We start from the raw sequence: 72,089 nt of genomic DNA, 5'->3' as shown, positions 1-72,089 counted from the left end.
AATTCAAATTAATTCTTTGAAAAGATGCTCACGCGTGCATCATGTATCATTTTTTGTACCGAACCAAGAAGCCCAATGTGTTAGTTATAAATGTGGCAGCTATGTTGTAACTTTAAACCAACAATATCCTCCTTAAAATGCCATTAGAAGACATTTGTCTGTTGCATTGTTCAATTTCGTTTTTGTATTGCAAGCATGTGTCCACGAGTTTACGAGGTGGCAGATTTTCGTATACATAACTAAACTCGTGCCCTGTCCGTTATACTTGGGCGGGAGGCACCTACTGCAATGGTTGGATTATGGCAGATGATGTACTCGGCAGGCAGAGCCCACTCAAGGTGCACCGTGCGTGACGTCCATCTTGCAGCTCGGCAGGAAGTTAGCATCTAACAAAACTATAAGGGAACAAAGTAGCCCAGTAATATTAAAAAATCAATGCAGCTGGGCTGGTCATGTACTCGGCACTATGTCTGCATAATGTGTGAAAGGGGTGACAACAACTAGTACTGGTGACAACATTATCTAAACGTTAAGCAACTTTGTCATACGGTTACCTCAGTTGGCAGTTTGTTCTTTTAGGCTGCTGAATTGCTCCAGAGCAAACGTGAGCTGGTTGTGATGTTGGAAAGCTCCCACACATGACTAGTCTGACCTATAGCAGTGCGCTGTGATATGACGCTGGTTCGCTGCATACACATGATCCCCACAAATGGTGCTAGGAGGACAATTTTTAGAGGTGGGTGCTGCTGCCAAAAACTACTGCACTGAAAAAACTTAAGAAACATTAAATAAATACGCACAAAAAAAATGATGTCCCTCTTTATTGTTCATTCTACAGCAAAACTTTCAAGTATTACGGAGGTGTTTCGAATGCAGTTGCTGTTGCAAGCTTCTTGGGTATAAGCAGTTAATGTCACATGTAAAGCGTTCTGACACCAGCCGGAAAAGTGACATCACAGAAAAACAACGTAAAACAAATAAATATTATAATTGCCTTTATATAGCGCTGCCGCTTACTACCTCTAACGAGGTGATGAAACGCTTTCGGCAAGTATAGTATCACTCTACTATCCAAACCCATGTATGCCAGAAAAACCAGGACAGCATTCCATATCCCACTAAATAGGAACATACAGAGCATGAATTTATTATTCTCCAGTCATCAAGAGTGGGAGGGACCCCTTCCCCCCCCGGACCCCCCTCCGCGCCGTGCAGCGTTTTGTTTCCCAGTTCCACTCGGTGATAACATGATGACCCCTTCTGCTAGTGTATATGTCCGCGCTTCTGATTTTTAGGTAAATGTGAGAAGCTCGGTGTCACCTTCTACTGTTTCACTGAGTTTCACACATTACCCACATGTTCTTCCTCTGTGCCCACCAGGCGCGCAACGGCCATTGTGCTCAAACCCCCCCCCCTCCCTGTGTGTGTCAGCCCGGGCTGCGACATCTTCCCGGGCAGACATTTTTTGAGCTGCCAGCCGCACCCTAACACTTCACACTCTTTAAAAGACCATTTATGTCATGTGTTAACGAGGCCTCTGCCTATGGCCGAAGAATTAGCTCCCCCCCTCCCGAAATTTTGATCAGCCATGAGTCTCAGTCAGCACCCACTGAACTACCCTACCAATGAATGATCCAAGAAGGCACTGCAGCAGCAAGCGAATGGCGATTGAAAGGTTTGAGGCAAAGCTTCTTAACCAGAGCAAAAACGTGGCCTCCCTCGGACCTTCCTTTCCTGCTTCATATTGACATGAAGCGGTGTCCATGTCCAGGATGTTTCCTCCTACTACTACTAGCACTTTTTTCCATAACTTTCAGCGTTGCTGAACAGCAGCCCGGCAAGGTTACAAGGCGATGGGGGCAGGGTCAAAGGACAAAGCATAATTTTTATAGGTAGCGCATTCGCGCGCTACACAAGAATCTGGGGAGAAAGGGTGTGAATTTAAGGAAGCCAATGTGTGCGGACTCAGCAGCTGCGAGCCCTGTACTGGGAGCGAGGATAACCGTACCAGATTAAAGTCCGGTAGCCGGGAATATGGAAGCTATGAAAACGGTGCTCAATGTTTTGAAATGCTACTTAGCCCACTCAAAGGAGCAAATATTAAAGCGCTTTGAAAACCCATCAAGTTTCCTGCTTTTTTAAAGTTCAAGCAGCAACATTGACGGTACGGTAGTAGAGGAGGAAGCAAGCCTGGCACTGGTTAGGGCAGCGTCGGGATAGCAGAGAGGTCAGAGGAGGCCGCTGCCTCGCACTTCTAAATATAGAACTGACTTTTAACTCTTCCCAGCTGTCCTATTCTGTGTGCGAATGCAGCCCCATTCCCCTGCTTGTCAGTTTAATAACTTCTGCTGGTTTTTATTACATATTTTCAATTATAAGCAGTGTGCAATATACTTGTCTAACAATATAGAAGTCAGCTATTTGTATTATACCTAAATGTATGCATTTACTGAAGCCTAAGGCACTTTAAAAGCTGCTCTGAATGAAAAAGAAAGCTGTTTAAATAGTGAATTTTGCCCAATTTCGACTTTGACATTTGGGGCACTTAAAAATGAATATCCTATAATTTTTTTGCATAATAGTCATCCTCAAAATGTTCTCTAGATAGCCCATGAGTGAGAAATCAGAAATAATCATATATACCGTTATAAAAATGAGTTTTTTACGCCTGTGCAGAGTGAAATTCCATATGCAAATATCCGCATTATGCGGTACAACACAACTTACATTAAATTTTAATGCTAGGAGGTCACAGTATGAGTATTAAGCTTTATAAATATTAAAACACGAATTTAAAAGCACTCATTTTTTAAAATAATTTTTCAGAATTAATTAAAAAAATTAAGAAAACCAATCATTTTTGATAATTCCATATGAAAAGCAAGCTGCATCCCTTGCCTATCATATTTAGACGCATTCATTCACAAGCCTAAGCACAGAAGCCTACCTTGAAACATGACAAATGTTTGCGGCACTTTTTAAAAGGACAATTATTTAACATCAGAACCACGAATATGCTTTAAAAAAGGCTTTAAGAAAGGAAATCCTTACGTTAAATGTTTTCCTGTTATTCAAAATAATGAACCTGGTTTTTGTAACTTTTTAAAACAGCAGTCTGAAATGCAGGATTTTACCCCGTGTTTAACTGACACAATCCTGGCTGAGTCAACATTCCTGTCTCTCCGTGGCCTACAATCATAACAACAGCTGCTGCTCAGCAGTTAAAACAAAGTTGTTGTAAAGCTTTTTTTTTTGTGTTGAAATGGAAGCACGGTGACTGTCTATTTAAAACTGAGGCATTTAAATGCATGTTCTATAATATGTGTTTTAGTTCAACAACATCCAATTTACTCAGATGATGTGTTTGCCTGTTAATATCTAATACAATGTATATAAGGAAAATGCTTTATAATTGTTTTTATTATTACAAAACACATCATTTCGTTTTTTAGGCCTATTTTATTCCTATTGAATGTGAATTCTAATTTGATCTTTTAAGCATTAGCAGTTTGTACATGTGCATAGTTGCTTACTCTATAAATTAAATAGTAACATATAATTATTTAGCATATCATATGGTTAATTTCTGGATTTTTATTTAATTTGTATTTAATTTTAATTAAATGACATTTTGCATAACAGACTGATGACAGCAAGAAAACACAAACACACATTGAGCTCATTCCAGACAAACACAGAAGGGGTCACACACTCAGAATCACACAACACAGCGTGCTCTAGAGCCATTATTTCACAAATAGCGCAATTGCTATTTACTCACAGAAGTTGCAATGTAAAACCACAAACCACACAGACATCCAAACACATGATTAACCCACAGATCAACACTTAGGACAGAAACAAAGGACAGCCCACAGACTGTACTTAAACCAAACATTTGTAAATACTAGTTGTAAGTCATATTTACAAGAAGCGCTTCTCAATAGTATTCCAAAAGACTGCAAAAAAAACAGCTCAACAAACTGTTTTATTTCCAAGCAGCCAAAATACACTCAATTCACCAGCTTTGTCTGGCAGAACACCAAAAAATCACTCTGCATATCTCCTTTTATAAACGTGTGCAGAATTATGTCCATATTTGAATTCCATGAGATACAGAATCACCAAGGAAGAAATATGTTTTTATACCTAAACCTATCTAGCTATTCCCTCAAGGGAGCCGGCTAATTTAATTCACATCTCACTATGGTAACTCCAAAAAGCAACACATTCTTCGATGTGTGCTTGAAACAGGCCTGCCAAAAATATTGCAGAATATGCAAATATTATACCCAAAGTAGCGCTTAAGGTACTCTTCGTAAGTTGCGCCATTCAAACAAAGTCAAACAGAGAAAAATCTCCTCATTACCTGCCTACACAAATTGCAATTCGTATATCTATCCCATACAAATCCAAAGTTGGCCAACACAAATTCCAAAATTCCAAAGCCACAGTAAGCCTTACTAAACTACCTTACCAATCCAAGGCATCAAACCAACAGCAAGCGCCACAGAAGGACGCTTACCAAACAAATGGTTGTCCAAATTCTAACTGCCAAGTTCTGAATGACCTAACGGTCTTTTTAGAATACTCACGCCAAAAAGGTTCAGTCAGGAGTGACATCATATGGAGGATCAAAATCAGGAAGACCAGAAATATACTGGGCTGCAGAGACAGAGAATCCCCAGAATCTCCGTGCACAGAGTATCTCCTTAGTTGAGTCCTGTCCTCCTCAGTAGATTTCTGTCTCCTGACAAGATCACTCCTTAGATAGCCAATTCTCTGATGAGGTCCACGTTGGAGCGCCATTTGTAGAAAATAGAAACCTTCTCAGGGGTCCCACTGATACTTGGTCCTTTTAAACCAACAAAGAAGAAATTGGCACAAAAGCTGAAATATAAAAGTAACATCTTTATTAACCTCAAATGAGTGAGACTACGTCACACAGAAGCCTTAACAAATGAATGAGGCAGTCTGAGGAGTATAGAAAACAGAGGCCTTATATATGCTTAGGGTTACATAGTCAGCATAAGACCAAGGGGCAGTCCTGGCTCATGTAAGCATGCAAACATGAATAAGATGGGCATACAAGATCTGCTTGCTCAACAAAGTGGGAGCAGAGTTACTTCTCCATAAGGCAGCAAAAATAGCCTGAGAGTTATACTAGAGAAGCAGGTGCATTCTACTAGCTAGGTCCTTCTTGACATGTGCGAAGGTGGAAGATGCTAAATATAGTTCGTTTCTAGGCAGATTACAAGAGCAGTCAACACTGAGGGAGGACAGAGCACATGGCGAGCACGTGGCAGCACATGGCAGACAAAATGGCTGCCAGAAATACAAAATGGCTTTCAGCTCATGCTAACAAATCCTTCCAATATTTAACAGTAGTAGGAGGTGAATGGACTCATTAAGGAGTTTGGAGTTGAGGAGAGCAATGAAATGATTTGTGTATGTCAAGAAGGTCAACAGCTTTAGGATGCCAATCTCATTGAGGGTTATGAAGCTAGACCAGGTGGCGTCATTTTTGGGTGAGATGGAGGGATTATACAGGTATGTTACTTGATCCATAGTGGAGGGGTGCATGGAGAGATTATGCAGTAGTAGTTTGAGAGCGATCTGGATGTATGTGATTTGTGACGTTTTCTCAGTGAAAATGGAGGCAGAGGTTTCACAGTTAGGGAGTGCTTTGTTATTTGCAGAAACAGGATAGCTTTTGCGAGAAGATTGGTTTCTGATAATTATGAACAGTTTCTTAGATCTATTAATAGCAGTGTCTAGTTGAGTTTGAAAGAAAGCATCTTTGAAGTTTGTAATGTGCCTAATGTAGGCGCTGCGCCTTTGACGTAGGAGTTTGAGGTTGGCTGTGGAGGGGTGTGTCTCCATGCTCTTTCAGCAAGTCTAAGGTGTCGCCTTTCTTCATTAAGGTTACTGTTGAACCTGGGGTTGGATTTTTTTTTATTTTATTTATAAATCTTTATTGAAAACAGTCAGCTTTGAATACAGCATGGTGCTTATAACCCTGGCCGGGCTGGCAGCATAAGTACCTACAATGACACCAAAATATCCGGCAGGGAGATACAGAGCAAGTCGTCTACAACCTCTTGGGGCCAGCCATATAATTATAATCGCTGCAAACAGAACAAACAGGCTACAGAAAGGCCCTCAATCAGTGTAGAGCATAAAGCTGTATGTCATACCCAACAGCGATGCATATATGCCCCCAGGTAGGTACAGCCAGATTGCATAAGACCATGAAACACGGCCATGTCCTGAGAGGGTGTCTGTCCCTATGTGCCCTTGTTGAGACTACTAACAAGATATGTCAGGTGTGTAGCGTGGTTGAGTGTGTGTTATTCCCTATGGCCAGGGTAACATCGAAGGAAAAAGAAAATAGAAAACTGGCAACATCAACTAAAAAAATCTGGACAGGTCATGGTGTGATATGCGGAGTGGGGTGTCCAGCATGTTCCAGGTAATGGCACGTATGAAGGGGGACAAGCACCTGCAGCGCCTGAGATGTTCCATGTAAGCTAAGTGAGCCCACATTTCAATTGCATTGGAAAAACTGGAGGGCTCTGAGTTTTGGGGGGGTTAAAGCAGGTGAACTCAATGCGTATTAAATAAGATATCAATGACTCCCATATGCGCTGGAATTTCTTTTCAGTGTTCGCTAAGTTGTGGGAGAGTCTCTCCATCGCCAGGATGTGCCAGACCCTGGCAAACCATTGGGCCACGGAGGGGGGTGAGGCTTGTTTTCATGTGCACGCTATAAGTTGTTGCACTGCTAGGAGTAAATGGCTGATGAGGGCCCAGTCAGTCCGGTCATTGCCATTAGGGTAGAGGGGCGTATACCTAGGATTGTTATGTGTTGCAAGCGTGGAAGCGGGTACCCCACAATGCTCTTAATATGTCCCAAGACCTCCTTCCAAAAGGTAGCTATCACCCGACATGACCACCATATGTGATCTATAGTGCCTTCATCTTTCCCACATCGCCAGCGGAGGCTGAGGACCTTGCAATATATAGTAGCCAAGCGAGAGGGTGTATAGTACCATTGGAGCATTGGTTTACATGCGGTTTCACTGGAGGCAAGGCTGCGGTATGTTTTGGCAATATCTTGCCATAGTGTGTCTCACTGTTTGGGGGATGGTCTCTCCGGGATTGCGTCTTTCCAGACAGTCTGATATTTGTGGATACAAATTGGGGTTGAGTGTTGCAACACCTGATAGGTTTTAGAGATCAGTTCCCTGGTGCCTGCAAAAGCCCATACCAGTTTCTCGAACAGAGTGAATGGGCGCGCCACCGCCGCGCGAAGCTCAGGGTTGCAGAGCCAGTGCCTTAACTGAATGTATTGAAGACGTGCCATGGGGAAAAGTGGAAATCCATACCTGCAGACGTCAAATGTCTTCATGACATCCCTGCAAATAGGTCTCGGATCGTACGTAAATCTCCATCGCTCCATCTACTGAACGCGAGTGTTGGTAGACCCTGATGAAATTCCAGATTGCGTGCAACAGGAGTATTCGGGGATGGGAACGTGGTTAACCCCTTTTTTTTACTGTTATTCAGACCGAAATGTCTAATACTGTTTTGGTTGGGGTCGCGACATATGCACTCCGAGAACGGGCATGCTTAGGCAATCAGGCAAGGTCCCACAATGGCCGGCACTCAACCGCAGGGTCCATGTGGAACCCATGCTTCTTGCTTTCGCGCACCACCCACTCAGAGATATACCTCAGGTGGGCTGCCCAATAGTATTCCAATAAATTTGGGCATGCCAGGCCTTCTCTATCTCGCGGACGCAACAGTAGTGATTGCGCTATCCGAGGCTGCTTCCCATTTCACACAAAGGTGCGTAAGTCCCCCTGGAGACGCTGGATGTCCACTTTATGGGATCGGCATTGGCAGCGTCTGAAACAAATATAAGACCTGCAGCAAGATATTCATTTTAATATTATTGATGCGCCCAAACCAAGAAATTTGAAGGGGCTTCCACCTCTGAAGATTGGCTAGCACTAAGTGGCGGAGAGTGATCCAGTTTGTACGGGACCAAGAAGCGAGAATGGAACCCTAGCTACCTGATGGAGTCCGATGTCCATAAAAAAGGGGGTCAGACCCTGCATCACTCTATCGTCTGGGTTCTGGATGTTAATGTTTAGGACGAATGACTTAGATAGATTGATCTTGAAGTCGGAAACAGCTTCAAAAGCCTGTCGACTATCAACCATACAGGGGAGCAAGATGTCAGGTTGAGTCAGGGTGAGCAGGAGATCATCCGCAAACAGATTCATTTTGTGGTTTTGGCCACCAAAAGATAGGCTCTTAATCCCCTCTCGGTCTCTCATCCGTATGGCCAAGGGTTCTACCGCTAATGCGAAGAGCAGGGGCGAAAGTGGACTCCCCTGTTGCGTGCCCTGATATAGTGATATCGGTCTCGTATCCCGCCCATTCACTCGAATGCAAGCTGTTGGGGCCGCATATACCACCATGACTTTCAAAATAAATTCCCTTCCAAGGCCTATTTTACTCAACACGGTGCGGAGATAGGACCAATCTACACTGTCGAATGCCTTCTTTGCATCAAGCGAGAGAAGGCGAGTGGGGATATTCAAACGCTGTGCTTTTTCAACTAGGTGAGCTATATGCCGGACATTATCCGTGCGCTGGCGGTGGTGGATAAACCCCACCTGGTCGGGGCTAATGAGGCCAGGAAGATAGGGGTTGAGACGAGTAGCTAGTATTTTAGTAAAAAGCTTGGCATCTGTGTTGAGAAGGGCTATTGGACGGTAGGTAGAGCATTGCGCCAGATCCTTGCCTCTCTTGGGAATGAGGGAGATCTCAGCCATCGCCATGGTAGGGGTGAGGCCTGTGTCTCCTGAGAAGGAGTTAAACAGGCGCAGGAGGTACTCCTGCATCTGAGGAAGAAAGAAATGGTAGAAGAGAACAGGAGTCCGTCTGGGCCTTGCACTGTACTTAGGGGAAGACACTGGGCAGCCGCGCATAGTTTCGCTACTGTAATGGGACTTTCCGAATAGGTCGCATTGTTGTGTGGACAGGGGTTCCCAATCACAATCAGCAAGGTAGGAGTGAAATATCGTAGGGGAGGGGTCTTCACGAAAGTTGGAGCGCTGGTAGTAATCCTGAAAGGCCTCAGATTTGTCCTTTTCTGCTGTTGCCTATTTAGCAGTGCTTGTCTGAATCTTAGCGATGTATGCCTTAACCTTACAATGGCGCAGCTTACAGGCCAGTAGCCTTTCCACCTTATTCTCCACTCATAATATTTCTGTTGCAGGGACATTAGTGCGTGCCCCGCCTTTCCCGTGCGATGGGCACGCAATTGACCACGCAACAGGGCTAATTGTCTTTTAGTTAGTCAGGCTGGGGACTCTTTGTCCGAGCGCTCTATCTGCTTGATCTCTGCCGTGAGTTTAGATTCTACCAATTTCACCTCCCTCCCCCTGGCAATGGCAATGGACGTTATCGTGCCCCATATCCTGGCTTTAAACCAACCCTACAGTGTGTGCAGGGAGATCTCGGGGAAGGCGTTGAGCTGGAAGTACTCTGTGATTCCTGTCCGTATCTCCTCTACATCTACCGGATCTCGCAACAGATGCGAGGGCATATGCCATCGGGGTGGGCAGACCGGACGAGACGCCTGGCTTTCCCATGACTTCAAAATGGGCATGGTCGGAGATGGAAATATCAGAGAGCTCCTCTGTGCGCAGGCATTTATGGAGAGAGGGGGTGACGAAAGCGGAGCCGATGCGTAAGTAGGAAGTGTACATATGTGAATAGAAGTAGTCCCTCACATCCGGATGTTTGTATCGTCACGCATCTACCAGGCCCCAGTCTTCAATGTCTCTCTTAAGGTGTGCCAACATGGTCCCAGTGTTTTGAAATGCTGCGCTGCTTCTGTCTAGGGAGGGGTCCCAAACTAAGTTAAAATCTCTGCATACTATTATATCCACATCCACCCCATTAAGCTGTCTGTGCAAAATGCGTCTGATGTATGCGTCCAGTGTAGCGTTTGGAGCGTAAACATTAAGTCAGCTGGCACTTCCCCCAAAGCAGTTGCAATCGCAAATATCTGCCCTCCCCATCACTGGTCACCTGAGTTACAGAGGTGTAAACGTTAGCCTTACACAGCACTCCCACCCCCAAAGTTTTAGAGGTTGTATAAGCCCAGTGACGGTGGGAGTACTTCGGGTGAGTCATGTGGTGTAAGTCTGCCTTATTAGGTGGGTTTATTTGCATTTGTTTGTTAGGGGAGTTTAGGCTCCGCACATTTAATGAGAGAAGTTTAATGTCACCCATGAAAAAGAGGGGTGGAAGGGAGTGTCCCAGGATTGTGTGTAAGATCCAGCTTCGTAAGGCTAGGATATGCTGTGTTGCAGGCAAGATTGACTGTCCCCGTGTCCTGCACTTGCCCTCCCACATCAGGCAGGTCAGGTAGCCTCCAATCAGTCAGGCCCCCACCCATGCAGAATCCTATTGCGAAGATCAGTAAGTGTCACCCTATCCGTGTCCTGCCCCCTGCCCACAGCAGCAAGCACACCAGCATCATTTCTACATGTCGTGAAGTGAGCGACCTGTGGAAGCAACCAAGGTAATACAAGAAAAAACAGCGGACCAACGGGGCCCAACAAGGACTTCTCAGTCCGTGGAGATAGGCACCGAGGCGTTCTAATCCCTTTGGAGGAGTTACCCTCTAGGAGAGAAGGTCCGGGGAGGCGTGCCTTCGATGGTGTAACTGGAGAGTCTGAGCACAGCCAAAGCGGGCCCTATGCTTCCCCAGGGCCCACCAATTTCATCTAATTGGAGCTCAATGTGTTGTTCCCCCAATGCGCTAATGCGCCTCAGCAGCATCTCATGATCTTCCGATCTAGCATCGACCATCCGCTCTAGGTCATCCACCCTGTCTCCAATTTCAGTCACCTTTCTCCAGATGTCACGGAGTCCCGACTTGAACTCCTCTTTAAGGGAGGAGATGTCTGTCCGTATCTCCTGCAGGAAGCGGTCCATGTACCCCTGAGTGATTGGTGCTGAGGTTTTCCCACCCGCCGGGGTCGAAGCCAAGGATTGCATTGCCACCTCCGGCTGTGGGGCCTTATTCCACAAGGATATCACTGGGTTATCTTTAAATGCCTTAGAACGTGGCATAGCAAGGGTCTAGAGGTACTAAAGTATGGGGTTCCTTGTTCAAGGTGTGCAGGTGTTCACCTGATAAGGATGTCATCAGTAGGTTCCAGTTGCAAATCCCGCTATGTGGTACCACCACCAACTCTGACCAACTGGTACGTCAAACGGACATACCAGGCCAGAGATGAACGTCTCTCCTGATTGGAAGCCCGCGCAATCCAGCTGGAGCAGGTAGCAGACACAGAAGCTGAGGATAACATAACCCGTCAGCATGACCTGGTTCGTGAAGAAATTCAAAATATCTCCTTAGACGGGTCAGGCAAAAGTGGAGGTCCTCTACTGCCCGTGTATACAGATGGGGAGACAAAAATGGCACGCTCCTTCACTGGCTTGCATCTCGCCCCTTAGCCAACCAAATAATACCAGAAATAGAAAACGCAAATGACAATACCCAATGTGCCTCAGAGGCGATTGCACAGACATTCACGCCTTACTACAATTGTCTCTACTCCAAAACCCAGAACCTGGTCTCGGAAACTGGCTCTGACTTCTTAAGAGACGTTCCGCTTCCCCGGCTGCCCAAATCGGAGACTCAAACGCTTGACCAACCTCCCTCGCTGGAAGAGATAAATCATGCGATGTCTGCACTAAACTCTGGCAAGACCCCAGGCCCAGACGGATACCCTGCAGAATATTACCTGACGTTTAGGGAGATCCTCGTACCATAACTTGAGGAGCTTTACACCAAGGCACGGACCTTTCTGCAAGACACAGACGTGGCTACAGTCGTGGTCATCTCTACAACAGACCCTCCCTCCAACCTATGCTCAGACTATTGTCCAATCTCATTGATCAATACCGAAGTCAAATTATATGCCAAGATTATTGCCACCCGTCTCAGAAGAGTAATCACGACCCTAGTACACCCTGATCAATATGGATTTATGACCCGACGGGGTACAAGACATTGCCTGAGACGCCTGCACTTGGCCCTGGCCCACAGTCATCTCCTATCCCTGTATCTGGCCCGATTGTTAATCAATTTTGAAAAGGCCTTTAACACAGTGGATTGGCACTTCCTGGAGGCCTTGCTAACCCAAGCAGGATTTGGTCCATATTTTAGAGGTCTTATAAAGGTACTCTACTCCAAACCATCAGCCTGTGTGCTGACCAATGGTGTCCTATCAGATGAATTCTGCATTGTTTGAGGGACGAGACAGGGATGCCCCCACTCCACCCATTCTTTGCCCTCACCATAGAACTAGTAGTCCGACTCATCAGGTGCGAAGTCCAAATCCGAGGTTGGCAATGGAATCAGTCCCATGAAGAACGTATCGCCCTGTACGCGGACGATGTGCTCTTATTCATGGCTGACCCCGCTTGCTCAGGCCCCTGTTGCCTTCAAATCCTGAGGCTCTTTGGGGAAGCTTCCGGTCTGAAGCTCAACCCAGCTAAATCATTACTGGTTCCCCTGCATCTCTCCAAGGAATGTGTGGAATGGCAAACGAGCATTCAGATTAGACGGCTTTGCTTTGCCTACCTAGGGATCTGGGTGGCTCTACACCCAGAATTAATCTGGTCCCTCAATCTCACTCCATTACTTAAAAAGACCAGAGACGACCTTCAGAAATGGCAGACCCTCCCACTGAACCCGATGAGGAAAATAGCATTATAAAAAAGATGATACTTCCCCGGTTCTTGTACGTATTGCAGAACATACTGCTCCATATCCTGAAGCAATTGGTCTGCGCCTTGGATAAAATGGAGACAAAAGTGGTGTTGGTCCAATGCCAAAAAGCGCCATACAATGGTGGGCTGGGGATGACCAACCTCTTCCTTTATTACATAGCCGCAAGTTTACTGGTGATTAATGACTGGTTTTCCAGGGGATGGTCAGATCCAGCCTACCTGTTAGAACTGGCAGAATTGGGATTCTCATGGATTCAAGCAATGCTGTACGGTACGCTAGTTCCCTGCAACATCCAGAGCGTAACCAGATCAGTCTTTCTTGCATGGTGATCAGCACTTCGGCACACCCAGTGGGAAGCCAGAGACATATTGCAAACACCTTTGTGGCAGGGCACATGGTTGAGAAGAAGTGCCGGGCCTAGAGGGGTTCCAAAAGTGGGACCTCATTGGCATTACCTAAGTAGGTGATGTATGGAAAGGGAGTCAAATTCGAACATTTCAAGACCTGCAGGGAGTACACTCCCTCAACAACACACATACACTCCCTCAACAACACACAATTTAAAAAATACCTCAAGCTCTGGCATGCCTTCGCGATACACCTCCCCAGTGGTACCACTCTGCCCGAGTTCAGTCCCTTAGAAGCCAAACTCCTTATTGGAGAGATGGGTGGGGGGGTCTCACAGATCTACAAGACACTAGTTAATAATTCTACTGCCACCTTAGATCTCCTGACAGACCGATGGGAGAGATGGATGGGACCTATGTAGGATGAGGACTGGAGGGACGCCCTAATGGCCCCCTGAGTAATCACTATCTCAGCCCAGCTGAGAATGATCCAAATCTACTATCTCTATTGTGCATATTTCCCCCCATCAGACTATTCTTAGTGGGGCGACTTCCAAACACAAGATGCTCACGATGTATGGAAGAGTCCGCGGACTTCTATCACATGACCTGGTCTTGTGCTGTCATATCGAGATACTGGGCAAAAGGGGTGGACAAGTTGGGTAGCGTTCTGGGTTGGGAGGTTCCACTCACGCTCTAAGTATTACTCCGGGGATCCTGGAGGGCATTGGGGGCTCAAGGGTGGACAAAACATTCCTGGGCACAGCTACAATGGTGACCAAGAGAGACATAGCGAACAAATGGAAAGAACAAAATCCCCCTACAATTACCCAATGGTGGAGAGGATTGGACTGGTGTTCCGCACAAGAACAACCTGTTTATGAGGCCAGGGGTTGCCCATCTAAATATAAACATGTGTGGGGTAAATGGCTGGGATTTTTGGAATGACAGAGCGTGGGAAGAGCAGGAAGAACGGCATTCTTGAACTTACTACAAAACTGTATAGTGTTCTTAAGATTTTGTAAGGGCAGCCAGCTCGGCAAAGTAGATGTGTTAGGTGACAAGGGGGTATGATCTACTGTTCTGTGCTGTTGTGTCTATTGTTTATTTGAAAACCAATAAATTTGAGTATCAAAAAAAAGAAAGAGAAGCATAATTTGAAGCCTTCAGTCCTGACTTAGAATTTGTTTGTGAAATATCTGAATCCATTATTACAGTGGTAGACTGCAGCTGGCCCAACCTTAAGAAGCACTCAGGTGTTCGATGGGGAAGTCCTAGATGCTCCTGCACACAACGCATTGAAAGAAATCCCTCAGAGGCAGCCCTATGGTGGGTTTTCTTCCAACCCTCGCTCAACATTACACTGTAGTAGGTGTAGAACCCCACAGGGGACATAGTGACGACACAATTGCAGTTGAATTAAATTGCCTCATAATTTAAGCCCTTGAGAGGTGTACAAGAACTTCTCAGCAGTTTGACAACACGTGTATATTACAGGCTTGATTTTTAGCACTGGAAGGGGGTAGTGTACAGGCATTTGGGGGATATTTCTCTGTGGTGCTCCCACTAGTCTTTCAGGTGCCATGAGTACTCCCAGTATTATGAGGGAAGAAGAGGAGGAATGGCCCTCTGAGAACATCTGCAAGAGGAGGTGGATAGAGCCCTTAATTTGGCCATTTCAAAGGCTCTAAACCATATACATGAGCAACTGAGGAAATTGGCAGAGCGTCTCTTCAGAGTCTTCAGAGAGGAGTCTAAGAACCTGATAGCAGGGCCTAGTGGTCAACCTAATCGTCAGCAACAAGTTGCTACTAAGCATGATGCAGGGCACCTGGAGGGCTTCACAAACTTTGCAAAGTCTTTCGTAAGAATTTGCTCATGCTTAAACAATCACCCTACCAGGAAGATGTATATCTTGAGGCAACCTAGGGATGATGTTGCCCCTAATACTGATCCTATATCAGATTCTGAGGAGGATCTAGATTACAGCAGACCATGGTGCTGGGGTAATATCATACCTGAGGATGAGACAGGCCACGAAGACATGTTTGGACCGAAAAATCTATACCAACCTAGATACTTGGATTGGATTCCCGATCACAACGTGGCCAAACACGTTGCCAAGAAGGTACAACATCCCCTTGAAAAAAGAGGTGAGACCCCGCTTGCAGGCAGAGTGCCCCAGACCCTCCCTCAAGAGCAATGTAACAGCAAACCCCTGAGCTCGACCCATAAATGTGTACTTTCTTTGGAAAATAGGAGAATGACCTCAGAAAAGGGATTGACCATTTGTGGAGGGCCTGTCAGGATAAACTCCTGGACGTGGTGGGACCTCTCACCAGAATCATTGAGTTGGCAGAGGAAGCAAAATCCTCGAATAATACTTTGTCTGTGGAAATAGTTTCAGGATGGTCACAAAGGACAACATGCCTACTCGGCAACGTAAACTGTGCTGTCAGTGGAAATACGCAGATCTCTTCTAATCAAGATGGACTCCTATATTGTGGATCTGGCAACATCGAAGGGAGGAGCTATAGCCCAGCGAAGCCTTTTTGGAGACCCATTCATTATGGAATGGGGCAAATCAACCTTCTCTTCACTGGACAAGGCACAGAATTCAATCAAAAATATTTTTCCAGCAATGGTTCTCTCTGGGTCCGGAACAGGCAGGGGCCTCTCCTCGGTCTAACCCTATCAACAAGGCACCTAAAGAGGACAGAGAAAGAGAAATAATGCCTGGCATGACAGATACCTGACAGCAGGCGCGCAACACCTATTGGAATCAAAGGGCTTCAGCCCCCCACCCCCACCCCCCATCTTGTGTGGCCGCCTGGGCTCAGACGGCTTCCGGGCACACACACAGCCGCACCCGAGCACATCACAGGTCTTTAAAAGACCATGTGCATGTTAATGAGGCTTTGATGTTGTTGCACCCCTTTCAAGAGCCCCTGCAGCTCCACTCTGCCTATTGCAAAAAGTTTCAGCCCCCCTGAAATGTGGCTCTAGTTGCGCCTCTGCCTGACAGGAACCTTTTTCTGTCTAGAGGATGAGACCAGGGCCGGAATGGCTACCGGGTTTTCCATAATAAACAATGCAAATCATATGTTTTAAAAAGGATGCTTTAACCCTTTGCATGCTGATGACGGCCCCCAGCCGTCATGCACTACGGTGCTCATGTGCTGATGACGGCTGGGGGCCGTCATGACCGCACCCACGATCGGAATGTGCCGCACAGGCACAGAATCGCGGCAGCATGCAAGGGGTTTTAAAGCTATTTGTTTTGCATTGCTCATTTATAAGCACCGGCAGCTCCTCCGCAATAAAATCAGCCCCTCGGCAGTGAACCTGGACCCCACCCTGCCACCTCAGCAAAAAACGTCTGGTAGCCAGTCCGGCCCTGGATGAGACAGAGCCAGCAGGGGTGGAGCAAGCACCGTAGGGGATTATTCGAGTAAGGATGACCCTCTTTTCCCTTCTAGAATTATGGAGGAGGCTAAGATGGTTTGCAGAGAAATGGAGGAAGATCTTGTCCGATGCATGGGTGCTGGAAACAGAACAGGGTTTTCACATAGAGTTTTGTCGTTCCTCACTACAGGTTGTCTGACCCAGGCCTCTGAAGATTTCCACTCAGGAAATGACTTTTATAGACCAGGAGGTCAATGAACTACTGCACAAAGGAACGATTTGCAGGTCAGTTCTCCATCCAAGAGGCTTCTTGAGCAAACTGATCTTGGTGGAAAAAAAAGCAAAGGCTTGAGGCCATTCATAAATGTGAGGGAATTCAACGAGTGGCTAGTATATTGCCACTTCAAAATGGAGGAGATTCACCTTCTGAGAGATGTCCTCATTTCAGGGCATTGGATGGTAAGATTAGATTTAAAATGTACTTATCTAACCGTTCCCATCGATACTCCACATAGGAGATTTTCCCACCTTTCTGTGGAGGGGGCAGGTTTACAAATTCCAAGCACTCCCGTTTGGCCTATTGTCAGCTCCGTAGTTTTTCACTAAACCACCACAGCCAGTGGTGGAGAACCTATGAACAAGGGGCATCAGACTAATAATATACTTGGGCAACATTCTCCTCATGGACCAATGTTGCCAGAGTCTACAATACAAACTGAATACAACTATTGCACTATTACTGTATTTGGGTTTTGAGATCAGCGAAGAAAAGTCAGATCTAACACCCAAGCAGACTGTAATTTCTAGGATTTGCGATAGACTCAACACAGGTTAGACTGAGCCTTCCGGAGCAGAAGATATTGAACATCAAGAGGGAACAGAGGATGGTAATGAAGACAGACAGGATTTTACTTTGACAGTTGGCCAGTATAGCGGGCCTACTATCAGCATCGATAAAGCTATATTTCCCAGCCCTCTCCACTACAGGGCACTGTAGAGGCTCAAGAAGTCCCACCTCAGGGGAGGAATGACTTATGCAGAGCTTGTCTCTTTGACATAGGAAAACAGGACGGACATCCGATGGTACTTAGATCACATGGGCACCTGGTATGGGAGAACAATCTTCAGAGTATCACCGGATCAGATCATAGAGTCAGACGCCAGACAGTGGGCCAGGGAAATTTCAAATGGGGGCGGGGGGGGGGGGGGGGTGGGATGATGGTCGGAGGACATACTGAAACTCCACATAAATTGCTTGGAATGCCTGACCACCATTCACCATCAATTCCCTAACCAAGGAGAGGTCTCTTGCTGTGTCCTCCTAAAGATGGACAGTGTGTCGGTGAGAAGGTCCATTAACCACTGAGAGGGGACAAAATTGAAGAACCTGGCAGAGCTAGCAAAATACTTCTGTCCCTTTTGCCTATTGTGGCAGATTTCGATAACAGCAGCATATGAAACAGATCTTATCACTTTCAGATTGAACAATCAACTAACAATTTACGTCAGCCCTAGACCATACCTGGGAGCAAGTGTTGTGGACTCCTTCCTTCAGGACTGGTCGAACAGACAGAAGTATGTATTTTCCACCTTTGCAATGATAACCAGAGTCTCCACTCAAGTCTGATGCCAGAAAGTATCTCTAGTTCTAGTGACTCCAATGTGGAAATTGTAAGCCTAGTTCCTGGCATTGATGGAACTCTTGTGTGATTACCCAATCACTTTACCAACAATTCCAAACCTCTTATAGGATTGTCAGGTGCATCCACATTCTCTGGGTCTGTAGTGCCATCTCAACCTCATGGCCTGGAGGATTTCAGGGGATGTTGGGAAGAAAACCGGCATTCAGAAGTCCCTTCAAACTTTATTATACAGGCATGGGCAACAGACACAATCAAAAGACATCACTCAGCATGGTGATGTTGGTCTGGTTGGTGTCTTAAGAGACATCTGGATCTTATTGGGGCAGGAGTTGTCCACATCCTGAATTTCCTTATGGAGAAAGCCCCTAGGGGACTTGCTTATCGGACAGTGACTTCACCCTGATCAGGAATTTCTGCAGGGCACAGTCCTGATTAACGAAATAGGGATAGGGGAACACCCCGTGGTCTGCGAACTGATGAAAGGGATATGGTTCAGAACCGAGGTATTCCAGATTTTAGTATTTACAACCTAGTCCTACAGTTCCTTTTGAGTTGGCAAGATAATGAATTTCTCAACAGGAAAGAATTATCAGCCGAGCTGGCAATGTTATTGTGTTTCATCTCATGTAAAAGGGTCTCTGTCATCAGGGCATTGGATATTTCACCGCTTATGTTCAAACAAGACGGAGTGACCTTTACTGTATCGAGAAGGACAAAGATGAAACCAGGTCAATATCATACCTGGCGTTCCATGGCAAGCCTAAGTTAGAACCTGTGGGAGGAAGGCAGTTTCCTATTTTGATAAGGAAGCCCTTCAAGGCGGTGTCTCCACCGTCCACTGCTAGGTGGGTAAAAGGGATCATGCTAGAAGCTGCAATAGACATTGCAAAATTCAGAGCCCATTCGGAGTCATGTGTGGCAGATGCGTATTACATTAACTGGCAATGTGGATGTTACAAATCAAAGGTTATGAAAGGATTGTTGATATTAATTAGAGTAATAGGTGACAGACTTTGTTTTATTCCCTCAGGTATTGAGCAGACAAATGTTCAATAATAGGAACAAAGGTTAACATCCTCGCCAGTGTCCCGTCATTTCATACACCACAACGTGATAAGGTTAATCCCATTGGGGGATAAAGGCACTAATAACAAACACTATCATCAAAATATACTCATCACCAGTGAGGGAGATGCACATTCAATCACAAGGGTAATATACATAGTAGTATCAGTGCCTACATTGATAGTGCTCCCGCCGTCAAATATGCAGGTCCTTAAAGATCACAAATGCGCACAATGCACAGTAGGGGAAGATGAGGTAAGGCCCCATGGAGAGCACTTGATCCTAGACAGCATTGAATTCTCCATTTCGTTGGCAGTAATTGAGGCTCTAAAACCTATCAATGATCAACTAAATAAATTGGGTGCACAGGTATTTGAATTTCCCAGGGAAGGCAGCATCCTCCCTTTTCCTGGGATCCTTCTGGGCTCTGAGGAACCCATGCTAGGAAGGCTGTTAGATAGCCTGACGCAGGACATCCTGATGCCTTCGAGATACTGCGCAAAGCTTTCAGCAAGAGTGCAGGCACACTCAAGCACCTACTCTCTCGGGAGACAGCCCTACCCCAACAAAATCAGATGACACAGTCTCCCCAATCTGTGACCATTTTACAGTGTCTCCAAAGGTGGAATTGGCGGGCCAGATGACAATGATCAGTCCTCAGATTAGGAACTGGGGTGCAGCAGGCCTTGGTGCCCCGGCTCAGTTACGCCAGGGTAAACAGGAGATGGTGAATGTCACAATGACATTTTAGGCAAGACCATATCTACCATCCGAGAACTTTGTAGTGGCTCCCGAGCCAAAAGATGGCAGGCTGTCAACTGGGATATTAAATAACATCCGTACAAGGAGGTGAGGGCACAATGTCAGACTCTCCTTAGAGTGCAAGTTTATGGTGACCCCAGATATAGACACAAAGATGTGTACATTTTTTGCAAAGTCCATTAAGGATCTAAAAAGGACATTGACCCCACGTAGGGAGTGTGCCAGGACAGGTTTCTCAATGCTGTGGGGCACCTCAACATGATACTAGAACTTGCCAAAGATATCAATGTATCAGGAACTCCCATGCCAGAGGATACAGTGTCTGAGTGTGCCAAAGGGTGATCTGTATGCTGAGGAACACCACATATCCCTTTTATAGGACACTGGCATTTTTATGTGGTAGTGCCACTCTTATTGGTTTACAGGGCTTAAATTAATAATCCCTTGTGCTCTTTTTTTGATAGTTTGGCTGCGCAGCTTAGGCTTATCAGAGGGCTGTGTTAAGCATTTGTTGTACATACAGAGTCAATAAATGAGACTCACACTCAAGAAGAAAATCCAAGACCAATGTATAATCATAACACAGATTTTAATATAAATATAGGCACCAAGATCATCAGAATCAGGTAAGTACTTTCGAAAATATAGATTTTACAGTAAAACAGTAAATACTAAAATAAAGTTTTTTGAGGTATGAGCCTCGAATGCAGTGATATTATCCTGTGGGAGAAACCTACACTGCATACATATACTTCCGAACGGTTGTTGATGGTGCCTTCTAGTACTTAAGGTGCTTAGGGGCCAAGGTCCAAAGAACAACCAGCAGTTCAGGTTTACCTGCCCTGGTGTGTCCGGGTGCAGAGGTGCTGGTCACGTTGGTAGCCTCGAGCGCTGCACGTTAAAATTAATGGAAAGGTACCTGTAACAAAAATACTGCAAGTGGTGACTTGGGGACAGGTATGGAAGTATCCAAAAAGGGGCACGGCTCGTGAGGGTCTCTGGGGCCAGGGGACACAGTGGGTTTCTGTGGACCTGAGTTGGCGGGTCACTGGAGTTAGAGGCTCTCACGGTTCTTGGGAGACCGGGAGAGGGGAAGAAAACAGGGCAGCAAGGCCATTCACAGTGTGGGCCTCATTGGTCTTGAAGTGCTCATCCACACGTCAGTCTTTGCGGTGGTGGTGTCCGGACTGGACACTCAACAAGCCTTGGTTGAGGTAAATGCTCCGGTGCCCAGGGAATTGGTGCTGGCTGGGTCCTGGATGGTCTAGCATCTCAAAACTCACAGTATAGATGGTGTGACCTCCTGGAATCACAGTGACCTCCTCCTGGTGAGATGCCCCCGCAGTGTGCCCGATGGCCAGCAAAACAGAGTACCGGACAAGAGTGGTCGGTGCCCAAAAATGCAGAGGGATGGCTTCTCCACCCCAAGGGAGATGTTACGTGGTAGACAATCAAAAGCGGGTTTCAAGTAATGCGGTATGCGTTGGCTCCTGCTCGTGTGTACCCATATGTGTGGAAAGTCACAGTAAGGAACAGTGCCACAGGCAGGGGGATAACCCCGAACCCCCAGGGGGACACTAGGTCTCAGAACAATTGATACAGGTGCCCTGTGCACACATGATATAAGAAAGCAGAGAAAGCAGAGCAAATACTGCAAGTCTAGAATACAGAAATCCACAATCACAACAATCACAGTAGTCCAATGTTGCGTTTGTTCTCTTGTTTAATGCCGATCAGATGCCCAGCGAACACGTGTTTCGTCAGGGTATTGGACCCACAACTTCTTCAGGGCTATGTGGGCCGATGGGCTGGGTGGGGATCTATCTCTCCGCCGGTTGTACTTCTGTCCCGGCTGATGTGGGTGAGTAACTCAGCCGGGACGGAAGTACAACCGGCAGAGAGTATACTGTTTGATGGTACTGATCACCTCACTATCTGATGTTCATTCCCTTGGAGTTACTTACCCACATCACCCGGGACGGACGTACAACCGGCGGAGAGATAAATCCCCACACAGCCCATCGGCCCGCATAGCCCTGAAGAAGTCTGGGTCCAATACCCTGACGAAACACGTGTTGGCTGGGCATCTGATCGGCATTATACAAGAGAACAAACGCAACATTGGACTACTGTGATTGTTGTGATTGTGGATTTCTGTATTCTAGACTTGCAGTATTTGCTCTGCTTTCATATATCATGTGTGCACAGGCCACCTGTATCAATGGAGATGTTACGTGGTTGGCAAAGTACTGGACAGTCCTCCAAGGGCAAAATGCACAGCTTTAGGACGAGTTGGTTGGTACAATTGTCGAGGTACCAGCAGCAAGACAGGGTTTGGTGCCAAGTTTTGGATAAGTGCTCAGTTCTCATGGTGGCTACTCTGCTTTGTCCATCTTCTGTACCCAGGTAGATAAATCTGTCTGTCTGGTGTTGAGGGGGCCCATAAGAACTGGATTTAGGGGCAGTACGGGGAATGTAGGTTAGTATCCAATGGGCTACTTATCCCTGGGGTGACCCCTTATATTATCCCTTCCTGCAAGGAGTGGGCATAATCCAGACCCCGAGTTCCTAGTTTCACTAAAATCAAGATGATTAAACCTTTCTTGAACTGTCCAATTCAGGTGGCCCACCTGAATTGGACAGCAAGTGCAAGTGTGACGCTCTTTCTGACTAGCTAATTTCCCACCTGCTCTGGTGCCAAATGATTCAGAAAAGGGGGTGGTGATGAACAGAGTGTCTGAATTAAGCAGACCACTCTTACCCAGTCCAAAGATCAGGGCTTGATCCATCACCGTTATTTAGCTCACTGCCCCATCCCAGCTCAGAACCTGGCTATATGCAAATTAGTCTGTCCCTGGCCCAGTGCATCATGGGAACAGGGCAGACCAAACTACCAAGCCAATTCTTCACCAGAAAGGAGACAAGCTTCCGGGACCGGTTTCTGCCATTTCAGGCATCGTCGGCCCGGCTTGCTTGAATCCTGATGAAGCAGTGAGCAAGGGACTCATGTCTGAGTATACCCTTCCACGCTTATGGTGGACAAAATGATTCAGAAAAGGGGGTGGTGATGAACAGAGTGTCTGAATTAAGCAGACCACTCTTACCCAGTCCAAAGATCAGGGCTTGATCCATCACCGTTATTTAGCTCACTGCCCCATCCCAGCTCAGAACCTGGCTATATGCAAATTAGTCTGTCCCTGGCCCAGTGCATCATGGGAACAGGGCAGACCAAACTACCAAGCCAATTCTTCACCAGAAAGGAGACAAGCTTCCGGGGACCGGTTTCTGCCATTTCAGGCATCGTCGGCCGGCTTGCTTGAATCCTGATGGAGCAGTGTGCAAGGGACTCATGTCTGAGTATACCCTTCCACGCTTATGGTGGACAAAATGATTCAGAAAAGGGGGTGGTGATGAACAGAGTGTCTGAATTAAGCAGACCGCTCTTACCCAGTCCAAAGATCAGGGCTTGATCAATCACCGTTATTTAGCTCACTGCCCCATCCCAGCTCAGAACCTGGCTATATGCAAATTAGTCTGTCCCTGGCCCAGTGCATCATGGGAACAGGGCAGACCAAACTACCAAGCCAATTCTTCACCAGAAAGGAGACAAGCTTCCGGGGACCGGTTTCTGCCATTTCAGGCGTCGTCGGCCCGGCTTGCTTGAATCCTGATGGAGCAGTGAGCAAGGGACTCATGTCTGAGTATACCCTTCCACGCTTATGGTGGACAAAATGATTCAGAAAAGGGGGTGGTGATGAACAGAGTGTCTGAATTAAGCAGACCACTCTTACCCAGTCCAAAGATCAGGGCTTGAGCCATCACCGTTATTTAGCTCACTGCCCCATCCCAGCTCAGAACCTGGCTATATGCAAATTAGTCTGTCCCTGGCCCAGTGCATCATGGGAACAGGGCAGACCAAACTACCAAGCCAATTCTTCACCAGAAAGGAGACAAGCTTCCGGGGACCGGTTTCTGCCATTTCAGGCGTCGTCGGCCCGGCTTGCTTGAATCCTGATGGAGCAGTGAGCAAGGGACTCATGTCTGAGAATACCCTTCCACGCTTATGGTGGACAAAATGATTCAGAAAAGGGGGTGGTGATGAACAGAGTGTCTGAATTAAGCAGACCACTCTTACCCAGTCCAAAGATCAGGGCTTGATCCATCACCATTATTTAGCTCACTGCCCCATCCCAGCTCAGAACCTGGCTATATGCAAATTAGTCTGTCCCTGGCCCAGTGCATCATGGGAACAGGGCAGACCAAACTACCAAGCCAATTCTTCACCAGAAAGGAGACAAGCTTCCGGGGACCGGTTTCTGCCATTTCAGGCGTCGTCGGCCCGGCTTGCTTGAATCCTGATGGAGCAGTGAGCAAGGGACTCATGTCTGAGTATACCCTTCCACGCTTATGGTGGACAAAATGATTCAGAAAAGGGGGTGGTGATGAACAGAGTGTCTGAATTAAGCAGACCACTCTTACCCAGTCCAAAGATCAGGGCTTGATCCATCACCGTTATTTAGCTCACTGCCCCATCCCAGCTCAGAACCTGGCTATATGCAAATTAGTCTGTCCCTGGCCCAGTGCATCATGGGAACAGGGCAGACCAAACTACCAAGCCAATTCTTCACCAGAAAGGAGACAAGCTTCCGGGGACCGGTTTCTGCCATTTCAGGCGTCGTCGGCCCGGCTTGCTTGAATCCTGATGGAGCAGTGAGCAAGGGACTCATGTCTGAGTATACCCTTCCACGCTTATGGTGGACAAAATGATTCAGAAAAGGGGGTGGTGATGAACAGAGTGTCTGAATTAAGCAGACCACTCTTACCCAGTCCAAAGATCAGGGCTTGATCCATCACCGTTATTTAGCTCACTGCCCCATCCCAGCTCAGAACCTGGCTATATGCAAATTAGTCTGTCCCTGGCCCAGTGCATCATGGGAACAGGGCAGACCAAACTACCAAGCCAATTCTTCACCAGAAAGGAGACAAGCTTCCGGGGACCGGTTTCTGCCATTTCAGGCGTCGTCGGCCCGGCTTGCTTGAATCCTGATGGAGCAGTGAGCAAGGGACTCATGTCTGAGTATACCCTTCCACGCTTATGGTGGACAAAATGATTCAGAAAAGGGGGTGGTGATGAACAGAGTGTCTGAATTAAGCAGACCACTCTTACCCAGTCCAAAGATCAGGGCTTGATCCATCACCGTTATTTAGCTCACTGCCCCATCCCAGCTCAGAACCTGGCTATATGCAAATTAGTCTGTCCCTGGCCCAGTGCATCATGGGAACAGGGCAGACCAAACTACCAAGCCAATTCTTCACCAGAAAGGAGACAAGCTTCTGGGGACCGGTTTCTGCCATTTCAGGCGTCGTCGGCCCGGCTTGCTTGAATCCTGATGGAGCAGTGAGCAAGGGACTCATGTCTTAGTATACCCTTCCACGCTTATGGTGGACAAAATGATTCAGAAAAGGGGGTGGTGATGAACAGAGTGTCTGAATTAAGCAGACCACTCTTACCCAGTCCAAAGATCAGGGCTTGATCCATCACCGTTATTTAGCTCACTGCCCCATCCCAGCTCAGAACCTGGCTATATGCAAATTAGTCTGTCCCTGGCCCAGTGCATCATGGGAACAGGGCAGACCAAACTACCAAGCCAATTCTTCACCAGAAAGGAGACAAGCTTCCGGGGACCGGTTTCTGCCATTTCAGGCGTCGTCGGCCCGGCTTGCTTGAATCCTGATGGAGCAGTGAGCAAGGGACTCATGTCTGAGTATACCCTTCCACGCTTATGGTGGACAAAATGATTCAGAATAGGGGGTGGTGATGAACAGAGTGTCTGAATTAAGCAGACCACTCTTACCCAATCCAAAGATCAGGGCTTGATCCATCACCGTTATTTAGCTCACTGCCCCATCCCAGCTCAGAACCTGGCTATATGCAAATTAGTCTGTCCCTGGCCCAGTGCATCATGGGAACAGGGCAGACCAAACTACCAAGCCAATTCTTCACCAGAAAGGAGACAAGCTTCCGGGGACCGGTTTCTGCCATTTCAGGCGTCGTCGGCCCGGCTTGCTTGAATCCTGATGGAGCAGTGAGCAAGGGACTCATGTCTGAGTATACCCTTCCACGCTTATGGTGGACAAAATGATTCAGAAAAGGGGGTGGTGATGAACAGAGTGTCTGAATTAAGCAGACCACTTTTACCCAGTCCAAAGATCAGGGCTTGATCCATCACCGTTATTTAGCTCACTGCCCCATCCCAGCTCAGAACCTGGCTATATGCAAATTAGTCTGTCCCTGGCCCAGTGCATCATGGGAACAGGGCAGACCAAACTACCAAGCCAATTCTTCACCAGAAAGGAGACAAGCTTCCGGGGACCGGTTTCTGCCATTTCAGGCGTCGTCGGCCCGGCTTGCTTGAATCCTGATGGAGCAGTGAGCAAGGGACTCATGTCTGAGTATACCCTTCCACGCTTATGGTGGACAAAATGATTCAGAAAAGGGGGTGGTGATGAACAGAGTGTCTGAATTAAGCAGACCACTCTTACCCAGTCCAAAGATCAGGGCTTGATCCATCACCGTTATTTAGCTCACTGCCCCATCCCAGCTCAGAACCTGGCTATATGCAAATTAGTCTGTCCCTGGCCCAGTGCATCATGGGAACAGGGCAGACCAAACTACCAAGCCAATTCTTCACCAGAAAGGAGACAAGCTTCCGGGGACCGGTTTCTGCCATTTCAGGCGTCGTCGGCCCGGCTTGCTTGAATCCTGATGGAGCAGTGAGCAAGGGACTCATGTCTGAGTATACCCTTCCACGCTTAGGGACATATCTGCTCATGTGGATGTGGCCTCACGTGCAATATAGTGCACCCCGCTTTAGGGCTGTAAGGCCTGCTGAAGGAGAGACTTACAGATAAGACATGCAGTGTACTTGGGCATTGCACATAGGCTGCGTGCAATGTTGTGTTTTTATAAGGACTTGCACCCTGTCATGCATCTTGCAGTGGCAGTCTGCATGCAGTTATTGTGTGGGTCCCTTTGGGTGGCATAATATATGCTGCAGCCCATAGGGAGTCCTTACCGTAGGTGCCATATACCAGGGACCTACAAGAGTGCTAAAGTCCTTGCAATTGAGCGTGTTGAAGTTTTTAAGGAAAGAGCACGGGCATTGGGGCCTGTTTAGCAGGGACCCAGTTCACATCCAGTCAAGAACATCAGTAGTAGTGGGCAAAAAGTGTGGGGTGACCATGTCAAAAAGAGGCACTTTTCGATACCTTTTGATAAAGATAGTTCCTAAATTGGAGGCCCTTTCCACTTCTGAGGCAGTTGCCATTGCCCAGGGCAACTTATTCTGGGAGCCTTTTGTGAAAGAACTTGAAACGTTTGTGGCTATCTTCTCCGTTTTGGACAATGCCCAATCTTAATAAAGAATATATTTACTGAGAAGGTTTGCCCAGGGGGCAGAAGAGGCAGGGGCCACTCATCTGGCCGTGCATAGCAACCATGCTCCTCTCAAGGTGCACTTTGAGGTCAGGGAAGGAGAAACAACAGCTGTCATGATTACCAGTAGCAAGGAACTTTCTTTTTCGCCAGAGGTGCCGACACAGGCAGGGACAATAGAGGCAGTTTCAGAGGAGGAGCACATGTTCCAGGATGATTTTCAGGTAAGGATTATACATTTATCAATGTAAAAATTGGGGGAAGACTGAGGGGGTTTACAGACAATTGGAAGCAAATATTCTCTGATCCTTGGATATTGGAAACAGTACAGGGCATCCACATAGAAATGTATGTTACCCCTACACATACTACACATCCTAAACCCCTACAATTTTAGGTCTTGCCTTGCGTTGCAGTGCATGCGCTGCTCGCTTTGCGAGGCATGCTGTATTAAGGTATTTTTTCGAAGTGGTGTGGAAGCCCCGCCCATATTTTTCATTGGCTGGCGTCATCGTCCATGGTAAATGCTGGCTTCTGATTGATAATGAAGCTTCTTAGTCCCTCCTTGTTACCGCCCTTTCTCTCTTTGGGACCGCCCATCAGGACTGGATCGTTATACTGTCTCTTTCAATTAGTTGGTAAGCACTTTCTTTTTTTCATTCGACCGCGAAGCCCGATGCAAATATAAACAAGCAGCGACAACTTCTTTACTCAGCCCCTCCCTCCTGTTATTCGTGCCTTCTCCTCTCCCTCCCGTTGTCCGTGCCTTCAATGGTATGGGGTGAGTGAACTGTTGTTAAAACTCCCCTTCTCATGCCAGGGCAGCCGCTCCTCAACTTCAGTCATTACTGTAACTTCACTCTCTCTTGGGCTCCGCCATTCCCTGGTTGGCTAATACCTATCTCTTCTTGCTTCCTTCCACTGCAGCACCTCTGTCACCTCTCCTCCTTTCCTTCTCTCCTTCCTCTACACAGCTATCTGCACTCCCTACCTTTCTGCTGGCCCCCTCTTCCTTCTTCTCGATCCAGTCACCCTTTTTGCCTCCTTCTACCTCCTGTGTGTTTGATGGCTCAACGAACGAATGCGTGTACCGACTGCAGGGATCTGTGTTAGACCTGATTGTCACAGGCTCAAATCCGTGTGGGTCCGCTCGGTTCATCAGCCTCCCAATGTCGATAAATCCTGTGTAATTAATCAAACACGGCACTTAACCCCCACTGCCCAACACACATATATCACTGTATTTAAATCCTGTGTGTTCCTATAAGACTATGTTTTGCAGGAAATATTTGCTTTGTCTCAAGTCAACTCCTGGTCAACTTCTGCCTGGTGTTTTTTTTTTTACACCTACCTCTGTACAGCGCCCTGACACCCCGCAGTGATGTCAGTGCTATAGTAAATACAAATACAATGACCGCCATTGAGTGGAATTAGAATAAACATCTGTTATGCAGCGTCTGGATACCCAGGGGTGAACATCTGGTAGATGCTTCCCTTTTACTTTCCCTTTTTACTCCCTACTGTTTGTCTTCTGCTTTTAGTTCGTCCCGACAGTCCTTAGCCACTCCGTTTCCGCTTTCTCATTCTTACGCCTTTCTTTTCACAATTCTTTCAGTGTTTCCTTAATCCCTCCTTACCCCCGCCAACCCCCCTTCACCACCAACTCCTACCTTCGTTACCCTCTGTAGTAATGCTCTCCTCACCACATGTTCTTTCAATTTTGAGTCCCTGCCCTCACCCCTCTTTACACACACACACTACCCCTCGCCCCTCCTTCTCTGTGCCCTCCTGTTCCGTTCCATGCACTGTACCTGGGCCACCCCTCCCTCCCCAGCAGGGGTGCTCGGGGGGAGGGCGGCTCCATTCCAAGCTGTGGTCATCCCGGGTGCTTAGAAACACCGATGAAGCTTCATTGTGCTGTAATGTAACATGGCACTGGGGCCAGGCTATCGAGGAATGTCACAGTAATGGCAAAAGATTTCTGTCACTTTTGTCTGCAGAGACAGATTTTGATAACAGTGGAATACATACTAGGCATAAAGAATGAGGTGGCGGACAGGAATTCCATATACAGGTCAGACTTCAGTGACTGGAAGCTAATTTGCGATGCCTTCAAAGAGCTGATAAGCAGGTGGGGACCTTGGGAGACAGTAGCTTTGCTTCCCGACTAAACATTCAGCTTCCACTGTACTTCAGCTGCAGATCAGATCCGGGGTTACATCAGTGAGCACTTTTCTCCATTTTGGTCTGATGCAGCGGTTCACCAGAAATAATTTCTAAAACCATGTCACCTTTCCCTGAAGTACAAATTCATACATATAGTCGACAGTGGGGCCCATAACACTGTGTGTTACTCACAGATCACTTACACCCTACTCCATGGATCGGTGAAATTCAAAGGAGTGCCGCTGTATCATAGTGGAGTGTCTCAAACTAAACCAAATATTTATACTATTTACACCTGCAGTTTAAATGAGTTTACCATGGTTTTCATTAGTAAGACATTTATTTAGACACGCCACCTTTAAGGTTGACGGATCTGCTAGTAAAGAAGTAGGCGTTGGAAAACTCAAGACCAGCTTAATTCTCCATTTATCTAATTTTTATTAAAAGAAAATTTGACATGTCTAAAGATTATTCACTTTAGTTATTTCTTTATTCAAAGACGACATTTTAAAAAGGAAATTAAAGATTTTATTTCAAACAGGTAATTCCATTTATTTAAGAAAATTCAGAAACAGACATTATCATTTAAGTTCAGAATGCAAGTATTAGCAAAAGACAGATAGTTCCCAAAATTCATTCTCCTAACTCAAAACCCTCACCTAAAGTACATTTCCTGTTAAAAGAGAAAATTATGAACCAGTCAGAATCTTACATCCCAGGAAAATCAGCATTCCAGCAGCATCTCTGGTAGAAATCGAGAAGAAGTTTTTTCCTCGGTAAAAACAGTACTTTTTATACCTTTTTCACTAGCTCTATCTATCTAAAAGAGTAACTTTCAGCATACAATCGAGTTCTGATTGGTCAATTTGGGGGTGGATGAGCATCACCTCATCATCACATTATACTATTTCCTTCCGTCAATAATTTTTTAAAGGGCCAATTGTTTGTCAGAGTCCGGCCTAGTCGAGTTTCTTGATTGGTAACTTTTCCTGATTTTCTCATGTTCTGAACCATTACGATCATCACTTGGCAGCCATCTATACTTCCAGGCCACGTCGACCTTGAACTGACTTCATTCCAAGCACAAGCAGCTCGCATTCGAACTCAGTGTCGGGCTTGCGCATGCTCAGTTAATTTTCTATTCGCAGTTCAGCCATCTTTTATGAGGCCTCACAGGCCAGAATGGGAACTATCATGGAAACAAACACAAACGAACGTTAATTTAAGAAAAATAGCCTTTCTGTTTACCTCCCCCTTACTAAGGTTTTCCCTATTAGTAGTTACCTAGCAAATATGCCACATTTATGCGTGATATACTCACCTATTTCCAACCTCGAGCCACAAATACATAAAAAGAAGCACATTTATGCTGCATTCCGTTATTTCAAAAGCTGCTTATTAGTTTACAACTGGACATAATCACACGATTAGTTCATTATGATTGCAACATATAAGCAAAATTAATTCCCACGTATAGCTGTGTATGTGCAACTTTGTCTTCTAAGTTGATTAGTTTTACACACCATTCCATTTGTTCATATTATTGGTTTGGAAGTGTGACTTCACAAGGGGTACACAAAATTTAGTTTCTCCACCTTGCTCCATCAACTCCCCCCTTTGGTGATTTATTACCAAATTCTTCCCAAAATTTATCAAAATTTTTATCAGAACATGTTTCAGGTTCTTCAGGTTAGTATGGATCTATACTCTGGTATCTTTTTCTCTAGTGTCTTTAAAGATCTTTTCTCGGAATTCTTCCATTTCTATATCACCTTTTTCTCTCTCTCTTTCTTTTTTTCTTGGATTATCTTCTTTAATGACTTTCTAACATTCCTTCTTTTTCTGTATATGCAACATAATCATATCATTAGAATCACTAATACTATTACAGTTATTGGAATTAGTATTTTGCCTATAATTGAACTACCTATTTCTTAAAACCAATGTTTAACTGCTGTAAAACTTTTACCAATTCGTTCAAGGATACCATCAACCTCCAGTGGTTCAATTTCTCTATGCAACTCTGTAATATTTGTGATGTACTTTTCAATGTTTTGACTTTTATTTGGAATGTAGGTGCAGCAATGCTGTACCTTCAAAATTCCACAAACTCCTCCCTCTTTTGCTAAGAATATATCAAGAGCAAGACGATTTTGCATTATGTGTGTGTGTGTGTGTCGTATACTTGTAAAGCGCACAGCTGCCCCAGCAAAGGGGCGTCCCGGCGCTGTATACCGCTGGGGAACCCGTCCTGGCTTTCCCTGTGGGATGGTCCCTACTGGGAATCCCCAAGGTGGAGCCAGGCATCCCCGGCGTTGATGGGGCCGTTGTGGAGATTAGGCAAGCTAATGCCCAGAGTTGCCGAGTGGGACCCCAGGTTAGAGTAGGCACCGAGGCGAGAATTGTCGAGTCCGCTGACCCTGGTCCACGACCCTGCCGCGTCGGGAATTGAACCCTGGTCCCGGACCGACTTCTGCTCCCGGGTCTGCCGCCTCTAACCAGTGAGCCACACCACTCCATTACCATAGTTCTCATAGCAATCATTTCACTGTTTACCATTAGGAATCCACCTGTTGTTTCTGTTGACAAATGATCTACTATCGTTGACAATCTTCTAATTCGATTTGCATTGAAAGATATTCCCACTGCTGGTATCAGTGCTCCAAAAACATCACCTATTATTTCTATAACACTCTCTCTTTTTCTACGACTTAAAGGTTTGCCTATCTCATGAATGCCATTAGTACCTCTATCTACATGAAAGATTTTAGGAAAGACCAAGCCCACAGAACAGGTCCCATTACAGTGGTCAGGTAATCTATAATAAGCCTTGTTCCCACAGATAAAATAAACACCAGGTAAAAATGGATCTTTTCCCCCTTTAAATCCACAACCCCCTAGTATTCTATAGGTATCTTTACATGTACTTGCTCCCACAAAGTAATTGTCATACACAGTGTTGTCTCTCCGAATACAAAATGGTCCTAACAATGGAGTATCTATGTTTATAGCTACATTTACATTTCTTTCATCAATATTTTCATCATTGAAAGTCCAATATTTGGATTTCTCATGCTTCACTTTTTCTTTTCGTTTATAAGCAATTCGCCTCTCCTCAACCATATCTAAAAATGTATTTTCTTCTACTCTCATTTTACATGTCAAGTTATTTTTAAACGCATAGTCATGACTTAATTCGTCTATTTCTAAAAAGTATTCTCCCATAACTGTAGCAGGTTTTTTCTTATTCAATGCCTTATCAATTTTGGCTTTGCAAAGACTTCATCCGAATTAGAATAATGGTATTCCAGTTTACCTGTTTGATAAAACAGGCTTGCAATCACACTACACGTAACTCCATATGTAAGTGGAAGGTGGTGATATGTCACCCCCTCGGAAACAGATGCAGGTAACTTTACACACACATAACAGTCACTAGCATCCATTGTCCTGACATACTCAGAGAATAATCTTGAAAATGTGTGCTTGGTGAAGTCACTAATAGAACTATCCTGATGTATTTCTGGCCTATATACATGCTGCGTGTTAGACTTTGATTCCACATTTTGTTCACCTGAATTTACATTATGTTTTGACTTTACTAAGTTATCCTGAAAAGGAATGACAATAGCTAAAATTATCCATACCAATATCAGTAATCCAGTGCATATTGGACATGATCTACACCATTTTCTAAAAATAGAGCATTTTGTTTTATGCTCATTAGTAACCATCTTTTTTTTTTTTTTTACACAGCGAGTTTTGCTAACAGGTTTTCTTCCACCTTATGTCACCTACATGTTTTTAGTTTTCTAACAGATTTTTCTTCTAGCTTGTGTCACAAACCTTTGATTTTCTAACAACATTTTCTTCGACCTTGTGTCATCTATTTTACTTTTCACCTACAATGCCTTCTCCTCTAACAAGATTTTAGGTTTTACCTTTACCTTTCCTTTCTAATCAATTACAACTTTTCAATGTGCTTCAATTCTTTACTCACTTTTCCCATTTGTTGTTGGGCAGTTCAAATTTTCTTGAGTACTGTTTACCTCTTCAATCGGAGGCAAAATGATGTAAGTCCATTCAGGTGATTTGTACTTCTGGTTTGGTCTTATCACTCTTTTTGGCCTTTGGACAACTTCTATCCTTTTTCCCAATGTCTCTCTTTGAATGGTTATTTCATTGACCTGTTCCTCTGGCTTTCTTTCTTTGTTAACCAGTTTGAATCTCAGTCCATCATTTCCTTTAGGCCAATTATCTCCTTTGCAAAATCTTTTCGTCTTTGCTCCGTGGTGTTATGTTCCACTCTCCAAGCCCTTTTCCTTGGACTCTTTCTCAATGAAGTTTCATCTTCACTGTTGTCAGTTTCACTTTCTGTGTTCTCGACAGTCTCATTTATAACAAATTTCACAATATCCTTCTTCTTCTCAGAGTCAGTTTTCTCCTTTGACAGTTCTTTCACTCTGTTAGGAACATCTCCATAGCTGGTACTTGGAATCTCATCCTTATCGTGAGTTTCTTCCTCTTTTCCAGTGTCTGGATTTTCGTTCCTGCTTTCAGAGCTTTCAGACTGTTCTTCAATATATTCTTGATCACCAGTTTTATCTTTGCTTTGGTCAGTGTCCTTACTGGTGTTTTCCTCTACCAATTCTCGATCTTCAGATTGATCTTCAGAATTTGGTACTTCAACAATTTCTCCTTCTCCTTCAGATGCAGAGCTAGCATCTGATACTTCCAGATATCGATGTTCCTGTCGAGTTTCAGTATCTGGACCTTTCTCTAGTTCACCTTCAGAGTCAGAATAAGTTGTGCTTTCACCTTCCTCGTTTGGATTTTCAGGTTCAGGCACACAGATAGTATGACTAGCGTGTACCCATCTCTTCACTCTGGCACACTTAACTGCAGTGGTGCTAACTAATATGACCTGTCTCGGTCTCTGCCAATGATGCACCAAACAGTTTCTTCTGCGATGTACCTTTATTCTTACCCAGTCTCCAGGAACTAGGTCATGAGCTGGACTTTTCTCTTTCGTGTTTGATTCAGTTCCCACCTGATGGAACACAGAAGTCACCACGTCAGATAGGTTTTTGCAATAATCCAGTATGATGTCATCATTTATTGTCAACAACGTATTAGCTGGTACAAATGCCTGTCTCATCCCCCTGCCCATCAGGATTTCATGTGGACTTATTCCAGTTTTTCTGTCAGGTATGCTTCTTAGGGTCATCAAAACGAGTGGCAAAGCATCTGGCCACTTCAGTCTTGTTGCCAAGCACATTTTTGCAATTCTGTTCTTAATAGTTCCATTTACCTGCTCAACTACTCCTGAAGCCTCAGGCCTGTAAGCATAATGCAATTTCTGACGAATGTCCAGTGCTTCACATACCATTTGCATGAGTTCATTCTGAAAATGGGGGCCAGGATCAGTCTCGATCGTCACTGGGAAGCCGAACCTAGGGATGATTTCTCGTAGGAGTAACTTTGCAACAGTTAGCCCATCATTCCTCCTCATAGGGAAGGCCTACCCATCGTGAGAACAAACAGATGACCACCAAAACATATCTGAGTCTGTTACATGGCGGAAGCTCAATGAAATCCAATTGCATTCGTGTAAATGGACCTCCCTCCAGTCCTATGGTTCCCAAACTTACAATTGTTCTCCTGTTTGGATTAAACTGTTAGCATACAAGGCATCTCTGGCATAAGCTTTCAGCAATCATCCTGAACTTAGGATTATACCACGTCTGTCTAAATAGGCAAAGCATGGCATCTCTCCCAATATGAGCTTGACCATGGTACATTCGGGCCATATTTGAGATCATGCTATCAGGCATTACTGGTCTTTCATCTTTGTAAACCCAGATTTTATCCTCCTCTCTTTGTCTACATCCTGCTTTTAACCAAACATCTTTCTCTTCCTCATCAGCTTCTTCTTGCATTTGCCTCACTTCCTGCAAAGTCTCAACTACAGTTGTTAGCATTAAAGGACTTGAAACACGCTCCATTTCTCTGTCCCTATTATTTGAGGCCGAATTCTTGACACAGTACTTTGCAATTGAGTCTATGTACCTGTTACCTCAGGTGATGTAGTCATCCCCATTTTTGTGTGCTACACACTTCACAACAGCTATTTTCTCAGATAGCTGTATTGCGTCTATCAACATTCTCACAAACTCTGCATTACGTATGGGGGATCCTGCAAAAGTCAAATAACCTCTTTGGGACCACAATTGTCCGTAGTCATGGACAACCCCAAAACCATACTGACTATCGGTCACTATGGTTACCTTGATTTCTTTTCCCAACTCACATGCTCGAATCAAGGCAATCAATTCCGCTATTTGAGCAGAACGAATTCCTTTCAGACAAGAAGCTTCCAATACATCTGCCACTGTATTGGAATACAAACTGCACTGAGCTGAGCTGCACTCAAAGCACCCTCATCTGTTCTCAGACACGAACCATCCACGAACATCACATAATCAGATTCAGGCAATGGCTCATCTCTGATGTCTGGTCTTGGTTTGGTACAGTATTCAAGAATATCCAGTCATTTGTGATCTACCTCATTTCTCACTTCTGTTTCCATGGTATCAGGCAACAATGTAGAAGGGTTTACATTTACACATCTAGAGATTGTCACATTTTCTGCTCCTAGAATTACTTTCTCATATTTTATCATCCGATTGTTAGTCAAATACTGTGTTTTTGTTCTAGTGAGGAAAATCTCCACAGAATGAGGTACATACACTCTCACAGGAAATCCCATCACTATTCCTTCACTTTGCTCTAAACTGACGCTTGTAGCTGCTACTGCTTTCAGACATCCTGGCAATGCTTTTGCAACAGGGTCCAAAACAGCTGAGAAATACGCAATAGGCTTTCTCAGTTTTCCATGTCTTTGAATCAGCACTGACAATGCACATCCTTCTCGTTCACTGCAGTACAGTTCAAACTCTTTCTCATAATCAGGCATCCCTAAAGCTGGTGCTTCACATAAACTCGTTTTTAACTGTTCAAATGCTTCCATCCCAGTTTTGGTCAGTACTATAGTATCTCTGATATCTGCTCTGGTTAATCTCTGCAATGGTTTTGCAATCAGTGAGAATCCACTAATCCACTGTCTACAGTAACCTACAATTCCCAAAAACATTCTCACTTGTCTTTGAGTTTTAGGTGGCTGCATTCATTGTATCATTGTAATTCTTTCTATAGTGACTTGTCTGATTCCTTTGGCAATCTTATGACCTAAGTATTGCACTTCTTTCTGACAAAATTGTAATTTAGAGGGAGACACTTTATGTCCCTCTTCTGCCAAATGATTCAGCAATGCAACAGTGTCAGTTATACATGCATCTTTTGACTTTGATGCCACTAGGAGATCATCAATATATTGAACCAAAACAGACTCTCCAGGCATGCTCAAACTTTCTAATGATTTATTTAGCAATTGATTAAAGATCAATGGACTTTCAGTATACCCTTGAGGAATTCGGCACCATGCCAAAATACAATCTCCGCCTCTGAACGCAAAAATTGGCTGGCTTTCTGGGTGCAATGGAACTGTAAAGAACGCATTACATAGATCGAACACAGTGTACCATTCTGCATCATGGGGAATTTGATATAAAATCACTGCTGGATTTGGTACAATCGGACAACATGTGACAACTATTTTGTTAACCTTTCTCAAATCCTGTACAATTCTAAAGGTTCCATTTGGCTTTTTCAATCTCTTTATCGGTGAATTACAAGGACTACTCTCTATTTCTCTCAGTATGCCTTGTTCAATCATTTTGTTTATTACTGGGGTTATTCCTTCAATTATCTCTGCAGTCATTTTGTACTGGGGAATGTTCGGGTAATTTGCACATTCTTTTACAGAGATTTTTACAGGATCTACATCTCTCATCAATCCAATATCTTCTCCAGTGAAATCCCACACTTTCTCTTTCACTACCTTTTTCAATTCATCAGGAATCTTTTCTCGATCAAACACAGGAAACAATTTATTTTGTTCTGCCTCAATCATAAGCATAGTCATTTTATACAGGTTATCTTCATCTGGGGTTTGCAGTTCTATGCCATCTGGTGAACAGTATATGGCACAGTTCATCTTGCACAAAATATCTCGTCCTAACAGATTTACGGGGCTACTATCACACACCACAAATCGGTGCATATCTTTGAAATTTCCAATTTCTATTTCAACTGGTTGTTTCAAAGAGGTTTTAATTTGCCTATTAGCTACGCCTACAACCTGGATATGATCTCCCGAGAGAGGAAGGTTTTGAACTTCCACTGATCTAAAAGTAGAACGGGTAGCACCTGTGTCCACTAGGAAAGTTATTTCTACATCATTCACTTTTCCGTTTATGAATGGACCAGACTGATCTGCCTGAAGAGTGTCTCCAAGCACACACTCATCTTCCTCTCTCAGGCACCGTCAGAAACTTTCATCCAACTCACTCCCACCTTCCTCTTGTAACCAATACTGGGGACTCACATTCACTCTGGGCGATCTATTTACCTGCTCGCCTCCGCTGAATCCTGTCTCTGCACTGTATCTCTGATGGTTTACACTGTGTGGAAGTGGCACTTGCGGCACCTGACTTTGCTGAGTAACTATCTGCTGCTGTTGCGGTTGCTGTTGAATTACCTCATTCTGCACCTGTGTATTCAATGATGTATTTTCTGGATTAACTCTTGGTGGATACTTACACTCTTTTCTCCAATGCCCTATCCTGCCGCCATTATGACAGGGATATTTTTTCTTCAGCTCTTCTATATTCCCTACTAATTTTGTTTTTCCAAAACTTCCTTTCAGTTTTCCCTGATTTGGGTCATTATATTTACTGTCCATTTGTGCTACTTTCTGCTACCTTCACTTGTGCCCACATAGCTTTCTCTTTTATTTTCTTTTGTTTTGCATCAATTTTTTCACCGCAATATTTAGCTTTTCTCAAAACCTCATCTACGGCTCTCGACTGCCATCCTATCAAGGTGTGTCGGATCATGTCTCCAATTTCTGGTCTTAATCTGTACACAAACCGATATACAAAATGACTCATGTCTTTTTCACTCAGTTCTTCATATCCACTGTACTGTTTAAATACCAACAACAGTCTCTCATAAAATGCATGTACATATTCTTTAGGCTCCTGCGTTGTTCTGTCTATTTTAAACCAATCTGTCTCTTTTGGTGGAATTTTATTTTTCAAGAATACAATTGCTTGTTCTTATTTGCGCATTACATCGGGCGATGGGGCACCTGTCACTTTGTCTCGATGATATTCCTCCCTTGGCAAATCTACTGATATTTTGCATTCAGTCCATTAGTCTGCTGGCACAACTTTGTCAAATAATCCATCCAGATCAACCCATAACACTTTTGAAACTTTCACAAATCGATCTACCTGTCGATACCATTCCATTGGCTTTTCTCTCAATCTAGGCAAATCATTTGTAAATGACAACATATCCTGTCTGCTCCAAGGAACATGTACATATCCTCCTCCAGGTATTTCTCTCATAGGGAACTCATTTTCGACGGCCTCTTTATCTCTGACTGGAAACGCTAATGTGGATTTATCACTAGTTTCCTCTTTCTTCTTTGCCCATTTCACTCTTCATTTATTCACATCTCCCATCTCCATAACAACACAATTAATTCTTTTATTTGGGTTAATCTTCCGCCAGTATTCATGTTTTCAATGTCTTTTTCTGAAAAATCCACTCTATAGGATTTCTGTAATGTTTTATACTTTGCAAATTCTACTTCAAATTCATTTGCCAAGCCTTCTAATTGATCATGTACAGACTTCGCTTTCCATGTTATGCTTTTACACATTAACATAAGTTCATCATCTTGGTACGTTTTTAATCTATCTATTCCAATTGTTCCAATAATTAACTCCTCCATGTCTACTTTTAACCTCGCAACATCCAGTACTTTAGGTTCATGCTCTTTTAATTTCAGAGTTTTAATCCAATCACTTAATTCTTGCTCTGATGGTCCTACAGGAGTTTGCGTTAAATCTATTGTCTCTATGCTCTTTTCAGGTGTAGCAGAGTCAGATTCTGCTCCAATTGCCTACTTATAGGGTAAACTCTGATTAAAAGTCAAGTCAGGTGGATTTACATTGCTTACTCGTTTAACTGCTGACAAATCTGGATAAATGTTTCTGTTCAGCTTTTGCAAACCCTGTTGTAACGGGATTGTTAAACTTGGTTCTTTTACTCTCTTGTTTTCAAACACTGGAATTACATGTCCCATCGTTACTGGGACAGTTACTGCTTCTATGTTTTTTGTTAATTCTTGTATTTTCTCTGTCAGCGCATTTGTAGTCCGTATATATTCATCAGTACTTGTTTGTTCTTCTGCTCGTTTTTCTACTCTACTTACGCTCTCTCGCTCACTATTTTGCTTAGTAGTACCAGTAAGTCTTGGTTCTGTCATTGAGGTACTCTGATTATATCTCACTTCCACTCTTTCGGGTACGTCTTTAAAATTTGAAAATTGCTTTGGGGTTTCATTAATTCTTTCATCTACGGGTGGAGCATTAGGTGTAGGCCATAAAGAACCTGGTTGATAAGGGGGCGGTTTCCTATTTAAAATTTCTTCTAGAACAGCATCCTCTGATTCACTGTCACCATAACCTTCTCTCCCTGATTCTACATTTTTTCTCTTTTCTGTGCATTTCCGCGCTTCATAATCATCCACTAGTCTGACTGGAAACATGCCATCACACATGTCAGCATTTCTCCATCTACACATTCTACTCTCATGTGTCTCTCCCCATAGATTACGATATCTACCTCTTGGCCTGGTATGTCCTTTCAACCTCTCGCTTTCCAATTCATGCATCTTATCTTCCCATTCAACTAAAGCTTCAAACGGAGCCGGTCTAGGTCTTGGGTCAAGTTTCATACAGCTAGATTCATGTAGCCAAATTGCGATCGCAATAGCTGCGAATTCGCAATTGCGATCTCAATTTGACGGAAAGGAATTCATGATACAGAAAACTCCAAAAATGCGAATTCGCTAAATAAAAATTGCGACTTCGCAAATAAATTAGCAGAATCCTGGAAGATGGCCATTTGCGATTCTGAAATTGCGAGAAACCGTGGATTCTGCGAAGTCATTTGCGAAATCGCAAAACATTCGCAATCGCCATTCATGAAAAATCGCTAAATGCGAAAAACCCGAAAATCGCAATTTGCGACGCGCAAATTAATAAGAATACAAATCAGGTGGTAACCAGTAAGGACATTTTTTTTCTTTCAAAAAACGGTTAACAAACTACCAACAGGTGCAGGGCTGACCCACACATTTAAGGACATGCAGCTGGAGCCTGAGGATTCTCACAATGCCAGGACTCTACATGGTGGTGAGGCGGCGAAGGCTACAGTGAGCAGACTCCGGGAGTCTTTGCCAAAGAGCCGATTATCGTCCTTGCAGACACCCTCGATCAAATATTCGAGCTCTTGCTCTGAAAATTTAATTTTCCTTTTTCTTCCAGTAGAAGATTCTCCTGCATCCTCCTGTGACATGCTGGGCACTTGGGTGTCTCCTGGTTTTCACCTGTAGGCACTCTGGAGGGGAGCTCTGGCAATGCTGTTTCCACTTCAGGCTCTCACTGCTGAATGGGGGTGGAACCTGCATACTTCCTGGTTGTGATGTCATCACTGTGCTCAGAATGCGACTTCCCGTTTTTGCGATCTCGCAATTAGGGAGATCGCAATTTGCGATATCGGTAATTGCGAAATCGCAATTTCAACAGGGGTATCGGCAGATTCTGCGATTTTTTTACCGAATTTTGGGATCTCGCAATCGGCGATTGCGGCCGATTGCGAATCGCTTTTTCAACTCGCAAATTGTCATGAATGCCAATATGCGATTTCTAAATTGCGATTTGCTTTTTCTCGCAATTTAGAAATCGCAAAATTGGACTTTGATGAATCTAGCTGTTAATCTTTTCTCTCAAATTTCTCAAAACTGCCACCTCAAAAGATCCTCCTTCTGGAAAAGCTAACACTCCATCATTTCTGGTATATCTCACCCAATTCTCTAACCAAACACACGTATGGTATCCATATTTTGACAACATAGAGGAAGCAGGCGTTTTTGGCGGAGGAAGTAATTTTCCCTCTCTGGTGACTATCGCCTTGTCCTTTACAAGCACATTTTTCAATTTCTTAAACCATGAAGGTTTCTTCTTTTCTTCTTCATAATAGTAATCAATTTTTCTGTAAATTCCCTGTCTTCCAAAAGATCGCGCACTTCCCTGTTGCTGTTCCGTAACACCAACCTATCACAGCTCGGTTCACAATAGCGTACCAATTAGAACAAGATACGTCTCTTTAGTGCTTAACCAATAGTTTCCCTGTTTTTAGTGATGCACCAATCAGCTCTTTGCCCTGTCTTGGTCACGCGGACCAATCCCAGGGCGACACTTTTGACGTCATCAGCACTCCGGCTTCTGCAGCGCCAACTGACCCCTCCTTTACAAGATTTTTTCAAGAAGCCGTATTTACAAGATAATTGACAAAATCGATTAGTAACTTACACAAAACAACTCCATTCGCCTGTTTCACTAAACAAAGTGATAGAATTTCTCAATCGCACAAGTATTCTGTATTTCCAGTAGACAGCGCTTACCTCTTCTCTACCACAGAATTTTACACTCGCCAATAAAGTAGCACCACTTCCTCTACTTTACCCTTCTCTCAAGCTCGGGTTAAGCTCTATTACTCTCCCAGCAGTAAGTTTTAAATCAGGATACACAATGATCCCTGTCCTTAAAACCAAGATTTTATAGACTGCCCTCGCTATGCATTTATCCTTTCACTCGGAAAGTCCCTAAACCAGTGATGTTCGACAACACCACTTGTGATATACGACGATACCACCGCAGTATACGACAATACTACTTTTTGAAACAGACTATGCAATGTGTGACTTCATTGCCACACTTCCTCTGCCTGCAGACAGAGTGACCAGCTTCACGCAATACTCAGAAGCCTTTTCCGGACTACATATAATGTAATACGAACTCAACAGATGTTAGTCATAATTATGTACATCAAAAACCCTTATATAACGCTTTTATACACAATCCTAGCTAATTCTATAGCAATCAATGCTCTGCTACCAAGCTAATTACTGATGCAGCGGTTCACCAGAAATAATTTCTAAAACCATGTCACCTTTCCCTGAAGTACAAATTCATACATATACTCGACAGTGGGGCCCATAACACTGCAAGTTGCTCACAAATCACTTACACCCTACTCCATGGATCAGTGAAATTCATAGGAGAGCGGCTGTATCATAGTGGAGTGTCTAAAACTAAACCAAATATTTATACTATTTACACCTGCAGTTTAAATGAGTTTAACATGGTTTTCATTAGTAAGACATTTATTTAGACACGCCACCTTTAAGGTTGACGGATCTGCTAGTAAGAAATTAGGTGTAGGAATACTCAAGACAAGCTTAATTCTCCATTTATCTAATTTTTATTAAAAGCAAATTTGACATATCTAAAGATTATTCACTTTATTTATTTCTTTATTCAAAGCAGACATTTTAAAAAGCAAATTAAAGATTTTATTTCAAACAGTTAATTCCATTTATTTAAGAAAATTCAGAAACAGACATTATCATTTAAGTTCAGAATGCAAGTATTAGCAAAAGACAGATAGTTCCCAAAATTCATTCTCCTAACTCCCTAACTCAAAACCCTCACCTAAAGTACATTTCCTGTTAAAAGAGAAAATTATGAACCAGTCAGAATCTTACATCCCAGGAAAATCAGCATTCCAGCAGCATCTCTGGTAGAAATCGAGAAGTTTTTGTTTTTCAGTCATAATATTCAGTTGCTAGTTACTTTGCAATAATGCCAATTTTGCAGTTAAAAGATGCAGTCATAGCTGTGCCTTTAGTTCAGTGATTTTATTTTTGATATATGTGAATGGTGATGTTCAAGGGTCAAGGGGTGCAATGTAGTGAATCAGCCACTTTGGTGGTCTGATGGTCTGTGATGACCCTCGATCACCACCATTGTGTACTGACTTTAGTGTGCTATGTTACTTTAGCCTTAATGTAGGATGGTCTTGCATTACAATAATCTTGCCAAAGAATAGAAGGTATGGGATGTCGAGGTGCAGTGTTGTTGGTGATGGTGCACACATGTGCTCCATAGTGGATACTGAGGGATTAAGTGCATAGTGTTATTTGAGTTAGGTGAATTATGACTTTAGCCTATTGGCTTTGACGTGGTCTAATATCATTCTGCTTTCCAAGTAGTAGAGGCCTATGCTTGAGCAACTCCATATTCTAAACTGCAGCCATCTTCTGAGCCTCTGTAGGTGAGAGGTTATATTTGAGATTACATGTGTTGTTCACCAGCAGTGAACGAGAGCAGACCAGTTCTTATCAAGAGGAATGTGCCTTCTTCGCATTGGCGTCATAACAAAACGCTTGGCCAGCTGCTGTTGGGTGCCTGGTGTGGAAAGGTACAGGAATCTTGTGAGAAAGGTAGGCGGGTTCTTCCAGAAGCTTCGATAGAGGATAGAATTCTATATTAGAGAAAGGGGGTCCGAGAGAGGGAGAGATGCTGAGATGCTGAGATGCTGGTCTGGTGGTTTGGCGGTCTGGTGATACATCACGGTGCAGAGTGCAGTCGTGTCCCAACCAGAGAGGAAAAGAGAGACGGACCCTTCTTCAGATGACAAGACGCCTAAGATTATGGTGAGGTGTTCCAGGTGTACTTATTGTATCTAACTATGTCTTTTATTTTCAGGCTCTATGTATATGTATGTGTTGATGATTGCTACTAATGTTTACTGTGATGTTTAGTTATTTCTTTCTTTTGTCATCCTATTATCATGTAATAAAGAAACCCTAGAGCATATCATTTGTTTGTATTCCTTGTGAGGGAAGGTCGGGACCCTTTTTTACCAAGTACTTTCAGAGGGGTGGGCGATTCCCCTCTAATGGGTAATTGTTGATACGGGAGGGAAATCGACTCTCATCAGGGATGTCTAAATTCTAATTATTCTATCCAATACATTGCTAGGAGGAGCATGCGTTGTGTACCCTCCCGGATGGGGAGGTGTTGTGATTTGTTGTGTACCCTCTCGGATGGGGAGGTGTTGTGACTTGTTATTTGCGAACTCCTCTGCAATGGTCTTATATGTTGTCAGTGTTTATTCCTTTCTTAGGTAAGTATTGTGAAATGTGGTGTCTTTCTGGATCCTGAGAAAGGATGTGGTAAGTAATGGCCTGGTGACTGACAGAAGCACCAAAACATACAGAGAAGTAGGTCATTACAGATGAGCATCACCTCAACATCACATTATACTTTTTCCTTCCGTCAATAATTTTTTTAAGGGTCTATTGTTTGTCAGAGTCCGGCCTAGTCGAGTTTCTTGATTGGTAACTTTTCCTGATTTTCACATGTTCTGAACCATTGCGATCATCACTTGGCAGCCATCTATACTTCCAGGCCATGCCGACCTTGAACTGCCTTCATTCCAAGCACAAGCAGCTCGCATTCAAACTCAGTGTCGGGCTTGCGCATGCTCAGTTCATTTTCTATTCACAGTTCAGCAAGTCATCAATCTTTTATTAGGCCTCACAGGCCAGAATGGAAAGTATCATAGAAACAAACACAAACGAAGGTTAATTTACTAAGGTTTTCCCTATTAGTAGTTACCTAGCAAATAAGCCACATTTATGCGTGATATACTCACCTATTTCCAACCTCGAGCCACAAATACATAACCAGAAGCACATTTATGCTGCATTTCCTTATTTCAAAAGCTGCTTATTAGTTTACAACATGACAGAATCACACGATTAGTTAATTATGTTTCCAACACATATTCAAAATTAATTTCCACGTATATCTGTGTATGTGCAACTTTTATTCTAAGTTGATTAGTTTTACACACCATTCCATTAGTTCAGAATATTGTTATGGAAGTGTGACTTCACAAGGAGTACACAAAATGTTGTTTCTCCACCTTGCTCCATCAGGTCTGCCAATCAGAACTATGCCTTTCCCCCTTCACGATTATCGCCAGAGTAGCAGCTAAGGTCACACGACAGAAAACAAATCTGATTTAGTGAATCCAATTTTGAGGTCACCACGTGGTTCCCAAGTCTGATGGAGTTGGCTGGGGACCGACTGATAGTATTGCCGGTAACACCGGATATTCTGGAAGATTGCACCTGAAAGGCCTAACCCTTGGTGCTGCAGGGACACTTGAAGCTCATGGCCTGGAGGATTTCCGGAGATGATGAGCAAACAATGAGCTTTTGGAACAGGCTACGGAAATCCATCAAGTGCGCCTGGGCAGAGGGCACCATCAAGTGCTATAGAATGGCCGAGAGAAAGTGGGCACGTTGGTGTTTGGCAAAACACCTGGATACCATGAGGCCAGGTGTTATCCACGTCATAATTTTTTTCTCTGAGATAAAATAGATGAGATAATGCAACAGATACAGGAGCGAATAAAAGAAGTCGAACAGAGGGTATCTGATCTCAAGGATCGCTCCATTGTTTGGGCAAAGACGTTATCATTATCCCAAAAAAGCTACAAGCCTCTCAAAGCAAAATTGATGAAATGAAAAACTAAGCAAGAAGATCTGACTTGCATTTTGAGGGGGCTGAAAATATGGGGAGTGCAAGAGCCCTCTCCAGTTGATGGAAACATTGATTACATTACATTGATTAAAATGCACATCCTTGGGAATGCCCCTTCGGACCTTAACATGATGCAGGCTCACTGGATCCCCGCTCAACACACATCCAACGCAAAATGCAGATGGCACTTAGTGCTGTTTTAGTCTGAAGGAGCAACCTTCCGTGAGCCTCGCCTTCCCCCCTGTGGGCTGACAAAGAACCGTAGAACAGCCCACACACAGGACCACCGTTTGTGCATGACTAAATAGAGTGGTGATTTTGTAGCAACCTGGACACATCCATCCATGCCTTTTATTTATGTGACTGACTCTTCTCCAGCTAGACTGGCATTTCCAAGGCACCAGCCAGCCACATGTCTGATTTACTGACAAGTTAGTTGTCTTCCAGATTTCTCTAAAATTCTGTTACTTTTACCTTCACAAAGTCCTAACCAAGATTCAGAATAATGCGAACTTCAAGGCAGTGCCACCTTTCTTCCGCAGCTAGCAAAATTTAAGGATTTGGGTGGTTCTAACTCATTCTTCACAAAAGATTGCTGTCACTAAATTGCCAAAATACTAGCTCATTTCGAACGCGCATATATCATTAAAAGTGCTCGTAATGATTAAATAGGTATTTTGATCATTAGATGGTTTATTTGCCAGTTCTGTCTTTCCTACAGAATCCGGGCCCATACCAAATGTTTCTAGAAGCAGGCCAATATAAAATACCGAAAGCCAGCTACCCAAAAAAAAGTTTGAAGATGTATTTTTATGTGTTTCGGGAACCTGCATGCTGTGCATAAATACGCACTTTGTACTTAAAGCCGTTGCTTACGAGAAGTGTTTACGCACGCTTGCAGGTTTTCAAAACACAAATATGGAGTGCTTCCCGGTCAGAGGGCCTAAGTAAAAAGGCTTTCTGTTTTTCCACTAGGGGCTTTTTTTAGCAAGACCAAGGCATCTCATCATCCGTCAGCCTGGGGGAGGGTCACTGGGAGCATACTTAGGTGCAATAATAGGGAACCCAACAATCAGGTCGGGCTGATGGGGAGGACGGTGGGCATACCTCCCTTTCGGATTGGATGGGGGGGTGGTTTGAGGACAGGGCAGGTCAGAAGCAGTAACAAACATTTGCAATGCAATATGTCTTGTATTTCTTAACATTAGAGCTGTTCCTCTAATGTTGCCCATTCTCCAATAGCTCTGTGTGTGTGATTTTTGTTATCAATTTCAAATGGCACCTATGTTTTTTTTGCTTTAGAGGGAACATAGGTCACGACCCCAGTGTTCCATGGCAGTGGAGGGTTTCTGAGCATTTGACCTGCCAGCCTAAATCAACAACAAGATGCAAGTCTCAATACTACTTTTAGTAACAGTAGTTATTAAGATGCACTTGGAGAAACATAAAAATATACAAGTATTGGTAAAGGCAGTTGGACTGGCTTGTATGTTTAATCCTGCTTAAATCACAAAAAAGAACCGGTTGCAGTGGTAGTGAAAAAAAAACGATTGCTTTAAATGTACAATGCATCTATGAGTGTCTCTCATGCATTGCAATGCAATCACTCCACAGGAGATGGGATGATACACCAAACATCTGATGGAGTGAGGTGATGAATTAAATTTTGTTCAAACTCGCGAAGTTAAACTTCCATAAAAATGTAACTCTATTAACAAGCATGTGGTGAAAATTATTAATCAACTTAGTTTTAAAATGCATTTATACAGAAACACGAGGGACTAACTTGTGTGCTCTATGTTGCAATTGCGAAGAAAATAATAAACTAACCTTGTCTATTGTCTTTGTCAGTATTAAATGCGGCTGTTTAACTGATGGCATGTGCTTATTTGTGTGCTTATGTTATGTCTTTTCTGTGACAAAAGCTCGTGGAGAATCCTTGCAGTCTAAAAGAAGAAAGTAGATATAAAATGCTGCTTTGTGTGCTCAGCTAGGTAACATAAATTAACGGGTTAATAATTAGCAAAGGGGGTGGGTAACAGAATGGGTCTCAATTCTCTAAATAATTCATGTTTTTTGTTTGTTTGAATAATAGTTTCCGAATGAGGCCTAAGGCCTGCTAAGAAATGGCGTTTCGAAACTTGTCCAGAGAGGAGCCTTGCACAGAAGTGGAAACTTTTACCACGTTGACATCTTTGCCAGAAAATGCAGTTTAATAAGTTGTGCTAAACGTGCTCTTGGAGAAAAAGGCTCAAGGACAGGAAATCGACATGATAGCCAAGGCAAAGAAGTTGTGAACTGTAACTAGAGTGAAAAGTATCACTTTTGAGGAAGCCAAATGACGCGAAAGCAAAGAACAATAGGGCTTAAGAAAAAGCCTGATCTTGGTTTGGAAACGGTGATGACCTAACGTGGACTGACATAAATCAGCCAATAGGAAACCTGGATTACTAAGAAAGAATACAAATGTAGAAAAGTCTAGCTAGATAGAAAGGTATAAAACCTGACTTCATGGGCAGGAGGGCGCTTCTCGCTTTCCGATTCCTGAATGGCGTGACGTGCTGTTGGACTCTTTGGCGCACGTAAGGACAGCAGACATTTAAAGATTATTCTTTTAGGTGAAGCGAGTTTTAGACAGGGAAATAGGATTAGGGAATGGAAACTGTTATTTTGTTTTTAAATCATGCTACTGATTTGCTTTAAAAATGTCAGTCTAATAAGTCATTTCCTTAATAATGCTGCTTTCATATTGCTGATAAAATAAAGATTTATAATCATAAATGCTCTTTCTTTGAATAATAAAGTCAATGAAAATTAGATTTTGAAACGACAAGCTGGTCTTGTTTATTCATGGTCTAGTTACCATCAGTTGATCCATTTGCCTAGTGACTTAATTAAAATGATATATGTTTAAAACCATGGTAAGAAATGATAAACTGCAGTTGTATATAAATATGTAAATAGTTTGTTAATAGTTCTGATTAATTAGGTCACATGATTCAGTCCCTCAAAAATTGTCTCGTTGGTTTATGGGCCTTATTAGAGATTCATGATTAATGGTGAGTATTATGGTGCTAGGTAGCGTTGGTGAGACAGTTTTTCATTAGGAGCGCTGGATCAATTACTTGGTAGCAGAGTTACGGTTACTATGGTAAGGGACATGCTACATGGTAAATACATAGGATTGATGACTAAAACATGTTAAGTTTGTTCAGTTGTTATATGTAGTCGAAAGGTTTTTTCCAGCAGTGTGAAAATTCCTGGTATGCCGGCAAGCAAAAGTAAAAAGTGTAGTGTAACAGGTGAAGTTGCACAGTGCATTTGTTCTGTTTCAAATAGTGGTATTGTCATATATCACTAGTGTTGTGGACGTACAGCACAAGTTTAGGGATTTAGAGTGTGTAAGGTAGAATGTATAGTGAGGATTGTCTATGAAATCGTAGCTTTCGAGTATAGGAACCGGTGTCCTGTTTTAAAACTCACTGTGAAAAGAGTAGTAGAATTTATCCAAGCTAGAGTGAAGGGTAAGGAAGCATCGTCTATCTTACTGGCGAGTGAGGATTTCTATGGTGGGTTAAAGTCCTACCAGGATTCATGTATGCATGGTCAGGGATTTTTCCGTTTGAATGTGCGTAAATGATTTTGTAATATACGATTGAATGAAACTTTGAATTGTCACTAAATGTGCATTCAGAGAGAAACAAATTCGTTATTACTTGTTAGAAGGGTAGAGTAGCCTTACTTTATCAACGAATTTAAATATTCTGTGAGAATAGCGTCGTCTATTTCACTCTAAACAATACTTGAATGACTGGGAAAGCTATCACTTTATTTTAGCGAAACAGACAAATGGTTTGTTTTTGTGGAAGTTACTAACTGAATTCCATTGAAAAGATTTGTAAAATATGTCGCCGTGAAAATATTTTGTAAAGGAGGTGTCAGAGCGGAGCAAGGACAGAGAAGCTGCAGCGGCAGTATACGTCACTAGTGTCGCGCTGTGATTGGCTAGCATACGTCACAGTATTCGCGCACTGATTGGCTCATGTGACTAGACAGGCTTGCAGCTGATTGGCTCATCCTGAAAAGCAGTAATTCTATTGGTTGAGCAGAATAGTGACGAAGCTTAACCTGATTGGTTTGTTGGTGAGTTTCGCGCACGGATTGGTTGGTTTTGTGGAACAAGGAAATAGTTACGATCTTTTCCGAAGCAAGCGAAATTGTTTAAAATCATGGATTATTATTACATGAAAGAGAAAAAGAAGCTTTCATGGTTTCAGAAATTGAAAAATAAATTGAAACCTGACAAGAACATTGAAACGCGAGGTGGAAGATTACTTCATAAGTACAAAACACCTGCAGCTTATATGTTAGGTGAATATGGTTATCATACTTGCCTTTGGATGGAGAATTGGATGGAATATACCAAAAATGATGGTGTATTAGCATGGCCGGAAGATGGATCATTTAACATTAAGGTTTTGAAAAACTTAAGAGAAAAAATTATGACTCTTGTACCAAGGCCTAGACCTACTCAATTTGAGGCTTTAGCTGAATGGGAGGACGAAATGTTTGAATTAGAACGAGATAGTAGAGGTGTAACAAAAGGTACTAGATTAGACATTAATAGGGAAACTCATGAGGATAGAATGCGTCGATGGAGACGTGCAGACATGTGTGATGGTTTGTATCCAGCGAGATTTGGTGAGGCAACTGGTCAAAAGGGTGTTCAAAAGAAAAATAGTAATGGTGAAGATAGTGAATTAGAAGATGCGGTTTTAGAAGAGATTTATATTACAAAACCGAAACCGCCACCTTACCAACCAGTTTGTTCATGGTCTTCCCCGAGAATTCCACCAAGAATTTCCCCAAGTGCTCCTTCAAGAGAAATTATTGATGAGACATAACCTAGGTTAAATCAGAATAATGGAAAAACACCCGAAAGAGTAGAAACGAGAACTAATTCTAGTATATCAGAAGAAAATAGAAATTATGCTGAAACTCCAGTTCAGAGAAATGAAACCCCAAGAAATGTAATGAGAACAGAAAGATGTGTGGATATACCAAATACCTCAGAATATTTCCGATCAAAAGATGAATTAATACAGCAGTTAACTAAAAGCATGGAAGCAGTAACAGTACCAGTAACGATTGGACCTGTTCTTCCAGTATTTGATCAAAGAGAAGTTAGACATTCAGCTTTGACTGTTCCATTAAATGCAGAGATTCAGAAAGTGGCTGAAAAATTGTATTCAGATTTATCAGAAATTCACCGAGAGAAAACAATGATGCCCGACTTAACTTTTAATCAAAGTTTGATAAATAAAACTCCAACTGGTGCAGAATCTGATTCTGGAACTCCAGAAAGGAGCATAAATAAAATAGATTTAACACACACCCCACAAACCCCAGAATTTAAATTACTTGATGTTGCAAAATTGAAGGCAGATTTGGAGGAATTGATTATAGGTACAATTGGACCTGACAGTTTGAAGCTATATCAGGATGATGAATTATTATTTATTTGTAAAAGCATACAATGGAAAACGAAAACTAAGTATGATCAATTAGAGGAAATGGCTGCTGAATTAGAAGTAGATTTAAGTAGACAGAAAAATTTGCAGAAACATTATAGAGTGGATTTCTCTGAAAAAGACATTGAAAACATGAATACCACAGGAAGAATTATTCATATAAAAGATTTAATTGTGTTTCTAAAAAGATTGGGTGAATTAAGTAAATGGAGAGTAAAATGGACAAAGAAAAGAGAGGAATACAGAAGAGAAAGAGGAGAAGTAGTAAATGAGTTTCCAATGGGAGAAATACCAGGAGGAGGGTATGTGCATGTTCCATGGACAAGACAGGATATTTTACTGTTTACAAATGATTTTCCTCGGCTGAGAGAAAAACCTGTGGAATGGTATCGTCAGGTAGACAGATTTGTTAGGGTTTCAAAAGTTCTGTGGATTGATCTTGACGGATTCTTTGACATAGTTGTCCCATCCGATCTTTGGACAGAATGTAAAATTTCTATAGATTGGCCCAAAGAAGAACCTGCTCGAGATAGAATAACAGGTGCACCTCCATCGGATGTTATGAATCTGTAATCTGTAATTGTGTGGTTGAAAAACAAGATTCCCCCAAAAGAAGTAGATTGGGTTAAAATAGATAGAACAAATCAAGAGCCAAAAGAATCAGTACATTCATTTTATGAAAGATTACTGCTGGTATTTAAACAATATAGTGGTTATGAAAAATTGAGTGAAAAGGATATGAGCCATTTCATATACAGATCTGTTTATGGCTTAAGACCTGAAATTGGTGAAATGATTAGATCTGGAATAGTTGGCTGGCAATCACTTTCAGTAGATGATATTTTGAGAAAAGCAAAATACTGCAGTGATGAAATAGATGCTAAACAAAAGAAGCTAAAAGAAAAAGCTATGTGGGCACAGGTAAAAGTGGCCGAACAACAAATAGCAACTTTAGAAAACAAAAATGTTCATCAGAATCAAGGGAAATTTAAAGGTAATTATAATAAGCCAAAATTGATAGGAAATATTGAAGAGTTAAAGCAGAAACTCCCATGTTTTAATTGCGGCGAAATTGGACACTGGAAGCGCGAATGTAAGAATCCGCCCAGAAATTTTAAAAATGCATCATTAAATCCACAGATGCAGAATGAGATAAATCAGCAGCAACAGCTACAGTGACAGGTAGTGATTCAGAAAAGTCAGATACCACAACTGCCACTTCCAAACTGTGTAAATGTGCAGCGATACAGTACAGAAACAGGATTCTGCGGAGGTGAACAGGTAAACAGATCGCCAAGAGTGAATGTGTCAAATGTTTCTCAACAGTATTGGTTAAAAGAAAATGGAGGGAGTGATTCTGAGGATTACTTATGACGGTGCCTGAGAGAGGAGGAAGAGTGTGTGCTTGGAGCCACTCTTGAGGTAGATCAGTCTGGTCCATTTGTAAATGGTAAAGTGAATGATGTAGAAATCACTTTTCTAGTGGACACAGGTGCTACCCGTTCTACTGTTAGATCAGTGGAAATAGAAAACCTGCCTCTCTCTGGTGAAAAGATCCAAGTAGTTGGTGTAGCTAATCAATAAATTAAAACAGATTTAACAGAACCAGTTGAAGTTGAAATTGGTAAATTTAAGGACAAGCATAGATTTGTAGTTTGTAACAGCAGTCCTGTAAATCTGTTAGGAAGGGACATCCTTTGCAAGATGAACTGTAAAATATATTGCTCACAGGATGGTATTGAGCTCCAAACTCGAGAAGAAGATGGGCTTTACAAATTAACAATGTTAATGGTCGAAGCGGAAGAAAGTAAATTATTTCCTGCATTTGATAAAAATAATCTACCTGAAGAATTAAAAGAGACAGTCAATGCTAAAATTTGGGATTTGTCTGGAGACGAAATGGGTTTGATGAAAAATGCAGATCCAGTAAAAATATCAGTAAAACAAGGAGCAGATTATCCAAACATTCCTCAGTATAAAATGAAAGCAGAAGTTATTGAAGGTGTCACACCTGTAATTGACAAATTCATAAAACAAGGTGTTCTAAAAGAAATTGAAAGCAGTCCATGTAATTCACCGATTATGGGAATCAAAAAGCCAAACAGAACTTTCAGGATTGTTCAAGACCTGAGAAAGGTTAATCAAATAGTTGTTCCATGTTGCCCAGTTGTACCAAACCCAGCGGTAATTCTATATCAGATTCCGCATGATGCAGAATGGTATACAGTTATAGACCTTTGTAATGCATTCTTTACTGTTCCATTGCATCCAGAAAGCCAACACATTTTTGCGTTCAGGTTCAAAGAGCGTATCTTAGCATGGTGTCGAATCCCTCAAGGGTATACAGAGAGTCCATCTATTTTTAATCAGTTGCTAAAGAAATCCTTGGAAAATCTAGATTTACCTGGAAAATCGACATTAGTGCAGTATATTGATGATCTCCTTATGGCTGCAAAAACACGAGATAACTGTGTGACAGATACCATTACTCTTTTAAATTATTTGGCAGATGAGGGACATAAAGTGTCTCCTGCAAAATTACAGTTTTGCAAACAAGAAGTAAAATATCTTGGTCACAGAATTTCAAAAGGAATCAGGCAAGTGACAATTGAGAGAATAAAAATGATTCAAGGAATGCAACCACCAAAAACACAGAGACAGATCAGAATATTTCTAGGAATGGTAGGTTATTGTCGTCAATGGATTAGTGGATTTTCAGTAATTGCAAAACCATTGCAGAGACTGACAAAAGCAGACATAAAATACCCGATTACCCTAACAGAAACTGAGTTAGAAGCTTTTGAACAGTTAAAAAGAAGTTTGTGTGAAGCTCCAGCATTAGGAATGCCAGACTACGAAAAGGAATTTGAGCTGAATTGCAGTGAAAGGGAAGGATGTGCTTTATCAGTTTTGATTCAAAGACATGGAAGACTGAGAAAGCCAATAGCATGTTTCTCAGCTGTTCTTGATCCTGTTGCAAAAGCATTACCAGGCTGCTTAAAAGCAGTAGCTGCAACAAGTGTAAGTTTGGAACAAAGTGAAGGGATAATAATGGGATTCCCTGTAAAAGTATATGTACCCCATTCAGTTGAAATTCTCCTCACTAGAAGCAAAACACAGCATTTGACAAGTAACAGACTAACAAAATATGAAAAAGTTATTCTGGGATCAGATAACGTATCAATTGCAAGATGTGTGAATTTAAATCCTTCCACATTATTACCTGATGGTACTGTAACAGAAATCAGAAATGAAAAAGATATGGTTCATGAATGCTTGGATGTATTAGAATATTGCACCAAACCCAGGCAGGACATTAAAGATGTCCCATTAACTGAATCAGATTATGTTTTATTTGTTGATGGTTCATGTTTAAGAACAGATGAAGGTGTTCCGAGCGCAGCATACTCTGTGTGCACAGTTGCAGATATAGTTGAAGCCTCTTGTCTCAAAGGAATTCGTTCAGCTCAAGTAGCAGAATTGATTGCTTTGATTCGTGCATGTGAAAGAGCAAAAGAGTTAAAAGTTACCATAGTGACTGATAGTCAGTATGGATATGGCGTAGTCCATGACTATGGCCAGCTCTGGTCTCAAAGAGGTTATTTAACTTCTGCGGGAACTCCTATCAGGAATGCAAAATTGATCAAAAGGCTGATCGATGGTATTCAGCTACCAGAGAAAATTGCTGTTGTGAAGTGCACAGCTCACAAGAAGGGAGATGATTACATCACAAAAGGAAATGCATATGCTGACGAAATCGCAAAATTTGGTGCAAAGAATAATATGTCCATTAATCGGGAAAAAGACAATGAACATGTTTTGAACTCACTTATGCTAACATCTGTAGTTGAGACATGGCAAGGTGTAAAAGATTTACAAGATGAGGCAGATGATGAGGAAAAAGACACATGGTTAAAAGCAGGTTGCAGACAGAGAGAAGAAGATGAGATTTGGGTTTACAAAGATGACAGACCAGTTATGCCAGATAGCATGATTGCTGACATGGCTCGAATGTATCATGGTCCAGGACATCTTGGAAGAGATTCAATGATTAGATTGTTTAGGCAGACATGGTACAATCCAAAATTTAGATTAATTGCAGAATGTTTTTGTCAGAGATGCTTAATCTGCCAGCAGATCAATCCGAACAGAAAAACAGTTGTGAGCATGGGAATGATAGGACGGGAGGGTGGTCCTTGTACCAGATTACAGCTTGATTTTATTGACATGCCACCCCATAACAAGTTGAGATACGTCTTGGTGATAATCTGTCTATTTTCAAGATGGGTGGAAGCATTCCCAACTCATCACAATGATTCAATTACAGTGGCAAAATGGCTTTTGAGAGAAATCATACCAAGATATGGATTTCCAGTGACGGTCGAGACTGATCGTGGCACACATTTTGAAAACAGATTGTTACAATTGATTTGTGAAGCACTGGACATAAAGCAAAAGCTACACGTGCTTACATACCAGAAGCATCAGGTGTTGTTGAACAAGTGAATGGCACAATAAAGAATAGAATAGCTAAAATGTGTCTAGCTACAGGAATGAAGTGGACTGACGCACTTCCACTTGTTTTGATGTCTTTAAGAAGTACTCCAGATAGAAAAATAGGTTTGAGCCCCATGAAATTCTCATGGGCAGAGTCATGAGACAAGTATTTGTTCCAGTTGACAAACTATTGAGCATTAATGATAGCGTCATAATGGAATACTGCAAGAACTTATCTGATGTGGTGACTTCTGTGTTCCATCAGGTGGGAACTGAAGTGATTTTAAAAGAGAAGGAACAAGCTCATGATCTGTTACCAGGAGACTGGATGAGGACAAAAGTACACCGAAGAAGAAATTGCCTAGTACCCAGGTGGCAGAAGGCAAGACAGGTGATACTTGTTACAACAAATGCAGTAAAGTATAGAGGATTGAAGAGATGGATTCATGCTAGTCACACCATACGAGTGCCACCACCTGAAAATCCTGACGAAGGTGACACAACAGCTGATTCAGATTCTGAAGAAGAACCTGAAAGAAATCCAGATCCTGAAGATCGACAGGGAAGTCGACATCTGGAAAATTCAAAAGAGAATGAGGCATTGAATGAAGAAATTGAAGAGATTGTGATACTAGACTCTGAAAATGATGAAGATCTGCTAGATCAAGAAGCAGAAAAGGAGTCTGAACAAGAATTGATTCAAGATCAGGAGAGTATTGAAAAGCAGATTGGAAGCTCTGGAAGAAGGAACGAAGATTCTGAAACTGGTGGATTGGAAGTAATTGAAGAAGAAGAAGAAGACGAATTACCAAGTACCAGCTATGAGGATGATGTTCCTAACAGAGTGAAGCTGCCGAGTAAAGAAGTACCTGAATCTAGAGCTGATATCACAGAAAGCGAATCGGATGAAAGTGATGATGAATCCAAAGTGAAAAGATCAAGGAAAAGAGCTTGGAGAGTAGAGTGTAATCTAACTGAACCAAAGAAGAAATTATAAAGGAAAGGAGATAATTGGCCAGATGAAAATGAAGGCCTAAAATTCAAATTAGTGAACAGATCAAAAGAGCAGGTTAATGAGGTCTCAAGTCAGAAAGGAGACTCAGATAAGAAAAATCAAGCAGGAAAGAAAATAGAAGTGATAAGCAGTAGAGCAAAGAGAGTGATAAAGCCAAATCAAAAGTATAAGTCGCCTGAGTGGACGTACATAATTATTCCTCCAGTAGTGGAAGTGAATAGTAGTAATCAAGAAGATTTAGATGACACAAGTGATAATGATTGATTTTGTATTTGACACAAGGTCGAAGAAATTGTGTTAGGTGACAGAAGGTCGAAGAAATTGTGTTAGCTGGAAAAAACACATTGATGTAAGACGTAAGGTCGAAGAAAAGCTATTAGAGAATAGGATGTTCTTAAAAAAAAAAGTAAAAAAGAGGGGTGATATTTAGTAATTTTTAAATTTTTGATTTTTTTTTAAAGGCTCTTGTTTCAAAGTAAAGATGCCTTCTACTAATAGCAATTCGTGATGCTCTATTTTAAGAAGATGTTGCAAAATGTCTTCTATATGTGTAATCCTAATAATTTTGGTTTGGTTGATTTTAGCTGTCATTTTTCCTTTTGGAATTGATAAAGAAATGTATAAAACTAACATGACTAGTAAAGTTGTGGTTAAACAAGATAACCATGATATAGTAGGCAAGACTAATAAAATCATTGAGCATAAACCAGAGATCCACCAAGATAGATCTGTTGGAGATTTTTCTAGTAATACCTTTTCAAGACTTTTATCTGAATATGTTAAGGTGATGGATGTAAAAGATTGTTACACTTGTGTGAAATGACCTACTTCTGTCTCGGAAGGAGTCACTTATAATATGCTTCCTCTTACTTATGGCATCACCTGTAGTGTAATAGCTAGTTTGTTTTATCGAACAGGTCGTTTAGAATATCACTATTCTAATTTTGATGAAATTTTTGCAAATTTAAAAGTTCATAACAGCCTGAATAAACTGAAACATGCTAAACAGATGAGGGAATTTTTCATAGTAACTAATGAACTTACTTATGAGTATGCTTTTAGAAATAATCTAACATGCAAATTGAGATCGGAAGAAAAATCATTCTTAAACATGGTTGAAGAGAGAAGGGCAATTTACAAGCGAAATGAGATGCTGAAACAAACCAAATCTAAGTTTTGGCAGATTGAGGATGAAAAGCTCAATGATAGAAACGAGAATGTTGCAATTCATATAGATAAACCTGTTAGCGGAAAACTTTGTATAAGAAGAGATAACACGTTATTTGACAATTACTTTGTAGGTGCTAGTCAATGTGAAGATACTTATCAAATCTTAGGGGGATGGGGATTTAAAGGAGGCAAAGATCCAAATTTTTTTCCTGGAATTTATTTTGTGTGTGGGAACAAAGCTTATTTCAGTCTCCCAGACCACTGGTATGGGACTTGCTATGTTGGTTTAGTTTTTCCAAAACATTTTCATGTAGATAGAAATGCAAAAGGCTCATTTGAAATTAGCAATCATCTGAGTAGATTCAGAAGGGAAAGCTTTTCAGAAACTTTGGGTGACATATTTGGTGCATTAATACCTATGGTAGGAATAACCCTGAATGCAAACAATATTAGAAAAATGTCTACAATTGTTGATAGATTGTCTACAGATACTGCTAGTGGATTTCAATTAGTGAATACAGAACTTATTGCTATGAGGACCATGGTAATGCAGAACCGTCTTGCATTAGACATTCTGCTAACTAAAGAGGGAGGAGTCTGTGGAATTTTGCATGTCCAGCATTGCTGTACATATATTCCAGACAAGAGCCAGAACATAGAGATGTATATCAAGAATATAACAGAATTACATGCTGAGGTAGAACCTTTAGAAGATGAAAATTTTCCAGAACGTTTGAGCAAAAGATTTGCAGCAATCAAAAACTGGTTTCAAGAGATTAGTAGTTCAATTTTAGGTAAAATACTTTGTCCTTTAATAGTCATAGTCATAGTGATGCTTCTGTTAAAAATTAGCTGCATGATACACAAGAGAAAGAAATATGTAAGGGAAAAGAAAAGAATTTACAAACTCAGAAAAGAAAAAGAAAAAGAAATAGAATTAGAAGAGTTTCGTAGATCTCAATATGAGAGTTGCAAACAAAAAGCTGAATCAAAAGTTTAGAAATACTAATATCAAGAAAGTCCAAAACATGTTCAAGGGTTGAAAAATTTTCTAAAATTTTGGGTGTTGTTTGGTGATTTTGAAATTACCAGATGAGGGAGTTGATGGAGCGAGGTGGTGAATAAAATTTTGTTCAAACTCGCGAAGTTAAACTTCCATAAAAATGTAACTCTATTAACAAGCATGTGGTGAAAATTATTAATCAACTTAGTTTTAAAATGCATTTATACAGAAACACGAGGGACTAACTTATGTGCTCTATGTTGCAATTAGCAATTGCGAAGAAAATAATAAACTAATCTTGTCTATTGTCTTTGTCAGTATTAAATGCGGCTGTTTAACTGATGGCATGTGCTTATTTGTGTGCTTATGTTATGTCTTTTCTGTGACAAAAGCTCGTGGAGAATCCTTGCAGCCTAAAGGAAGAAAGTAGATATAAAATGCTACTTTGTGTGCTCAGCTAGGTAACATAAATTAACGGGTTAATAATTAGCAAAGGGGGTGGGTAACAGAATGGGTCTCAATTCTCTAATTAATTAGAGATTCCTCTTTCCATCTGAGACAGTAGCCTGGCAAAACGCTACAACTCTACCACATTGCCTATGACTACTGCGCTTTAACATTCTTTAGCACCTGAGGCGGAAGCCGGGTGATAGCCTGTTCGTGTTTTAAAATATTTGTGTTTTACATTGCTTTTGATTTGCGGCGTAATTTGTGTTTTAATATTGCCCAATTGTTAATCCACATACCGCATTGCTCTGCGCGTGTCCCTCCGAGCTCACAGACGACTAGGTGCTGTGGCCGGAGACGCGGGATCAGCCCCCTCACGATTGCAGGTTAGAACTACAAGTCCCAGCGCTCTTGCGCCTTAGAAGGGACTACAAAGGAAGATGGCCACAGCTTCGAGCAGCGAACGCGAGCAGCGAGCGCGCCATAGTCGCGCCGGAGTCGAGCCACAGTCCAGCCCGTCTGCGCTCGTCCGCGCCGAGGACGGGCTAAGGGCCATCCACTATACACAGGTAACTAACTTACCTAGAGAGAAAATCCTAGCTTTGAATAAATATGCTCATACCAACTGCAACAATGTGCTCAACATTGATAAGTGGGCTGGCCCCATTAGCTGCCATGTCTGTAGGTACACGTTAGAACCTTACTTTCCTAATGTTAAGAAAGAGAAACTCACAATCTTCAAATGTGGCTTGATAAATGCATGCTCTATGTGCAAGAACTCTCTTCACATATTCGATTTGGTCAATGAAAATGAGCTGGATTGCCTATTCATAACAGAAACGTGGCTTCGGGAGTGGTCAAATCCAGACATAGTGCATGCCCTACCCCCTGGCTTTTCTATTTGCAGACAAGATCGCGTAGAGCAGCAGGGGGTGGTTTAGCCATCATCTATAGGGACATTTCTAAATGTTCAATTAGGGAGCTTCCAGATATTAAAGGAGCTGAGAGCTTGAATTTCTGTATACAAGTGCATGACACCTTTACTTTTTCAGGAGCACTGTTGTATCGCCCTCCCGGCCGACCCACACAGTTTCTTGCCAGCGTTGGGGAAGTGTTAAGTGACTTGATTCTCAGACACGCCAATTTTACTATTAATGGAGATCTTAATCTCCATTTAGATGACCCCAATGATTATTATGTCTCTAATTTCAAAGAAACTTTGCAGGTTCTGGGACTATTGCTCAGGCCGTCAGGAGCAACTCACAAGGCGGGGCATTCCCTGGATTGTATTGGTTCCAATTTAGAGTTGATGAGGGTAAATGATCCCTTACCACAGACTTGGACGGACCACTATTTTATTGAATTTAATATTGAAATTAAAGGGAACAAACTGATGGCAAAGGAAGTAGCGAATAAAGGGAAAACCCTCCCTAGTTGGGGAAAAATTATGGAACATCCCGATCTTGGTAGTTGGGCCAAGGAGAGCGTACCTGCTCTCTCAGGGAACACCACTTTAGACTACCAGAGGTTTGACAGTTGGATGACAAACATTGGAAATAAAATTAGAAATCCGGATAGATCTAGAGGTTGCATTAAAAAAAGGAGATCCTCCGCCCCTTGGTTCCAGGACAAATTAGAAGAACAATTGATGGAAGTCAAACTCTTAGAGCTTAAATGGCGACGGAGCTATGAGAATGATGCTAAGGAGACATTTATGAATGCTAGGAGATCATACCATGCCTCCATTAAAGCGGCAAAAATCAAGTATTTTACTTCCCTCATCGAAGCATCCAACAACAAACAAAAAGAAGTTTTTAAAATTGTTAACAGATTCACTAAGCCTAAAATCCTAAACCAAGAGATTCCCCCATCTCAGACCTTATGTAACGACATTGCCAACTACTTTACCCAGAAAATAGATACACTTACAAAAGATTTTCCCCAAGTCGAGGAAGAAGTGTCCAGAAAGGAAACCGATATGAATCTTCTCCATCCCAGATGGGAAAGCTTTGGTCATATCAGTCTAGAAGATTCTTTGCAGGGTATTTCTGCTCTTAAATCAGGATCCCCTTTTGACCCCTGTGCCCCTACATTGCTTAAATCTATAATACAGGAGGTCAATCCGTGTATTAATTCCATCATCAATTCGTCCCTTCAATCAGGGGAGATTCCCCCAAAATGGAAGGTGGCGGCAGTTAGACCATTACAGAAAAAGATGCTACAGGACTCTACAACTTTGTCCAACTTACGCCCCATCTCTCTTCTTCTTGCCGTCTGTAAGATTACAGAATCCTGTGTTAACAAACAACTGATGACATTCCTTGAAGAAAACGAAATTCTGCATCCCTGTCAAGCAGGTTTCAGAACCCATCATTCCACCGAAACTGCACTCTTGTCATCTGCTGAAACCATTCGTGCTGCATTGGATCAGGGCAAGCTGGCTGTCCTGATCCTATTAGATCTCTCTGCAGCTTTCAACACTGTATCCCATGCTATCCTTTTACATCGCCTTGCCAATGCAGGCATAGCAGGAACCGTGTTCGAATGGTTTAAAAACTATCTAGCGCACAGGCGCCAGATCGTTATGCTGGGCGATTTTTGCTCGGAAGAAAAAATCTTAAAATCAGGGGTGCCGCAGGGCTCTAGTTTGAGCCCCACTTTATTCAATCTTTACATGGTCCCCCTGCTAAAATTAATTTCTTCCTTTAACATCAATACTATCGCCTATGCTGATGACACTCAGCTTGTTCTGACCCTTGATAAGAATCAAGCTAATGCAGAACTGACACTGCTAGAATGCCTATCAGCAACTTTTACATGGATGACACAAAATCATCTGAAATGTAACACGGCAAAAACAGAGATTGTGCCGTTTGGTCCGAACAACGATTTTTCCCCACAAGATTGGTGGCCTGAAAAGGTAGAGGCTCCCCCTAAAACTATCAATGTAGCTCATAATCTGGGCATTAAGTTCGACAATACTCTGTCATTCAATCAGCAAGCCAAAGAAGTAGCAGGGACATGCTTTGGTATTATCAGGAGTCTTAGGAAATGTTTTGACCTTCTCCCCCTGAGAAGGTCAAAGGACAATAGAGCTTAAGAAAAAGCCTGATCTTGGTTTGGAAATGGTGATGACCTAACGTGGACTGACATAAATCAGCCAATAGGAAACCTGGATTACTAAGAAAGAATACAAATGTAGAAAAGTTTAGCTAGATAGAAAGGTATAAAACCTGACTTCATGGGCAGGAGGGCGCTTCTCGCTTTCCGATTCCTGAATGGCGTGACGTGCAGTTGGACTCTTTGGCGCACGTAAGGACAGCAGACTTTTAAAGATTATTCTTTTAGGTGAAGCGAGTTTTAGACAGGGAAAAATAATTAGGGAATGGAAACTGTTATTTTGCTTTTAAATCATGCTACTGATTTGCTTTAAAAATGTCAGTCTAATAAGTAATTTCCTTAATAATGCTGCTTTCATATTGCTGATAAAATAAAGATTTATAATCGTAAATGCTCTTTCTTTGAATAATAAAGTCAATAAAAATTTTGAAACGACAAGCTGGTCTTGTTTATTCATGGTCTAGTTACCATCAGTTGATCCATTTGCCTAGTGACTTAATTAAAATGATATATGTTTAAAACCATGGTAAGAAATTATAAATTGCAGTTGTATATAAATATGTAAATAGTTTGTAAATAGTTCTGATTAATTAGGTCACATGATTCAGTCGCTCAAAAATTGTCTCGTTGGTTTATGGGCCTTATTAGAGATTCATGATTAATGGTGAATATTATGGTGATAGGTAGCGTTGGTGAGACAGTTTTTCATTAGGAGCGCTGGATCACATCCAATACCACCTAGTAAGAACAAAATACTTATGGCAGGCCAAATTCCCACTCTATGTATAATCTAAAGAATTGGTAACAATAGCTAATGCAGACTTCTGAGCTGTCAAGTCAGGCCTACATTAAGATGCTAAGTGCAACACGTTCACAGTTAGCCCTATGTCAAGATGCTAAACTCCAACACGCCTCGCAGTCACGATTTCGTCACAAAAAACAGAAATGTCTCAGTCAGGTGGAGGAAGGGCAGGGTGGGTCCTACACCAAGCACATTTTTCCACACCATAAGGCTAATCACAACAATTTATTTGTTGGTTTCAAGAAGCCAGCGCAAAGATTAGGCTTGTGAGGTGTGGATATGTGTACTCAACCCACAAACTCAGAGCAGTTTGTGGTGCGTAACGGAGAAAGAGCGACCCTCTAGAAATGACAGATTATGGACATCTACAGAAGTGCTCCTGGCCCTCACAGCCACTGCAGCCTAGAATGAATCCTCTGATCTTACAGGAGAAAAGTGGTATGATCCTCCCTAAGTATTTGTTACCAGCAGCAACAAGCGGCACTCTGGGCTCCAGTGTCAGGAAGCTTAGGGTCTTGACTTTTTCTGAGAGGGCAGTTGCCCCCAAAAGAGGAGAGATCCCCATACCTTTAGGTATAGGCTTCCTTTCAGGTGGGAAAGAGTGGTCTCTAGTTTAATAAGCTACGGTTCTCTCAAGTCTCAACACTTGTACCATTTCCCAGCACAGTACTAAGGAGCAAAGGATTTGTCCTTGGTGGAAGTTCTTAGATACATTTGATTGCAAAACTCCTGGAAATTGACTCAACCTAAGTGGGTGGCTCTATGAATAATAACAATGTCAGGTGAGCTGGAGAGCTCCATGACATCCCACGTGGCCTAGTGGCAGAATGAGGCTCCAAGGATCCCAGGTTTATGATTTGAGAGAACCTCTCTATAAAAGCTAGTGACATTTCATGAAGTTCCAATGCGCCAAGGCATCTGTTCCCAGTTTATTCCATGGAAATGGGCCTTTGACCAAGTCGAGGAGGGCTAGTAATACCCTTCCCATGCCAAATCCTAGGCACATCAGTACACTTCTTTCACTGTGCCAGGTTTGTGGAAGGAACCATGTTTACAAGCCTTCAACAACACTATAGTAGCATTCACTCTATGAATGTGCAACTCAAATAAAACGACTTGTCAGCGTCATCAATTTCTGATCACAAATATTTTTAGAGTGAAACATTGGTGACTCCATATTTCACTCCAATCTCTTAAAAATGAACCAAATGACTCCCCTCTCTGGAAAATTAATGAAACACCGCCCATATGTCTGTTTACCACAAAACTTGCCTGCACACTCGAGCAAGGTTCTCACAGCAGACCCAAGCCACAAGCAAAATATGTACGAGGGCACTGCATCACCAGAAGCGCAGAGGCCTATGGGAAAATAAGAACAAGGGCCAAGGTGTGCGACTGCAAGGCATGTAATGCTCAGAAATATCATGTTACATGCCAAACACGTGACTGACTCTTATCCAGCTAGACTGGAATTTCCAAGGCACCAGCCAGCCACATGTCTGATTTACCGACAAGTTAGTCGTCTTCTAGATTTCACTAAAATTCCGTTACTTGTACCTTCACAAAGTCCTAACCAAGATTCAGAATAATGCGAACTTCAAGTCAGTACCACCTTTCTTCCACAGCTCGCAAAATTGAAGCATTTGGGTGTTCTAACTCATTTTTCACAAAAGATTGTTGTCACTAAAATGCCAAAATACTAGCTCATTTCCGATTTCTGAACGCGCGCATATCAGTAAAAGTGCTCTTAATGATTAACTAGGTATTTTGATCATTATATGGTTTATTTGCCAGTTCTGTCTTTCCTACAGAACCCGGGCCCATACCAAATGTTTCTAGAAGCAGGCCAATATAAAATACCGAAAGCCAGCTACCAAAAAAAAGGTTTGAAGGTGTATTTTTTCCCTCCAGGAAGCCTCTATACTCGCGTGGCACTCCAGGTCCGGCCAAACCGCCCCTCCTGTGCAAGATAGGGTTACCTTTTTCCACTGGGTTGTTACTCATCCACTGCCAGTGATACTTGGGACCGAGCCATCACACACAAACAAGAACCGGCGCAGCAGGTTCAACGTGCAACGTTCTAACTAACACCCACAGTGCGCCTCAGGTTGTGCCCGACTGACTCCAGGCGCTTGACCCTGCACCATCTTGCACCATCACGGGTAGATAGATGCTCGATGGAAGGTTATGCTGCCTGGTGTTAATAATTACCTCCTCGTCCTGTCTCCCCGTCCCATTCCTTACAAGTGAGCAGCTAGTCTGCTCCACAGAACCCCTAGCCTAGCTGAGCTGTTTGCACTTCCCCCAGGATGACGTCACCATCACGTGACGATAAAGGGGGAAGTGCCAAAACCAAACATCCTGTTCTTTTTTTTCTGCACCAGTTCCTGTTGCCTGGCTGTGGTGTGCTGTTGGGAGTTTGCCTCGAGTTTTGGTGAGTTCCTTTTGTTTTATTTTACTTTTGGCGGCCTGCTCTAGCGGCCGCCCGTTGTTTTGCTACTCTGTGTTCCCCCCGCGCTGCCTCTGCCGGCGGTCTGCCATTTGACACGCGGTTCTCGTTAGCGGCCGTTTGTCATTCTCCGCTCTTACCTTGGTGCCTGGGCCTGCTTCAGCGGCCGTTCCTGGGTGATTTCTTGTGTCCCCGTGTGCCCTGCTTTAGCGGGCAGGGGTTTCTGTTTGTGGAGGTGTGGCGCTCGTGTTTCACGGTGCGTTTGGGGGGCGAGTCTGGCTGTTGGCTGTGCTTTTTGTGCCGGCCCGCTTTTCCAGCTCTCGTGGGATTTTGTGTCCTCGGGACTTCGTGTCCTTTGCATGGGGTCCTTCCTGACTGGGATTTTGTCCTTACTTCTGCCTGGTTTGGACTGGGCTGGTTGCTGGCATGGTTCTTCCTCTGCTGCCCCTCTTGATGCCCTGCGCCTCTTTGTTGATGGGGCTGTGGCTGCTGCTTTCCTGGCTCAGGGACGCGGCTGGGCCTCCTCCCTTGGTGCCTCATGTCTCTTTGGATTCGCAGGCTGCTCCTGTGGATGTAGATGGTCCTTATGCTGATGAGGGTGTGCGTGGTCGATTTGTTCAGGGTGCTGAGCTCACTGATCTGTCGCCTGTGTGCGGTCCAATTTGGGCTTCTCTCCTCCTGCAGGATGCTGTTTTGGAGTATGTCCAGCCTGCTCCTGACTCTTTTCCTTTGCACGGGGCGGTACGCAATGTGCTGTCTCTCGAATGGTAGGAGGTGGACGAGTCTTCTTTTCCTTGTTTCCTGTCCAGGCGTTACCCTCTTGGGGGTTTTGCTACTGAGATTCCTCAGGCTGTGTGAGTTGACCTTTGATGGCTGGCCTTTCCTCTCGGGGTTTGGTAGTTTCTGAGGTCGCCCTTCCTGCGGACGCTGTGGTTTAGCGGGTTGAGGGGGCGGTGCAGCGTTCCTATGCTGCTTCTGATTTTTCTGCCCGGGCGTCTGCCTATTCTATCTATTTGGTTCAGTCGCTCCTTGAGGTTTCCAGTCCCTGTCGGTTCTTCTGACCAACGGCGAGGATGCCGCGCCTCTTTTGTAAATTGGGGGCGGCAGCGGCTGCTTCTGGTGCTTCCATTGCTGCCCGTCGTCATGTTTGGATGCGTTCCTGGGGGGCAGACTCTTCCCAGACGTCGGTCCTCCTTAAGTTGCCCTTTGTAGGTTCCGAGGTGCTCGGTCCTCAGCTGGGGGGTATGGTCACACAATCTGCTGAGACCCGTGTGCTGGTGGCTCTGGTCCGCCCTCCTTCTCGGGGTCGTGGGTTTGGTTCCCTTCGCACTTTTGGGCCTCCTGCTCGTGGCGCTTCTCGGCCCTTGCATGGCAGCGGTCGTGGCCGGGGGGCCCCTGGAAGTACCCTGACCCGGGCCGCTGCCGGTGTTGCCACCCCGCTTCCTCCTCTTCTCAGTGTCTGTCTGCCTTTGCCTGTTGGTGGTCGCCTCCGGTCCTTCCTCGCCCCGTGGCTGTCGGTTCCGGGGGCCTGGGCGTTTCAGTCCGTTTCGGAAAGTTGCCGGCTCGTGTTTTCCTCTCCTCCTCCTCTGGGTTTTGTTCAGACTCCCCTGCCCCGTCTTCCTCTGCGAAGATTTGCTTTGTTGACAGGTGGGCGGCTCCTGTTGGGGGTGACGGCTGTTGTGGAGGTTCCTCCTTTGGAGTGGGGCAGGGGTTGCTCTCCGGTCCTCTTTCTTCCATTGTCCGTTCAGGATGGTGGCTCTCCAGTCCATCCTGCCTCTGGTCCTACCGGGAGGCTTCCTGGCGTCCCTGGATCTGTTGGATGCGTATTTGCATGTTCCTGTCCATCCGGGAGACCAGCCTTTTCTCCGTTTTGCAGTGGGGGCCCTGCATTGTCAGTTCCGGGTACTCCCTTTCGGCCTTTCTTCGGCGCCCGGAGTGTTCGCCAAGATCTTGGCCCCTCTGGTGGGTGTCCTTCATTCCAGGGGGCTGCTGGTGTTTTCATATCTGGATGACTGGATGTTTTTCTCTCCCTCTTTTTCGCAGGCTCTGTCAGATATGGGCCAGGTGTGTCGTCTGCTGGGTTCCTTTGGGTTCCTTTTTTGCCACAGGTAGTCCTCCCTGGTGCCCTCCTGGTCCCTGCAATTCCTGGGGGCTCTCTTCCGCAAGGCCGTGGGCATGGTTTTTCTCTCGCAGGAGCGCCAGTTGACTTTGTTTTGTCGCCTTTCCTGGCTTCTGTCCTGGTCCCGGGTGTCTGCCTGTCTCTGGTTACGGAGTCGGGGGAGATGGCGTCCACTCTACATCTCCTTCCATGGTCCAGGCTGCATCTTTACCTCCTGTTGCGTCTTGTCCTGTCGCACTGGGATCCTGCCTCCTTGGGCTTCGAGACTCTGGTCCCTGTCTCTCCAGGGATTCGGGCAGGTCTCCTGTGGTGGTTGTCCCCTCTCTTTCCCGGGGGTTCGCTCTCCTTCCTCCTCTGTATGTGGTCGTGTTGTCCACGGATGCCAGTGCTTTGGGGTGGGGTGCCTTTCTGGGTGCCTCCACCGCTCGGGGTCGATGGTCCGATTTCGATTCCCTCCGGTCCTCGTACTGGGAAGTGTTGAGGGCGGTTTGGTTGGCTCTTCTTTGGTTCGCTCCTCTCCTTCGGGGTCGGGCGGTCTCGGTGCTGACGGTCACTCAGGTGGTTCATTCTTCTGTGTCTCACTGGGGGGCGTGTCGTGCTCTGTTTCTCCTGTCCCGGGAGGTTGGCCTTTGGGCCGAGTCGACTCTCTTGTCTCTGGCGGCGGTCTATCTTCCGGGGCGGTGGACTGGGCCTGCGGATTCTTTGTGCGGGGTGTTCCCCTCCTCGGTGTCCCTCTGTCTGTCCCCGGATCTGTTCGGTCTGATTGTCCTCAGGTTCCGCCTTCCTTGGCTGGATCTTTTTGCCTCGGGGGTTTCCGCCCTTCTTCCTCTGTTTTGCAGCATCGTTCCCTCTCCGTTGGCGTTGGCCACCGATGCTTTTTCGTTTACGTGGTCGGAGGGTCTGCTATTTGCCTTCCCTCCGTTTGCCTTCATTCCGCGGGTCCTCCGGTAGATTCGGTTGGCTCGGGCGGGGGTTCTCCTGGTGGTTCCCGAGTGGTCTCGGCTGTCTTGGTTCCCCCTTCTGCTGACCTTTTCTGTTTACCCTCGTTGGTGGTTTCCCCTGTCTCCCTCCCCCCTGCGGGCTCCTCTTCTCCAGCTTGACTCCCTGCGACGCCTCCGGTTGGGGGTTTTTGCCCTTGTGTGGTTGAGTTTGCTGGGTCTGGGTTGCTCGGTGGAGGTTGCCCACTGTCTCCGGCTTTCCCGGCGTCCTTCCACCTTGGACTCGTATGCCCGTCGCTGGAAGAGTTTCTCCACCTGGTGTCTTGGGAGGGGTCTCTCTTCTGCCTCCTGTGAAGCCGTGTGGGTGTTGGCCTTCTTGCGGGATGGTTTTGTCTTGGGGCTTGCGGTTTCTTCCCTGTGGGCGTAATGGGCTGCCATTCTTGCTTTTCGGGGTTCCTCTGTTTCCTCTGTCTCCCCGTTGATGGCTCGCCTTCTGTGGAGTTTCTTGCTTCACCGTCCTGTCTCTCGTTCTCCTGTGCCTCCTTGGGTTCTTCCCTTGGTTCGGCGGGCTTTGACGGGTCCTCCTTTCGAGCCTTTGGACTCCGTGGCCCTGAAGTTCCTTTCTGCTCAGGTTGTTTTCCTGGTGGCCATTACTTCTGGGTGCAGGGTTTGTGTGGTTGGGGCGCTGATGGCTTCTCCCCCCTTCTTGCGCTTTTGCAGTGATAAAGTAATTCTCCGTCCGAATCGGTTCTTTCTTCCGAAGGTGATGTCTTCTTTTCACTGTCTGGAGGATACTGTTCTCCCGGTGTTTTTTCCGGCTCCTGCCTCTCCTGAGGTGGTGCTCCTCCATTCGTTGGATGTGCTGAGGGCTCTCAGCGTCTACTTGGAGCGTACAGCTGGTTTCTGTAAAGTTGATTCCCTCTTTGTCAACTATGGCCTCTCGGGTCTGGGGCTTCGGCCTTCTTTGTCCGCCTTGTCTCGTTGGGTCCGGGGCGCTGTGGTTTCTGCTTACGATTCTGCCCACTGTCCTCTGCCTTCTTCTGTTCAGGGTCGGTCGACTCGGGGCGTGTCGTCCTCCTGGGCCATGTTCTAGGGGGCCTCGTTGAGGGACGTTTGCAATGCTGCCACGTGGGCTTCTCCCCATTCTTTGTTTACACATTTTCGTCTTCTGTTGGGGATGGCGGCCTCTGCTGCCTTTTGGGGCTAGTGTCCTTTCTGCGGTACATGATTTGTGGTCTGTACTGTTTTTCTGTTGATTAAAACTGGACCTGTTTTTTCTCAAACGGTTTGGTCTGTTTTTTTCTTACAATCACCGTGTGCTTGGGTATGGGCTCACTTGTAAGGAATGGGACGGGGAGACAGGACGAGGAGGTAATGCCCGGTTACTCACCGGTAATATCCATTACTCCGAGTCCTGGTCTCCCGTTCCATTCCTCAGCCCTTCCCTCCCTCCCTGGTTTGGGTTTTCTTTGGGTGATTGTCTGTTTTTCGTTCTGGTTTCTTTGGTATTCTCAGGATGTTTGGTTTCGGCACTTCCCCCTTTATCGTCACGTGATGATGACGTCATCCTGGGGGAAGTGCAAACAGCTCAGCTAGGCTAGGGATCTGTGGAGCAGACTAGCTGCTCACTTGTAAGGAATGGGACGGGGAGACCAGGACTCGGAGTAATGGATATTACCGGTGAGTAACCGGGCATTTGTATGTACATGCAACAGCTTGGTGTGCCATAGGGTAACTGGACCGCACAGTCTTTCAACAGCTGTTGCAAACTTGCTATGGTGTTATTCCATCACCGGAAAAATGCTTTACATGCCAAGCTGATTCAAAAGGGGGTGGTGATGGACAGAGTATCTGAATTAAGCAGAACACTCCTACCCAGTCAAAAGATCAGGGCTTGATCCATCACCGTTTTTTAGCTCACTGCACCATCCCAGTTCAGAACCTGGCTACATGCAAATTAGTCTGACCCTGGCCCAGTGCATCATGGGAACAGGGCAGACCAAACTACCAAGCCAATTCTTTACTGGAAAGGAAACAAGCTTCCGGGGACCGGTTCCTGGCATTACAGCCGTCTTCGGCCCGGCTTGCTTGAATCCTGATGGTGCAGTGAGCAAGGGACTCACATCTGAGCATACCCTTCCACACTTGTGGTGGCCAAAACATGCCAAGCTGGCACGCCATCTCCATCGCTTCGCTGAAGTTATCGACGCCATATCATCCCGCTGCGGCACTCTTATAAACATGTTCCCAGTAACAAGAATTTACTAAGAAAAAGGGTGCCCACTTTGCTCTCACACCTCAAGTAATAAAACAAATAAAAACATTCCTAAAGGAGAGTGTCTTTTTTATGCAACATGGAAACCTTTCGGTATTAAAGTGTTGGAATAAGAGGGCTACAGTACAAACTAGTTTAACAACGTCAGTATGATAAAACACCGAGTCAGCCTAGCCAGGGCTCAAACATGCCAACGTTACTAGAGGTAACGTGATGTACATAAAGCGTTTATAGTCTCCCAGGGCAAGGGAACTCAATTGAAATGACTTGGGAAGGATGATAAGCAGAAACAGACCTGCTGGGAGTTGAACTTGTGACCTGATAGTTGAAAACAAAGAGCTCAGCAGCGATCACCTAAATAACAAAGCAGGGGCACCCAGCAGATCAGCATGGAGGTAAAGGTATCTCTGTAGCAG

General features: G+C 43.8%; 1 protein-coding gene across 1 annotated transcript; it reads right to left on the bottom strand.

Moving 5' to 3' along the window:
- Positions 1-30,070: 30,070 nt before the first annotated feature.
- Positions 30,071-36,355, bottom strand: LOC144769633 (uncharacterized). Its single transcript, XM_078653805.1, has 2 exons — positions 33,653-36,355; positions 30,071-30,841 (listed from the first exon to the last, which is right to left on the bottom strand). Exon 1 carries the CDS (start codon positions 35,162-35,164, stop codon positions 33,881-33,883), a length of 1,284 nt encoding a protein of 427 aa, XP_078509931.1. The 5' UTR covers positions 35,165-36,355; the 3' UTR covers positions 30,071-30,841; positions 33,653-33,880.
- Positions 36,356-72,089: the final 35,734 nt, after the last annotated feature.

The sequence above is a fragment of the Lissotriton helveticus genome, chromosome 7 (genome assembly GCF_964261635.1).
Source record: "Lissotriton helveticus chromosome 7, aLisHel1.1, whole genome shotgun sequence".
Taxonomy (NCBI): Eukaryota; Metazoa; Chordata; class Amphibia; order Caudata; family Salamandridae; genus Lissotriton; species Lissotriton helveticus.
This window is presented reverse-complemented; position numbering and strand designations above follow the sequence as displayed.

Excerpts from the sequence above, each read along its gene's own strand:
- LOC144769633 (XM_078653805.1), bottom strand. The coding sequence starts at position 35,164 with ATGAGGAGGAATGATGGGCTAACTGTTGCAAAGTTACTCCTACGAGAA.